At 41.3% G+C, this 60,948-nt stretch overlaps 2 protein-coding genes across 3 annotated transcripts in view; both read right to left on the minus strand.

The window, feature by feature from the left end:
- Nucleotides 1-9,267, minus strand: part of DEPDC1B (DEP domain containing 1B) — a 16,817-nt gene extending 7,550 nt beyond the window's left edge. For both annotated transcript variants that reach the window (XM_054178558.1, XM_054178557.1), the window contains exons 1-4: nt 9,220-9,267; nt 8,358-8,623; nt 5,016-5,151; nt 2,805-2,932 (exon numbers count right to left, since the gene is read on the minus strand). In XM_054178558.1, coding sequence (XP_054034533.1) covers nt 2,805-2,932; nt 5,016-5,151; nt 8,358-8,623; nt 9,220-9,267 — 578 coding nt within the window. The remainder of the gene's footprint in view (nt 1-2,804; nt 2,933-5,015; nt 5,152-8,357; nt 8,624-9,219) is intronic.
- A 4,695-nt stretch (nt 9,268-13,962) lies between these two features.
- ELOVL7 (ELOVL fatty acid elongase 7) lies at nt 13,963-46,665 on the minus strand. The gene is made up of 8 exons (XM_054178248.1): nt 46,621-46,665; nt 26,482-26,575; nt 23,965-24,155; nt 21,441-21,521; nt 20,968-21,024; nt 19,210-19,315; nt 15,591-15,727; nt 13,963-14,367 (listed from the first exon to the last, which is right to left on the minus strand). The coding sequence occupies exons 2-8, from the start codon at nt 26,543-26,545 to the stop codon at nt 14,164-14,166; spliced, it is 840 nt and encodes a 279-aa protein (XP_054034223.1). The 5' UTR covers nt 26,546-26,575; nt 46,621-46,665; the 3' UTR covers nt 13,963-14,163.
- Nucleotides 46,666-60,948: the final 14,283 nt, after the last annotated feature.

Genomic DNA, 60,948 nt, shown 5'->3' on the forward strand with positions numbered 1-60,948 from the left:
AAACACTCTTTGAACTCAGGCCAGCTTGATGTTCTGATCACTTCCTTTGGGAGTTTGTTCCAGTCATTGACCAACCTCTTGGTGAAGAGCTTTTTTACTGACATCCACTCTGACTTTCCCCTGATACAGCTTCATTCTATTTCCTTATGTCCTATCTTGTGGTGACCAGAAAGAGACATTACTAGGGTGAAGAGACCAACCTCCACCTTACTACAACCTTCTTTCAGGTAGCTGTAGAGAGCAATAAGGTCTTCCATCAGCCTCCTCTTTTCCAGACTAAACAATCCTAGTTTCCTCAGCTGCTTCTCAAAAGTCTTGTTCTCTGTATCCTTCACCAGCTTCGTTGTCCTTCTCTGGACATCCTCCAGCAACTCTATGTCCTTTTTGTAGTGACGGGCCCAAAACTGAACACAAGATCCAAGAAGCAGCCTCTCCAGTGCCAAATACAAGGGCATGATCACCCCTACTCCTGCTCGCCACACTACCAGAACAAGAGGGCACAGTCTCAGGCTGCGTCAGGGGAGGTTTAGGCTGGAGGTTAGGAGGAAGTTTTACACAGAGAGAGTGCTTGCCCACTGGAATGTGCTGCCTGAGGAGGTGGTGGGGTTGCCGTCGCTGGGGGTGTTCAGGGCAAGGCTTGACAGGATGCTTGGTTGCATGGTTTAGTTGATTAGGTGGTGTTGGACACGATGATCTTGAAGGTCTCGTCCAACCTGGTTTATTCTATTCTATTCTACTATTCCTGATACAGGCCAGAATGCTGTTGGCCTCCTTGGCAACTTGGCCATGCTGCTGATTCATGTTTGGCCAGCTGTCAACCAGCACCCTCAGGTCCTTCTCTGCTGGTCAGCCTTCCAGCAACCCTTCCCCAAGCCTCTAGTATTGCATGGGGTTGTTGTGACATAAGTGCAGCTCCCAGCACTTGGCATTGTTAAACCTCTGTAGTGGGTTGAAATTTCCCAATGCATTAACTAAGCACAACTGACCCAGTTGGAAGCAAAAGGAAGCTGTATTTACAAAGCAAAACCTACGCTCTACAATGGAATGCAATAAATACGTACAAAGTATACAGTATTTACAATATCGCGCAGGTATTTGCAATCAGAAAATAGCACAGAAAACCCCCCGGTCAAAGCAACCAGGGAAGCTGCTCCACTGCACCCCACCAAAACCTCCCAGACCCCCTGTACCAAGAGAGAGAGAGAAGCAGTGTTAGTCTTATCTCAAGGTCAGCCAGAAGCGTTATCTTCCCAGCAGAACAGCTAGACCAGAGAAGAAAAGAAGGAATGGGAATGGAAGTAAAATGTGTAAGATGTTTATAGAATAGCTACTTCTATACCAGACATCCTGTCTAATGAAATTCATTTAGAATAATTTTTTGTTTTCCTTTTTACACCCAATAGTGAATTATGTATATTTTTCTACTTTTCTGCTTGAAATCTGCAGTTTCATTTTAAAGGAATAGTCTAAAACTGCCACAACCTCATACAACTGACCTCAGCCCAGCTGGCACCATTGTCCCCTATCCCTTGAGTCACTGTGCTCAGCCAGGCAGAGAAAGTACAGGCAATTTCCCCATTCATGTGTCCTGCCTGCCTTCTGGCTGACCTCTCCAAGCAGAGGAGATCCTCTACCTGAGCACCTCCTACAGGTGTTTTCAACTGCTGGTGACCAGTGCTGGTGTAAAAGCAGGACACACCCTGCAACCTGACAACAGAATGGCATCATTTTCCTACTGGAGCTTCACCTGGGCAGCTCTGTCAGTTGGGGTGGGTGCAGAGTTTAGAGAGGTTATGCCTTTCTGTCAGGTGGATACCATTGCTCTCTAGTTAAGTGGGCAGAAGTACAGTTCCTCCCCAGGCACTTGCTGTCCCACACCCTGTTTGACCACCTGGTCACTAGTGCTCAGTAGGAGCTTCTTTCACAGGTGTGGAGGAGCTTGGCCATCATTGCTCCTGGCCCTGCCCAGGTCCCATCCACCTCTGTTTCACAAGCAGTGGGCTCCTGGCAGGTCTCTGTTCCCCTAGTTGAGGAAATCCTTCTGTGTACCATGTTACATCACTCCATTGCAGATCATAGCAGCACTGGAGCTTCTTGCCTTGGCATCAAGCTCATTACATGGAAATAATGTGCTAGGTCCAGACGAAAGTGATCATTAGCAAGGCCTCAACTGTGCTGTGAAAAGTAGCTAATCTGTATTGGTTTTTTCTCCTGCATAAATAGTTGAAATCAAAGCTTTTAACTTTGCAATGGATATTCCTTTCAGAAATGGTAAAGAGCATCTGAATCTCAAAGCCTTCTGCACTCAATTAGCCACTACATATCTTACCTCATGTGAAGTACTGTACTTGTCTGAAAGGTTTCATGGTATTGCACTTCAACAGAAGTGCTTCTATTTTCTAGCAACAAGACAAAAAGAGAAAGTCTGAGGAAAAAAGTGATTAAGCAAGACAAAGTCCACACAACAAAGGGACACAAATAACACAGGAAAAATTCAAAAGGTATTAAAGTTTCTTTGCAAACATTTTTTGCTGAATTTGTTAGCCAGATAACAAGCAGTATACCTAATCTAGCCACTATGGCTTTGATAGCAGCAATGAAGAGTGAGTGAAGCTACAAGCATTGCTAGAGAAGACAGACAAGACTATAACCTACTAGACAGATATAACATAACAGCATGAATACATAGAATACATAGAATACATAGAATAAACCAGGTTGGAAGAGACCCTCAAGATCATCGCGTCCAACCCATCACCAATCCAACTCCGCCCAAGCAACTAAGCAACTAGAATTATACTCACTGTGCTAAAGTCATGGATTTCCATATCTCTTCTATATGTGTTTGTGTTAGTTCTCTGCGGAACAGATGTCTGCATACAGGTACCTCCCCTATAGCTATACTGTGTCGCTTGTACCACATCTCAGAGCTCTGAAATCAGAAAAAACACTCTGCATCAGCTGGTGACTTTTCAAGTATTAAACAGCACCATAGATATATTTTAAATCATGCTCCCTATTACAAGTGTTTTAAATAGCCTTAAATTCCAGTAAGGTCTCCATGACGCAAGTGAGCGCAGAGGGTTTTCAGATGTAGAGCATCTTTTCTTAGTTACGAGTGGCATCCAGTCTTGTGTTCAGATCCTCCCTGGGACTATAATCAGTTCAACTCACTTGTTTTCAGCTACCTCTTTAAGATTAAATATCTGCTCATGGGAAATTTAATGGAGAAATATTAAAAACAGGTGTTCATCCCTGTTCAGCAAATACCAATCATAACTAAACAAGTTCATTACAGGTTCTGTACATGGAAAAAGTAAAGGAAATACTTAGAGCTGAAGACATCAATCCAGTCTAGTCCACTACCATAGCAGTAAAGCAGAGAATGCAAGAGACTGCTATCCTTTACTCAACCTTCATATGCAGGCTTGATGGTTGAAGATTGACATGAATGGGTTGGTAGGTGAACATACAGTACAGTTTGTGTCAGCAGGGTTCTTTCCAAGAAAAAAACTAATCATTCCCAGCTTTTTGATTTATATCACAGAGCAGTCCTAACAGATAAACAGTATTCCTTGTGATAAACCCAATCCCATACTGCACTGCAGGAGTGCATTTAATTACTCCAAGCACTAATTATCTGTCATTCAACAAAGCTAGACCAGACATATTTTGAATAAAATAGCACCCTGTGTAATTGGCATTTGGTCTCCACATCAGTGTTCCACTACAGAGACCCATGCCCCCCAGTCCACACAGGAAATAATTGTTCCAATATATGCTGGAGCAGTTTAAGTTGCCACCACTTTCAGCTACCAGTCTACTTCACCACTGCAGTAGAAGTTACACCTTTCTATAAAAGAGCCAGAAAATCTGGTACTTTTGCTTCAGTTACTTCAGTTTCTGGTTCCCTGTATTAACCAACATTGACAGTGAAAGATTGAGCTATACCAGATTCTTTGCTGTCTCATCTAAGTCAGATACATACAGGTAATCTTTTACTAACTCTTACCAGGCTAGGATGCTTGAGAAGAAATTCAGAAGACAGATGGATGATACAGCATGATAGAATTGCAGCAGATACTTGCTCAGCAATTAAAATCTGTCCTAAACTCTCCTTATCTCAACCCACAGGGATTTGATTTTGCTTCAGATTTCTCCTCCCCATCCTTCTGGGGGTGAAGGTAGCAGTTAGCAAGTGGCTATGTGGAGGTTAGCTGCATCTGGGCATAAAGGTGCACTAAATGTGCACATAAGTAATTGGATTACAACTGGACTAACCATTTAGGCTAGCATCCTATACTGGCAAGCATTAATAAAAAGGCCAAAATGATCAAAGCAATCCAGAGTTTACAAAATATGAAAACCCTCCCATACAAGACATGTATATTCTAAACCTTGCCTCTAGCATAATTGAGTAAAATCTAGGCTTTTAAGATGTCCAGATGGCAAGAACTGATACCATTTTGGTTTACTAATAAAAACAGATTTTTCAACAACTTTACAGAGACTTTATCAGTCCAGGCAAGCATGGGGCAGATGATTCCCACTCACTCTCACAGAGAGTAACAATGAAAGCAGGACTTCTTCACAGCCACAACATATACCTTACGAAAATGGATTTGAATCATTAACAACCTTTCAGCAGCTAGGAAGGGAATAATACTGTTCTGCTATGTGGAGTGGCTGAATAAAAGTTACAGTGCAAGTGACAGTAAAGTAACTATTTTGTCTTGTCCTATAATAAATCCCTATTGCAAACTGGAATGCAAACATACAGGCAAATACAGCCATGTTGAATTTCAGATGCTCAGGACAACACCTACAGCAGAAAGAATACCAAAAGTCACCATCCCCAGCACACCATTAAGAACAACTTCATATAAAATTGAAGCAGAAGTATTTTGCACTCAATTTTATAACTAAGTATTTTGTACAGCAGCAAAAAGAGCATTAGTTCAGTTTTGCTTTCCAAATATGCATACATCTTGGGAAATAAAAACTGAGTATCTTACAATTGTGGCAGATTTCACTGGGATGTGCTCTTGGGAAGTGCCAGCCTTTGGTTGATCCCAGTCTGGAAATTTAATTACTTCCTTTCTACACGAAGGTTTCTTTGGATACGGCTTCAGTGGTGAAGAAGGAGGAAATCTACAATTAGAGAATACTTTCAGTGAATGTGAACTCCACCCTAGTCCACATTTGCCAATCAAAACTGTAGCAGACCTTCATATGCAAAAACACAGCAAATCCTTGGACGCTGAACAGCATGACTTTGTTGCCTGAAGAGCAAGCAACACAAAAATATCCTAAGGTATTTTGTTTAGCATACATCTGCTGCTTCAGAACAATTCAGGTTCTTTGTACCACTCCTAACAGAGCTAAGACTTGGATGAACATGGACATTCCATTGCATCTCAAACAGGACCAACACTGTGCACAGACAACTGACTCACTTCTCCATTAGAAGATGTTATACTGCTAGCATGCATCTCCTAAAGCAAAGATCTGTAACAACATTACATGACTGAAGCTTGGATTTAATGATCCTGCACACAAGTGTCCACACATTTTTGTTCACATGAACATGTTCTTCTGTGTTTACATGCTTTCTGGAAGATTTTATCCTGTTCTTTTCTGGAGTATTTTTCCAGCTGGTTATGCATGAAACTCATTCAATTAAGGCATTTCAAGAAGTGACAAAAAACCCACCAAAACAAACAAAACCACCCAAAACAAAACCAACAACAAAACCTCCCACCCACACACCACCAACAAAACCAAAACCCATGAACACAACAAACCCTAATCTAGTTCTTGCAGAAAACAAGGAACGTAAACTATGCCAGACACCGAAATGAGTCACATCCTCAGCCTGATCAGAATTAAACCACTGCCAAACTTCAGTCAGAGTGCATACAAAAGAATTAATGGCAGCACATCAGAAAGACAACTCAGTTTGACGGAGCTTACATAATCAGAATGGCCCAGAGCAGACCTTGTGTACCTGCACTCCTAGGTTTTAGATGCTGAGATTCCTGATGGTTGAGGAAATTGCTTCAATCTCCCTCTTTTAATTAGAATGCAAATGACAGTTATGTCCATGAGTGTGCAGCAAGAACTTGCATGCCATTGAACAGCATGAATTTAAATTCAACCAGGAAAGCTCAAGAGATCCTCAAATTTTCTCCAATATCTCAGCCCATCCTTTCATGATAGTTTCAATATTTAAAGTTTTTAAATTGCAGTTTTGTAAGTCCCGTGGTATTATCCTGCATGGCTTAAACATAAAATGGTTTTGACCACGCACACTGAGCCCATTTGGCATGTTACACAATGATCTTCAACAGAGTATCAACGAATTATCACTTTCTTCAGACAAACCTGAGGAGAAGTAATAAGCACCTTGCACTAATCCTGCAAGACATTGCTTTCTAAAGTAACCCAGATTACATTGCACATGTTTAGCTATTGAGTGTTCTCAACTTTTCAGCTCTTCATTATTTCTTAGAGCTTAAAATTTCTGCAGCTTTTGTTTCTTCCTTTGCCTTAGAGTATTTTCAACAGCACACCTTGAGTACTGTGTCCAGTTCTGGGCCCCTCAGTTTAGGAAAGATGTTGACTTGCTGGAACATGTCCAGAGAAGGGCAACAAAGCTGATGAGGGGGTTGGAGCACAAGCCCTGTGAGTAGAGACTGAGGGAGCTGGGGTTGTTTAGCCTGGAGAAGGGGAGGTTCAGGGGAGACCTTATTGATGTCTACAGCTAACTGAAGGGAGGTTGTAGCTAGGTGGGGGTTGGTCTCTTCTCCCAGGCAACCAGCACCAGAACAAGAGGACACAAGCTCAAGCTGCACCAGGGGAGGTTTAGACTGGATGTTAGGAAGAAGTTCTTCACAGAAAGAGTGATTGGCTATTGGAATGGGTTGCCCAGGGAGGAGGAGTCACCATCATTGAAGGTGTTTAGGAAGAGACTGGATGGGGCACTTGGTGCTATGGTTTAGTTGATTAGCTAGTGTTGGATGCTAGGTTGGACTTGATCTCAGAGGTCTTTTCCAGCCTGGCTAATTCTAATTCTTTAGTAAACTCATACAGTAAAAAAATGCAGCTTGCATACAAATAGCTAAGTCCTGTGATTTCTAGACATGTGTGACCCTAACACTCTGCCTAACCATGGGAAACAACATACTGGTTATTTTTACACAACATCTTAGTTTGCATACTCTGTGGAATGAGCAAGAACAGACTACTAATGAATGTAATGAATGACAGTTATGGACCACAGTGTACAGTTACAGTAAGTTAACACAGGAACGTATATAAAAAGTCTGAAGCATATTAAGGTTTCCAGAGTAGGCACTGTAAGTGGAATTAAGTTTCTTATACTGGTACCAGTTACCAACAGGGAAATGTATTTACAACATAATATTAGGATAATCCACCAGAGGGAGCTGCCAGGATATTAAATACATTAAGAATGGTGGGCTGGAAAATTGATGCTCACCTCTGTAAAAAGGAAAAAGCATTGTTTAATATTTAAAGCCAAACACCAAAACCATGAATAGCCTACACAGTTAATTTATGCATCAAACCCAGTATGAAAAAGATGGCTCCAATTCAAGAAGCATGAAAGGTACACAGTTCCCATTTTAAAAAATGTTTAATCAGTAACCTAGTTATCTTTTGATTGAGGGATAGATAAAGAACATTATTAAGACAGCTGTAACAGAAGAGCTGTCCTGTCCAGTAACATATCGTTAGGCAGGGCACAGAGAAAGTCAAAAAGCATCGAAACATTTCACTCAACCAAATTCCACAGTCTGTAGCTCAGGGAAGTCATGGCTGAAAACACAAAGGAAAGAAGAATGAAATAATTTGAATGTGTTGTGATGTCATTCAAAACAATTACAAACGAAAAACCGTAAGCACGCCAAGTCAAATCAGAGAGATATAGCATAATACAAAGCAGTTGCCAAAACCTATATTTAACCTTCTGACAAGAAAGAGAGAAGATAAAGCATTTAACACATATGGCACTAGTGAAAAACTGCTAGTAGTACTGCCATAAGAAGAATTGACAGAGAAGGACAGGTCCTAAGAACATACCAAAAACAGTACCATGCTTACCACCATTGTACAGTACTAGCACCTAACTGCATTTCTAACTCTAAACTCCAAACACTGACAGTTATCACTAAAGAAAATATATTCTTTAAACGAAAAGGGGGAGAAGACATTAACACCTCTTCAAAGACAGTCTACCAAATACAAAAAAATAAAATAAAAAAGTAAGACCATTGCACAAGAGTTGCTTCTCGTTTCTGAAAAACAAAATTATTAGTCACCTTGTATAAGTATACCTGTACAAGTGGCCATCATCTTGAAAGTCCTCTTTGCCCCATCTTCCTTTAATATCTTCAATAACATGATTTTTCAGGAATTTTTTAAGCAGCTTAACTGTTTGACTGCGAGTCACTTCTGGGCCAAAATTTTGATTAGAACCAAGCAGTTCATGCAAACAGTCCACTGCCTCCGAAGCTTTGAAGCAACGCTCGTAGCTTTTAAAGAGACACCGATGTTTTCGTAAAGGCATCCCAGCTCGAAAGAGCTCTATTATCTCGTTCCACTAGGGATGAAGAACAAAACCAACAGTTACAGGCACTCGTCTTTTATATGCACTTCAGCCGTACAAAGCGGTATCAGAACTCAAACAGATCTGAACACAGAACTACATATACTTTGTCATCCGAGTTCACAAGCACACTGAAACCAAAACTATGATTTAAAGAGCTAAAATCTGAGAAAACCCACAAGATTTATGAAGATTAAGTATCTAGAGGCCCATGCTATCTATGACTCTAGAAATACAGCTTTAACACCACTTGGGCTTTTAACGGGACAAAAGGATGTGCAGGACACATGGGGCCAGCCGCCCCACACAGACGCGGTGGGCCACGGCTGGGGACCGCCCCAGCGGTTCGCGACTGAGGACCGGCTGCTGAGGTAGACTCAGTGCCAGCCAGAACTGGCGGCGCACGGTTCTCAGGCCACAACGACCAGGCCAGCAGGGCAGGCCCGGGCAACCAAACCATCTCAAGGCAGCCAGCCGGCAGGGAGACTCTATAGAGCTCCGTCGGGCGCGGGGGCACCACCCGGGAGGGAATGGGCTACACAAAGGACGAAAGAAGAAACGGGGCACCCAGCCCCATGGGGGACACTCACCAGCCGGGTGGCGCGGTAGGGCCCAGGGCCGACGAACCTCGGCTCCATGGACGCGGCCAGGCCTCGCCGTCTCCACGGAAACGAGCAGCCGCGCGCGCCGACCGTTTGAATCCGGGCCCGAGGGGCGCAGCCTTCACCTATTGGGTGGCGGCGGCCACACGTGACAGAGCTCCTGATTGGCGAGGGGGAACCTCCGGACGGGTCGTCCCCCCCCGGCCTCGGCCGGCCTCGGGGACGCGCGGACCCCACCCGCGCGGCGAGTGGGAGAAGGAGGCCCCTGTGCGCACCGCCACGCCCCAGCACTGTGGCATCTCTGCCCCGCGGCAGGCCTGCGGGCTGGCTTCCTCCGCCGGGGAGCCGGACGTACCGGGGCGGGGTTCGCCAGGAAGGGAAATCAACGCCGCTGGGTGGAACCGGGTGCAGAAGTGCTGGAGGAAAACTCTCCTCCTGCCGGGTAGACGGCGTAAACGTAGCGTTTGGGTCAGTCTACGTCAGCGGGACCTTTAGGCTTCCCAGAGCATACGTTACTTCATTTTTAATATGTACTTAATTTTGAATATGAACATAACTATGTGTTTTTGTTTGCGCTCCTTCGGTGCAAGGGACACGGGACCAGGCTCAGGTTTGCGAAACAGTCAAACAATAAAATACTGGCCGATGAATTGCCACCTTGTTAGAGAATACAGACCTTTTATTAGTTTACAAAAAAAAAATCTGTCTGAATTCTCAGGACTCCCCAAGTGAGGAGTAGCTTGCAATGATTAGATAGGGTTGGGTGACTGGTTGGACTTGATCTTGGAGGTCTCTTCCAACCTGGCTGATGGTGTGATTCTGTTTCTCCACCAGATCCAAGATCTAAATTTCAAACCCAGTTATTAAAAGCTTAAACCCCAGTTATTAAAATTTTATCGATAAACGTTCACTATAACATCAACAACTTTCCTGACTATTGCACTCCTTTTGCTAGTGTAACTCAGATGTATAATACTTGTCAAAATGCAGGATGCCCAGTTTTTAGATTGGAAAAAATGCAGCCGTGCAGATCCAGACTGCGTAAGTCTCACAAGCAGTAACATTGTGCATAAGAGGACCAGGTGTAATAACATTGTGTACTGGTGTCATTAGCATAGTCACACAACCTACTAGGCTGCATCCATACAATTTGCTCAGACGGTGCATTTACTTTCCCCAAACGCTTCATAACTTACAGGAAACTAAACCAGAATGCAAGGAATTATGCAGGAGAAACCTGAAAAGTCACTTGCTAACAGCCTAATACATGATCAGCATTTCCAGTTTCTGCTTATTTATTCTCCATCTCAAACAATGGATTCTGCAGGCAGTTGGCTACTGCACAACCACTGGACTTGGAAGCTTTTTGTTAGCTCATTACTGCTCAGCACCTGTCCATGTGCAGATCTTAGTTTTGATTCTTTATACTCTCAGCTCCTACTTAAACCCAACTGAGTTGGACTTGATGATCCTTGGGGTCTCTTCCAACCTTAGTTACTGTGTTACTGTGTTACTGTGTGTGAGATTGAAGGATCACTTCCAGATCTAGGTCCCAAACCGAAAAACAAGGGGGTGAGGGGTGGCCCCTCACACCCAACTGCAGGATGCATTCCCTCATGCATGTTAACAGCACCAGAGAGGGAGGCACAGGGGTTAATGCAAAATCGGGGACCACAACTAGGCCTTTCCCTAGTCAGGACCTGCAAGACTAGAAAGGAATGCCTACTTTCCTCCAGAGGCAGCAGAGGGTTGCATCATCCATCTTACACTACTGAGGGGCTGTTACAGCCTTTCCATGAAAAGTCTGCATTTCTCAAATACACTTGAAGGCTCAAGAAGACCTAAATCAGCCAAACTGTCCCACTTTCTTCCTCAGTACTTAGTTAAGAAATTATTATGTAAAAAAATGGGCACCATTCAAGCTTTAAAAATAAATCTGAGGCAAATCCTTTCCAGCTGTTTGAAAAAGCAGCAATAGGTCTCTGTCCTTAGGAGATGACTCCTGCTTTGGAAGACAAGACTGGCTGGAGGTGACAGAATTTGCAACTTAGGAGTCAGAGATTGCATTTCCCACTGTGGTGGGAATGTGTGGCCCCTAATCAGCATTTGGCTGTCTTGGCTTACGTACATGCACTTCAAAGAGCCAAAACTCATCACTGAGCATTCTAGGATAACAGAATAATGGTGGTTGGAAGGAGCCTCTGCACATTATCTAGTCACACCCCCCTTGCCAGAGCAGGTTCACCCAGAGCAGGTTGCACAGGATGGCATTCAGACAGGTTTTGAATGACTCCAGAGAGGAAGATTCTACCATCTCTCTGAGAGCCTGTTCCAATGTTCCACCACCCTCAAAGAAGTTTCTCCTCATGTTTGGATGGAACTTACTATGTTCATGTTTGTGCCTGTTAACTCTTGTCTGGTCACTGGACACCACTAGAAAAAAAAAGCCTGGCCCTATCCTCCTGACACCCTCCCTTTTTAAGCATTTAAAAGCATTGATAAGATTCCCCTCAGTCTTCTCTTCATTAGGCTAAGAAGTCCCAAGTTCTCAAACATTTAAAATTCATGCATCATATCTCAGGTCATCCAAATTCTTTCTGAGATCTACTTTCACTCTATCATGACAGTTGATAGCTACAGGGATTAATACTGAAAAAGATTAAATAAAAATTGTTTTATAAAGATGACTTCCATGTAATTTCATAAGAAATGATTGGCACCTCATGTCCAAGTTTAAATTCTTTTACCATTAACAATGCACCATAAATATTCCTATAAAAGTATTAAGATAACAAAACTTACTTAGAATTGTATAACAGGGAGGCAATTAAAACCTGCCCCAAAGATCTGGGTATTTGAACATCCCACAGATCAAGCACAAAGCAAATATCACAAGCCTCTTTTCCGTTAGTAGTGAAGGTTACACAAAATGGTACTTTAAAAGGTAAGAAGAATCTATTTGTTTAACTCCTCCTTTGCATGCAACAATTGTGGACAGCAGGAGCAGGGAGGTCATTCTGCCCCTGTATTCAGTACTGGTCAGGCCACACCTTGAGTACTGTGTCCAGTTCTGGGCCCCCCAGTTTAGGAAAGATGTTGACTTGCTGGAACATGTCCAGAGAAGGGCAACCAAAGCTGATGAGGGGTCTGGGGCACAGCCCTGTGAGGAGAGACTGAGGGAGCTGGGGTTGTTTAGCCTGGAGAAGGGGAGGTTCAGGGGAGACCTTATTGATGTCTACAGCTAACTGAAGGGAGGTTGTAGCCAGGTGGGGGTTGGTCTCTTCTCCCAGGCAACCAGCACCAGAACAAGAGGACACAAGCTCAAGCTGCACCAGGGGAGGTTTAGGCTGGATGTTAGGAAGAAGTTCTTCACAGAGTGATTGCCCATTGGAATGGGCTGCCCAGGGAGGTGGTGGAGTCACCATCACTGGAGGTGTTTAGGAAGAGACTGGATGAGGCGCTTGGTGCTATGGTTTAGTTGATTAGCTAGTGTTGGATGCTAGGTTGGACTTGATCTCAGAGGTCTTTTCCAACCTGGCTAATTCTAATTCTTTAGCAAACTCATACAGTAAAAAATGCAGCTTGCATACAAATAGCTAAGTCCTGTGATTTCTAGACTTGTGTGACCCTAACACTCTGCCTAACCATGGGAAACAACATACTGGTTAATTTTACACAGACTGGAGTCATGCCCAGTCATGACCTACTCTGCTCAGCAGCTCAGAAAATGGCACATACTTTTTTGCCTAGTTATAGACAAAGAAACCAGCACTATTAATGGAATTGTGAGAAAACAAATAATGACTAAAACCAAACAAACCAACCCCAAACCCAAACTCCAAGAAAACAACAAGCAACACAAAGTCTTTCTAGGAATGTATTTCAACAGGTAATGAAAACAGAAGAAAATAGAGCACAGTACAATCATGCTAGGTGACATGTATGTAGGCTTCAATCAAAACAAATTTTTTTAAATAATTTTTTTTTTAAAGTTTGAGGACTAAGATATTGAATTACAGATTACCCCCAAAGCTTGCCCTCACCCCTAAACAGCCGAAACTACCTTTATCAAAATATACCCATAGATACATTGAATACAAGCTATATTAGGCTACTTTGGTGAACAAATTAGCTAGGATGTTTTGATCATTACACCACAATTCTATTCAGATAATCCCCAGATTAGTAGTTTTCTGACATTTAGAATAGTGTTCAAGACAGTAGAACAGAAAATTATCTCAGTAAAAGACAGTATCTCTAAAAATCTATGATTTTCAAATGAAACATCATACCTTAACAGATTAACATACATTCCTTTCTTTAAAGTAATATAGATTGTAAAAACATATAATAATGTTTATGTATTAACTATATTAATAACAAGCTTTAGATTCCAGGAACAGTACTTACTAAAGATTCATTCTTTTAATAATACACAGCTTAAGTTAATTTTATCCCCAGTGTTCAAAGTACTCAGTACTTGTCATACACATGTAAATTTTTCTCCATGAATATATTTATTTTCATGCATCTTCCAGGTAGATATCCTCTGTCCATTGGTTTCTTACAGGATAGGCATAAACAAATTGTTGGAAAAAATGCCTCCTTTATGCTTTTTCATTTTTTTTTTTTTTTTTTTTCCTCTCTCATTTTTCCCTTTTTTTATTTTTCTTTTTTTTTTTCTTTTTCTCCTTTCTCCCACCCCCCCACCCCTTCCTTTTAAATCAGAGATCCATGTTGCTTCCCCCACCTCCCAAATGCGGAATCCCAAATAACTTATGGTAAAAATACAAATTCTGTTTTGGAAGAAAACATACAAAATATACACCGCGTAGTGCGTGCACCTAAATATCTTGATTGTCAAGTAGTGCAAGGTTCCATTTTGACATATACACATTTGGGGTGGGGGGAGGTTAGAGACTAGAGTTTGTTTCACTGATCTTTGCTGATCCCATTTTTTGCCATCTTTGGTAGTCTTTGTCCCTTTGTGTAAGCATGGTACCAGAAGTGGAGAAACAAGACTAAGAACACAGAGCCATATAGCCAAATAATGAACATGAAAATTGGATACTGGTATGGGCAATCATCCATGATGTAGATTTGTCCTATATGAACTGTAATCATAACAAACTGGACCTAGAGGGAAAAAGCAAAGGAAAAAAAAATTAAATAAATTACAAGCTTACTACTTAAGTTTAAACAGATTAAGCATGACTTGCGTACCAGAGAAATGGAAAGCGGGGAGTGGGTGAGAAGGGAGCTTTTTGAAAGGACCATGATGCACCTTTAGAGCCCCTCTCCTAAAATATTACTCCACTGAAAAACATTTTCACAGAGTAAAGAAAGAGAAGTGCTGGGACAAACTGAATTACAAGTAGCACTGAGAAAACCCTACTAGGAGAACAGAAGTCTGCCCCGACCAGAAGAAAGAAGGAAGCAGATAGCATTTGATCAGTGACAAACCAACCAACCAGGCAACCATTATAGCACTGGTGAATGTGAATTCCCACTTTCCCCACATAGTAGCATATCACACAAAGTTCCACAGGATCCAAAAAAACATCATTTAGTGGAAAGGAAATTCCATATGAATTGCAAGTTAATAATACACTGGCAGAATCTCAAAGACAAAAAGAGCCAAGTAACTTATGAAATTTCAAGCTATTAACACCAGACTCGGTGCAAGCAGATAGCCATGGCTTCTTCTTCCTGCTCCTTTCTTCTTCCACCATGATACTTGCTCAGGCCAAACAAATTCTTTAGTCAGAAGCTAAATTTTCAAAATTTAGCTAATTAAAAAAGTCAGGCCTGAAAAAGCACCCAGAGCAGTTTCCTTTGGAAAGTGATCCAAGAGTGGTAAAACATTTGATATAATTACTGCAACAGTGTTTTGCAAGTCTTTGAGTTAGAGAGGTAAATTCTCTAAACATAAACATTTTCTACGAAAGAATGCATGTGAAATTATAGAGAATGTCTTCCTTTTCCCTTTTCTCACTCTCACATACGTATTCTGTACATTAATTATGTTTTCTTGCTGTAAACTTAGGTTCTAATAGTTTTTATACAGGCAATGAGTTTCATAAATATATTTAGAAAGTACTCCATAACTGAAAGGCTTCTTGAGTCTGAATCTGTGATTACAGCAAACACTGAAGTCAGCAGATTTAAATATATTAAGAAAAAAACCCAAACTTAAATATCTAAAAACCCCTTTTGTTCTACTCAATTAAAACACGAGTAAAACTTATTCCAACTCTAAGCTACACACATGAACAAAGAAGTGCAAATGCATTAATTAATCTGTGTCAATCACAGTCAGCTTTCTCACAGTTGTTTATGTCAAAGAGAAAACTACTCACAAGTTGTATCGTTGTCATGTATTTTTTCCACCACAAATATTTATGATAGGCTGGGCCCAAAGAACAGATTCCATAATAAGTGTACATGATGACGTGGACAATACAGTTCAGCAAAGCATGAAATGTCCCCAAACCACCTGCAGAAAAACATAATAGAGTAGTATTATTCCATCAGCCCACCTCAGGTCCTAGTAGTTTGTTTTGAGTTGGGGGTAGAAAAAACACATATCACAAAAAATTGCTGAACATGTTTTGGTTTTTTTTTTTAATTTAATCTGAATTTGGTTAACACCAGTTCTGACAGATCACCTCAGTTTCCCTTCTCCAAAAGAATTTATCTAGGCATTTTCAAAACAGTAATAAAACATCATTAATCTAATTATCTGTAAAAGGGTTTAGTGATTTTTTTTTTTTTGTTATTTGGGTTAATTTTTAAAATATTTGTAATAAAAACATATACATGATGGAGGCAGAGAAAATTTAGTAGAAACAGTGTTCTTCATGTTTTACATCTCATTTCTAGATACGATGATGAAATTTGCAAAGCTCTGGAGGATAAGTAACAATGTACTCCTCAACACAGATTTCTGTATGCCAAGGGAAAGAATCACAGTTTCAGGCTGCTCCGAGTTTTTCGAAACATGACCTGTGTGAGGGTACTGCAAATCCATCATAGAACAGAATAGAACAAAACCAGATTGGAAGAGACCTTCAAGATCATCGTGTCCAACCTATCATCCAACACCACCTAATCAACTAAACCATGGAACCAAGCATCCTGTCAAGCCTCGCCCTGAACACCCCCAGCGACGGCGACCCCACCACCTCCTCAGGCAGCCCATTCCAGTGGGCAATCACTCTCTCTGTGTAAAACTTCCTCCTAACCTCCAGCCTAAACTTCCCCTGACGCAGCCTGAGACTGTGTCCTCTTGTTCTGGTACTGGCTGCCTGGGAGAAGAGACCAACCTCTGCCTCACTACAACCTCCCTTCAGGTAGCTGTAGAGAGCAATAAGGTCACCCCTGAGTCTCCTCCTCTCCAGGCTAAGCAGCCCCAGCTCCCTCAGTCTCTCCTCATAGGGCTTGTGCTCCAAGCCCCTCACCAACCTTGTTGCCCTTCTCTGGACATGCTCCAGCAAGTCAACCTCCTTCCTAAACTGAGGGGCCCAGAACTGGACACAGTACTCGAGGTGTGGCCTAACCAGTGCAGTGTACAGGGGCAGAATGACCTCCCTGCTCCTGCTGGCCACACTGTTCCTGATGCAGGCCAGGATGCCATTGGCCTTCCTGGCTGCCTGGGCATCCATCCTGAAAGCATACTTACAGAGAAAAGACAATACAAGGCCAAGTAGACTCATGTGGGGAAAACTCATGACTGAAACTGGTGAGATGAGAACATTTCACAAAGCAAAGAAATACTTCCTTTTCCATTGGATCAACTATGAAGTCAGATGATCCTGGTCAAAGCAGTTTTATTTCAATGAATACAAGCAATTTTAGGTAAAAATTGTTCAAAAAGTAGCAGACAGCCAAATATTTTTAGAGGAATAGGAACAAGGAAATATGGAGCATCACCAATGCAACAAGCTGACACAAAAATGAGAAGGGGAACAAAAAAAAACCCAAGAAGCCAATTTTCCACTCAGCTTCATTCAAGTTAAAAATAAAGCATATTTTGTGAGATTAGTAGTTCACACTAATCTTACCGCTTGATAGGTCACAGCTATCCAACTGTGGCAGAAAACTTTCTTTGAAACGCAGCTCTTAGTATTTTTTAAAAATACTGTGTGTGTGTACTTAGTGATCAAATGTACATAATGTTTTTGGCTTGCACAGTCAATATTCAGAAGAAAAAATAAATAGTTAAAATGGAGGAAAACCCCCAGCAATCTAATCAACAGTGCAAAAGCATGCTTCAGAAAGCAGCGGCATTTTTTCTCCTGTTCTTATTTTTCCCAAACTGTGTGAAAACTTGAACAATGCTGCTCTTTAGAAGGACAAACAGCAACGAAACTGAATACAAGGTAATCATCATCAGGACTGAAATTCTTGAAAAGAAATGAAGTTCTCAAACACCACAATATTTGGAAATATTAATATAAAAATAAAAAACATGCCAGGGAACATGAGGGGAAAAAAAGCTTATTTGTCAGTAGAAACTCCTAAAAAACATCCCGATGGACTACTCTATGGTTGTGCATTTCTCCACTCTCTGCTTACCAGGCTGTTACCATGGCAAGCAGTATTTGTTAGTGGTGCACACAACGTAACACAGGAAGATGCATGCACAGAGCATGAGAAGAGAAAGCAAAGGTAAGCTCTATGTAGACAAAACCTTTCAATTCAGTAAAAATCAAATAAATTTCTGTAATAAGTAAGGTGCAGAAAACATTTCTGTAGTCTTGTGAAAGCCAAAGTATTAGCTGTAAGTGACTCCCAATCATGCTATTTCCCAATTATGCTATCTAAACCCAGTAAAAATAACTGAAACAAAGCTGGAATAACTGGAAGGAAGAGAAGGGAAAGAAAAGAAAGAAAGAAAGAGATAGAAAAAGAAAGAAAGAGATAGAAAAAGAAAGAAAGAGAGAAAGAGAAAGAAAGAGAAAGAAAGAGAGAAAGAAATAGAAAAAGAAAGAGAGAGAGAGAAAGAGAGAGAGAGAGAGAGAGAGAAAGAGAGAGAAAGAGAAAGAGAGAGAAAGAGAGAGAAAGAGAACGAGAGAGAGAAAGAGAACGAGAGAGAGAAAGAGAACGAGAGAGAGAAAGAGAACGAGAGAGAGAAAGAGAACGAGAGAGAGAAAGAGAACGAGAGAGAGAGAGAAAGAGAACGAGAGAGAGAAAGAGAACGAGAGAGAGAGAGAAAGAGAACGAGAGAGAGAAAGAACGAGAGAGAAAGAAAGAGAAAGAAAGAGAGAGAAAGAGAGAAAAGAGAAAAGAGAAAAGAGAGAAAAGAAAAGAGAAAAGAGAAAAGAGAGAAAAGAAAAGAGAGAAAAGAAAAGAGAGAAAAGAAAAGAGAGAAAAGAAAAGAGAGAAAAGAAAAGAGAGAAAAGAAAAGAGAGAAAAGAAAAGAGAGAAAAGAAAAGAGAGAAAAGAAAAGAGAGAAAAGAAAAGAGAGAAAAGAAAAGAGAGAAAAGAAAAGAGAGAAAAGAAAAGAGAGAAAAGAGAGAAAAGAAAGAAAGAAAAGAAAGAAAGAAAAGGAAAGGAAAGAGAGAAAAAAACACAACTGGAAAAGAAAATATAGTTCTCCCAATTGAATTTTTACATTTCTGGACTTTGAAGTACTTTCAACAGAGTTATTTATCTCGTGCATCTTCCCCAGCACTTCTGATTTTGAAGTCACATTTCTTTTTCATGCAATAATGCTCTTTGCTTGTATACAGCTCCCTTTCTGCAACTTTCTGCCTTGATACTACACAAAATATTGTCAAATAGAAAAAATAGTATTGCCTACCCATTTAAATAATTACGATGATCTAAGATGTTCCATGAAATACTGCAAATGAAATTTGAAAACATTCATACTTGCAAGATTTTTAATTGTTTATTTTTGTCTAGCAAAGTTAAGGTTTTAATACTAGAAATTAATAAAGTAGAGGTGTACAACTTAAACTCTCTCCCCACTACCTGCAGCAAATTTGACTCCAAACCACCAGGTCCATGGCATGATGGAATGATGAAAGACATGCAGGAACGTAACTTGGTTGTTTTTCTTACGCAGCACAAAAAATATCTGAAACAGATTTTTAATGAACAGCATGTTACAGGAGATAATCAAACCCATCATGCTTTCAGAAAACTGTATGCATTAGTGCTGTTACTCACTGCTATAAATTTTTAAATTCTGCACAGCTGCAACCTTGAGAGAAGGGGAACTCAGGTTTAGGGTATGTAGACTAGTTTTCAAAGAGAAAAATTGAACATGTAAGTAAAAATCCACCTGTGGAGTATAAAAGGCAGGGGCAAGCTTTGAAAGCAAACATCCCACAGTGATCACATGTGCAACAAACAGTGTAAAGTGGATTTGCTTGGATTGAGTTGTAACTAAAAGTACCAGATTTTAAGTCTCCAGAACTACTAATGCAAGGCTATTTGAGAAAATTAACCAAAGAACTTGCACTTCAGAGAACTAGCACTTTATTATGAACACTGACTTACCTACCCATGGGAAAAAAGGCAAAATTGACAGAATATATGTAGGGATTCTAAATCAATACTGATGGGCCACATTTTCAAGGAAGGACTTTAAAGGAAGTGTAAGGCAAGAGAAAGTAAGAAAGCTGTGTAAGGAAAAGTCAGGCCATGCAAAGGTAATATCAGCTGACAAGCAAATGAACACAGAAAAAAGGAAGTCTGATGTGCCAGGAAAAACATTTGGAAACAGCTGACTTCAAAACAGTTAAGAAAAAAATAATTGTATAAAAATAACCCAAAAATGCTGATGAGAAACAGGCACCTGATGGGGTGGATTGAAAGGAAAGATTTTTTTTTTTAATAAATTTTCAGGCCCAGGACTAATTAAAGAAAGCAGTCTGCCCTGTGGGCAGTAAAGTTAAATAGAGGACTAAACATGTCAAGCTTTTCCAGTTTGAGCATTCCTGGCTCTTCCATGACCATTCCATCTGTCTCAGTCAGTAAGATCTTCCAGTGTTGAATCATGAGTATTTGCAGATGAAGGTTAGACGGCTAAACTTTGCTCAAAGGATGCAAGGTGCTTTAACTGCTCATGAGTCAGCTCCTGAATCACAACTGTGCCCTGCACAACAGCGGAAATGAAATCATAGGTGATTCCAACCTTCAGATACTGGCTTGCAAATAGCTAAGCCAACTCTACAAGGAGTTGATCTCTGGAAGAGGGTAAGGCAGATGGCTGCTGGTGATGAGGTCTGCATTCCGCTTCAGTGCGTTGCTGCTCAGGCAATGTTTGCACTGGATTAGAGTGCTAGCCAGCCTGGTATCAACCACAACTATAGTCATGACCCCCAAGGCATACAGAGGAATTTCGAGCAGGGAGGCGTGCTGATGCAGATATTCAGTGTGAAAGATAAAATCTGAAGATGACATCAGAAAATGATTCAGCATGATCAACACTGTTTTTTATCTGCAGTGTTGCAACAAGCATTACCACAGCACAACAGGTTAGCATATTCAGCTGTTAAACAGACAAGTTACCAGGGCTTCCCAAATTTTTAAATACTTTTCCTGATAATCAGGGAAATGACAGTGTAATAGCACAATAGATGAGAAGAGACAATAAGATGTTCCAATAATTGAAGATTGGAGGGCTAAATAAAAAGCAATTTATAACCCCAGCTCCCCAACAGATCACTCTGCTATGAAAAGGTGACATCACTACTTTATTTTAATTAGGCTACAAATACTTACAGTGTCTAATAATTCAATGAATTTGGAAAAGTAGTAAAGCCAACAAGTTCGTACCATCTGCAAGAGTTCAAAACAGAAACTGTCAGATCATAACAGCCATAAATTAAACTAAGCAGGTGCAGTAAAAATAAGCAACTATATAATGGAAAGCATTGGAGCAAGTAAGTGGTGTCACAAGGTTGACATAAATATTTAGATGTACTGTTTGGTTGTTTTTTCTTTAAAAACACAAAAGCATTTTTTAATCCTGAAGGAATTTTAAAACCAAGAAGAACAAGCCAACAAATACATTGCCTCTTTATTTCTCCCAAACAATCAGCCCCTCCAGTTATCTCACATGCTCTACATTATGCAAGAGGGCATTTCCATTTAGTGCAGTCCACTTTACAACAGTACATTTGGTTATTCAAAAAGCATTTCTAAAAATAAAGTCAGTGTAGCGTAACAATTCAGTTTTGGTTTTGACAACTTACTCTTAAAGCTGTAGGTGACCTGGAGTAGTCAACAATATCACAACGGAATGAGTACCCTGTGGCCCAACCCGACATAAGAAACTAGAGAACAGAAAAGAAAAAGGGCAGAGATTGACTTAATGTCTTTTGAAAAATTCATTAATTTTTGATTGCTTTTGCAATCACAATACAGGAGGGGAATATAACACTAGAACCTTGTTGAATCAGCAACCTTGCTAATCCTCTAATTCTGTGAGCTAGCTATTATAAAATCACTTACTGTTGCTGATTAACAAATTTCTAATTCCACATCTATAGCCAAGAACTTTCTCCCTATACCTATTATTTTACCACTACTAACTGAAGAGAAGCAGCCATATCTCAAAACAAGTGCTATAAAAGCAGCTTACTCTGGCCACAAAATCAAAGCAAACATTTGGAAGCTTTTTGAAAACAGCTATCGCAACCAACCATCTCACTATTGAAAAGAAACCAGCACAGCATCTCAACAGTGAAAGAAAATCAGAGCAACAGAAAGATGTGGCTTAAATTATGGCTTATTATTAGTCAAGGAATTATCCAATATGAATATATTTTTAATATAATAATGTCTAAAATTTTGCATGAACTGCATGATTCCGTTGGCCTGTCACCAATATGAGTGATGAGAGTCAAGGGTTTTACAGTCAAGAGCACATGCAATAACTGTCTACAACAAATACAACTTAATCTTTCCTTTTGGAATATATATTAAAGCTTGGGCAAGAGCAACACTGTTAATATTATACTTGGCTCATTCTCCTGGCAGCTACAAAGACTACTGTATATCTGTTTATAAAGTGCTTCTCATCCTCTGATCATCACCATCCATTCATGCACAATAGGAGGTTTAACTCTCTTAAGAAATGGAGGGTTGTAGTTAGTTTAACCTCACAAAGAAGATGAGATCTGAAACATCACCAAGACAGTACAGTACTAAATGACCCACCAAATGGCTTGGTTCCAAAGGGCCAAGGAATCAACTTTTTGTTTAGCATCAGACAAAAGCAGAAATTACATCTGTTATACTCTACCCATGCATCCTTTCATAAAACTGTAACACGAAAGTCTTGACAGATGACTAATTGAATACTGATTCGTGTCAGACACTAACAGAGATGTTTTTTCCTTGTTATAACCAAAACCAAACTTGCCACCAAGTCACAAAAGGAAGTTTTGATGGCTTTTAAAAACAAAATCTAAACAGGTAATGCATGCATCTTGCCCACCACTCTCCACACAACAGTCACGACGTAAAGTAGCTGCTACACTGGCTTTAGAGTGCTGTTGAAAGAAATGTCAGGTCGCTCATTGTGATGAGCAAACTGATGCACATTGAGCAGAAAGGTATCCTGCCAGTTGGAGAACTTTTCATTGCCAGTTTGCCAAACCTGAAGTAGATGCATAGCCAGATTTTGAGAAGGGTCATTATTAGTATAGTGATAGCAAATGGCTAAGGCTATTGTTCACACAAAGCTGTTGTTAAATAATTACCCTTTTTAAAACCAACTTTAAAAAAAACCAAACAAAAAACAAACCAACAAATCCCACAATAACAAACCAAACCAACTACCCCCTCCCAAAAGTCAGGAAGTAGCTTACTTTCAGTTTAAGGTTCTGAATTAGAGCTTCTATTTAGCCTACATCATTCATGGTTAAAGATTTTTAAGTTAGTTGATCCATGATGCTATACAACTCATCAGGCTTCACAGTCCTAAACTGTAATATTTACTTGAGCTATAAACTCAATCAAAATCTTAACATGCCCTTCAAAAGAAAAGGCATTTGTTAGTTTGGGGCTGGTGCAGAAAATCAGTGGCAAAGATTATTATAGTTTGCATTTGGGCAGGTTTTTTTTGTTTGTGTTTTGCTTGTTTGTTTTTTTATTTAAAGGATTAAGATATTCAAATCAGATTTTGTTAACTTCTGTTATTTAAAAGGTACATCTAAATAAAGATTATTGCATAGTAAACATACTCTACACAGTGTTTGAAACATTAGTGCTGAGCATTATTGAATAGAATAGGTTGGAAAAGACCTTTGAGATCATCAAGTCCAACCTATCATCCAACACCATCTAATCAACTAAACCAGGGCACCAAGTGCTCCATCCAGTCTCTTCCTAAACACCTCCAGTGATGGTGACTCTACCACCTCCCTGGGCAGAAATAATTACAACAGACTAATAAAAATACATAACCTGCTTTACCTGCAGTTACAGTCCAGGGAAATTAAATAAGTTATGAGAATTTTCAATTTTTAAAATGTTATATAATAACACATAAAATAGTTTACAATCTTTTTTTTCCAGGTATGACTTACTCCCATTTTTCAAGTATCACCTCAGTAATTTAGCATACTGCTTAGAGGAATAGAATTACAACAGACAGAATAATAGGGTGTTTTTGAGAGCTGTAGAGTAGGAATTTTAATAAATGTATTCATATAAGTTAGCAGTTAGACACACAAAATACATAGATACATTACAAGTAAAAGTAGTACTTACTTCATAAGTCATATATAAAGAGAGAGCTACCACACTAAAATTATAAAACACCATTATCTGCCTAAGGTCAAAAGGTTTTTTATTTTCCATGAGTTTGGGTCCCAAAGAAGTGACAAAATAAATGTAGGTTCCAATGATAAAGGTTGTTGGAAAAGGTGAAGACATGAGTGGCCAGCCTTCCAGTCTTGGATCTAGGGGAGGCAGAAAAAAAGGGGGGGAAAAAAAGCTGTAAGATCTTTCACATATTTACTAAATTCTAGAACATCAGCAGAAAGGTACTTAATTCTTAATGGGTTGGGTTTTGCTGTCTTTGATCATGTTTCAGAGTCCATTAACCTCAAATCCATACCACCTGGATAACCCAATCATCTGTAGGATTCAACACTTCTTCATCAGTTCTTTACACAAAATGAAGAGGGGGCACAGAATCAGTCCAGAGTTGTCCTTCACAAAAAGTCTGTATTTTCAGACAAGAACAGGGATCAGAGTGTGGCACAGGAAGGCAATGAGGCCACATTTCCATGAGACTTCATTCTTCTGGAAACACATGAAACTTATTTCATGAATTCAAGTGACAGACAATGAGTAGTCCCACTTTTCAAGATCCTTGAGCTTTATAAGCAGCATGGCATTAGACATAGTAGGTGCAAGGATTTTAAATGTAGAAGACCTTCTGTCCCAATGTCATTTGGCATTTATAGCTTAGTACTTGAGGCTTGTGCCTATTCAGTAGTCCAGACATGTCACCACTTTTACAGTACTCTAAAGCAGACACTTTCATATTACAAGCCTGCAAACAGCAAAAGTGTTGCAAGTTCCTCTCCAGTTATCCCAGACAGAGGTAGTGTCTTTAATTATTGTCTAAATTACTGTTTGTTAAGGTTGTGGGGAGACCTTATTGCAGCCTTTCAGTACATAAGAGGGTCTATAAGAAAGATGGGGACAGTCTTTTTAGAAAGGCCTGTTGCAACAGGACTTGGAATAATGGGTTTAAACTAGAAGGATACATTTAGACTAGATATAAGGAAGAAATTTTTTATGATGAGAGTAGTGAAACACCAGAGCAGGTTGCCCACAGAAGTGGTAGAAGTCCCATCCCTGGTAATATTCAAGATCAGGTTGGATGGCCTATTTTTATAAACTGACTTTTGGAAGATTTGCCTCTGAATGACCCCTAATTTAACTACTGACTCAATAAACTGCCACTTTCATGGTTTACTGCTGTATTTTGCAGGTGAAATTATACCACTGCAATTTTTTGTTGAGAGTTTAATTCACAACCAAATGTCTTAAGCTAGTGATTTTCAACCCACATCATTCAAGCAACATGAGATCCTCTGATGTTGTTCATAGCTATAACAAGTTTTAAAACAGACTGAGGAGGAAATCTCATTACAGTGCTGCTCACACCCTGCAATGCACCCAGTGCTACTGCTCACAGACCAATGACTGAACCACAGCACTAACCATCTGCATGTTGCACTGCAAGTGAATCACCAGCTCTTCAAAACTGATTGCTTTTCCTCCATTAATCCCTTGCACTGGTACTATCAAAACTTTCCCATTGTTTTTTCCAGCTTGACCATGAAGAAACCATGTCCTGCCATTAACAGTATGCTCCAAGATGTCAAATACAAGCACTGCTGGCAGGGAGATGAGGACCTCAAATTTGGAAGTCATAAACACTGCAGCAGAAATGATCCATCACCCAGGTCCATCACAATCCACTTGACCCCATGAGTCATACTGATTAAAATCCCTTCTTACTTGCATGATGTGGTACTAAAGGATATGAGGAATGGTTCTTGAGTATACTGGAAAAGAGATATTAGTAATTTTATTGATTAATCTTAACTATTTCTTAATGTTTTCCCAAGGAATCAGCTAATCCCTGTCACCTACCCACCACAGTGAAGAACATTCAGGAATGACACTGCAACAGATGAGTTTTAACCCCAAACTTGAGATCTTCTTTGTCTTATTTTAGTAAGCATGCAGAACTACAGAACAACCATGTTAAACCAAAATGTGTTTAATAACCTCATACCATCTGCAACAAGAGACCAACATTCTTTTTCAAAACAGAAAGGTGACAGAGTTCATTACTCTGAGGATTAATTTCAAGATACTGTTATTTATCTGGAGCTATATTTAATCCACTTTGCAAAAGAAAAATATAGCAATGCCATGCTCATTGTTTACATTCAGCAGCACAGGAAAAACATACACTGTATACTTAGGCAAGCCAGAAGCTCTAACTGAGGAGCTACTGTCTATGCTTCATTTAGTCTGAAGTTCTATCCATAAACTAGATGAGATTTGCTTTTTCCCTGTTTTTGATATGTGGAAACTAGTCTTTCTTTATAGTTAAAAATTCAATAAAGAAGCTGGGAAGTCTTAGAAACACTTACAGGAAGACAAAGTTACCTTAAGCTGCTAAACAGTACACCTAGAATAGCCACACATTGCTATTCAAAATTAGTGAAAGCTAATAAATTTTAGATTTAAATTACTCACCAGCATCTTTAATCCATTCATCATACAGTAGTACAGCCTTTGATGTCAGATTTCTAAGGGCCATTTTCACTTGATTAAGATTTTATGATGCTGCCTGCAGGAAAACAAACCAAAACAGAATGATGGATTTTTGTAATTAATAAAATAAAGATCAGCAAATTGTTTTGGAAAAGATTTTCTGGAAACAGAATGGAAATAAATATAGAGAGGGCTAACAGAGCACCACATGTGAAACAAAGATCTGGGAGCACTAGCTGACCACATCTCACTATGCTTGAGGCTAATTCATAGCTGAGATGTTGCATGCAGCAATTGGATTGTGTAATCCCTACATATCAAAACAAAGATGTTTCCATCCCATAAGATAATGGCCCATAAGGCATTATCTCAAAAAAACATGTGGTTAACTGCCACAGTGAAGGGGAAAATATAAATAAAGGGTAGCTGATTAAATTCATTGTTATTATCATCTTCACTTGAAGTTCAAGTCACTGATATGTGAACAAGTTCAGCTTGGAAAATTTTATTTTCTGTTGAAAATTTAAATTTTATATCCAAGAAGTATTCCTAAGTTAAGTAGGAAGGAGGAATGGTGACGCTCTGTCTGCATTCTCCTTTCAAATACAATAATTAGTATGTAAATGACTCTCTAATGAATCAACTCTATCCATACCAGGATCATGAAGTGTCACAGTACAGTGGTACTACCATTAACTCACAAAAATTATCCTGCATATCCAGTTTGCATGCAGCACCACCTAAATATGTAAAACTTTTCAAAGAAGTATGCTTACATGAATACTGATTTTTCTTCCAAAATAAAGTACTCATCAGTGCTTCTCTTGCCTCATTCCTCCTAGAAAATATTCATTAAAAATCTCAGCACATCTGAGGGGTGTCTCCCCTATTCCCACACACTGTCTCACTTTACCGTATGATTTCTCTCCACACCCCTGTACAATCTTCACACTGAGTTCACTTTGTTAGTACAGACTGCAGCACGCCTTGATGACCAGCTCCTTTTCTCTGGCTGCCCTTCTGCATCTCCTCCAGGCTAAGCCAGTTACAAGTTTGGAAAGCTAGTCCTGCCCTCATGATAGTAATGCATCTCTCACCTCAGATCTCCCGACTAGCATCTTATGATTTCACTGCCAATTAGTTTTCCTGCTCCAAGCCTGATGAAAATCTTCCTGGAACTCAGACTGCCTAGCTTGAAGTACTAAGTTAAAACCTAATTTAAACAGATAACTTACTGTTTCACAAATCTTGAAAATTCTGTGTGGATGCTGGCTCTAAATGAACAGTCATTTATTATGGTCTTGGGTGTCTTGAGTGACTTTTCCTCCCTCTTATGGAGCAAACTTCTCATCCTGACAATTGCAACCTCATAAGAAAAAAACCCGAACAACTATGCACTGTCAATATCACTTAAATTTTGCATTTGGTGTCAGAAAACTGCTGTCAGTGTTTAAACAGCAAATTCTGTGCCTGCTAGGGACTGGGACCAGACCCAAGCTTTTTATCTGGAACCAGATTATCTCCAATAGATTGTTTCTGCTTGTAGCAGAAAAGCAGCAGATGAAAAGAGTGAATCCTCACGTTCCCAGCCCCTGACATATTGATGGAGAAGCATTTGTCCCACCTCTCCTGACCCCCAGCACTTGCAGTTCTTCTTCCGTTAAAACATTTCACAAGAGTTGAGGCAGCAGAGGCTCTTGACTTTCAAAGTTTCTTTTCTGCTCACAACTGAGGAGGATCCACCTCCACAGCAGTTCAGTTACTATCTTTGAGAGAAAGATGCACCAGTCAGAGAGCAGCCACAGCCTCACCACACAGACATATTGACTGACCAATTACACTGAGTCTAAAGGTGAGCAAAGTACATAAATTAAAACTCATTGTTTTAAGAGCCTGAGTAATGTCTGCAAGACAGTCAAAAGATCTATTTTAAGTCAACTTTTAGATACAACACTACTACTTTACTTCACATGTGATGCATAATTCTACTTATTTCCTTGACCAGCTACCTGATTTTCCTTTGTTAAGCTCATTTTTATGAATTATTGCTTTAGTGTTACTTTTTCAGAATTTTTTCTTTGTTAGCTACCTACAAGAAGGGTTAATGTAAGCATGGAAAATACTAACAGTAGGGAATTTTCTTTTTAAAATAGTGTCTAGGTTGCTGTAAACTCCTGAGATTAGGGAAGTCACACCATAGACTCGTGTCCAAATGCAGGTTATTTTAAAGGACATGTTGGAAGCAACTTACATAAACATTTTTAAAACAAAACAAATAAACAAAGCAAAACCACAGTCACATAAGTTTGGTCTGACTAGCCCAAAAAGTTCTAGGGAACATAGAGGCAGTCCTCCTGAGAAGATGCATTTGGAAAACAAGCAATGAATTCACCTCCAAAACATGTGCAAGGTACTCAGCTCTTAAAAAGAAATAAGCACTATTTTTTTTTCTTTTTTCTTCTTTTTCTTTTAAAATGTCAGTGGAATAATAAACTGCCTCAGTTTGACACAACTAGTTCTGGTAACTGGCTGTAGCCAAATTTTAGCCAGCAATAGCTGGTGTGAGAAACTTCAGGCCCCTGTCTCTGTTACTGCAGCTTGCTGACAATTACTTGTTTTTAAGCTGTAGAAAGAGACACATCCAGCTCACATTTCAGATTGTACAGAAAGCAAGGCTGGCACCCTGAAGGGATGCAGTGAGAGGCAGTGTCTGAGGAGGGATGTAGGTATGTGTAGTCCCTCTGGATGTGAATTTAACGGCAGCAGTGTAGTCATGTGGGTTAAATGGCCTCTCTGCTCTCATCTAGTTTCTTTGTTGTCCTTTATTGGTGTGGCCCTGGGCATCCTGGTTCAGTTGAGGATGCCCCAGCTTACTCCAGAGGGGGTTGGACTAGATGACCTTCAGAGGTCTCTTCCAGCCTTAGTGATGCTATGATTCTGTGACATGAAACTACACTACTATGGCATCCTGGCCTGTATCAGAAATAGTGTGACCAGCAAGAGCAGGGAGGTCATTCTGCCCCTGTACTCAGCACTGCTTAGGCCACACCTTGAGTACTGTGTCCAGGTCTGGGCCCCTCGATTTAAGAAAGATATTGAGACACTTGAATGTGTCCAGTGAAGGGCAATGAGGCTGGTGAGAGGTCTCGAGCACAAGCCCTGTGAGGAGAGGCTGAGGGAGCTGGGGTTGTTTAGCCTGGAGAAGAGGAGGCTCAGAGGAGACATTATTGCCATCTACAACTAACTGAAAGAAGGTTGTGGACAGGTGGGGCCCAGCCTCTTCTCCCTGGCAACGAGCACCAGAACAAGAGGACACAGACTCAAGCTGTGCCAGAGGAGGTTTAGGCTGCATGTTAGGAAGAAGTTCTTCCCAGAAAGAGTGATTGGCCATTGGAATGTGCTGCCAAGGGCGGTGGTGGAGTCACCATCACTGGAGGTGTTCGAAAGAGGATTGGATGTGGCACTTGAAGCCATGGTTTAGTTAGTCATGAGGTGTTGGGTGACAGGTTGGACTGGATGATCTCTCAGGTCTTCTCCAACCTTCCTGATTCTATGATTAAGTAATATTGTGCATCTAGATTCAAGCCAGTTGTATCCAATATAATTTCCAAAGATATCTTTAAACAAATCTGTCTTCACCATTATAAAAATAGGGGTTGTAAGTGAGGCAAAGGACAGAAAGGGTTGTGTTAAAAGAGCAAAGTAATTTTCTGCCCTCTGGTCCCCACTAGCTCAGCAGACAGCTGAAAGAGCCCACTAACTGCAGCTGAGTTAAAGTATACAGCTTGGCAGAATCACCTTCAAGTTGAACTATTACCTTTACCGGAGAGGCAAGGGAAGATCATAACCAAAACAGCCACAACTAAGACATCGAACCATATGAATGCTTTATGATAACAAGTAATATGTATTAAGCTGTTGGAAGTGCTCAGGTTTGACAAGCATGCAAAACTATTAGTGATTCTTGTAATAAGAATTACTGGTATGCCTAAAACATTCCATAATTTTCAATGAGAATAAGAAGTTTCTGACATTCCTTTGCTTAACCCACATGACAGATAGTTGTCATTCTTGAAGCTGGTTTATTCCCCCTACACAGTTTTAAAATACTAAAACAGATCTCAAGATTTCCTTTTAAATAGCAGTTTTACAAGAAGTGTTTTGTGCTCACGGCTTCTGAACAAAAGATGCAAAATGACAGAAACCCAAGTCCATTGACACATACTAATGTAAGGTCTGTCACTTCAGAAAACAAATTCTTGAATTTAAGAATTTGCATTGCAAAGCAAAGCTAATTATTACAAAGATGAGCAAGCTACTTTTTACAGGGACCCCTTAGCAAAAGAACATGACAAAACAGTATAAACTCCAACAGGATAATTTCACCCAAGGCAGCTCCCACAAAAGCTAAGATTCTGGGGCATCCCCCTCTGGCTTGGCAAGCAGGTAATGATGGGGGGGGACCCTCCACCCCACAGAGCTTGATGGAAGATGGGGACAAGCCTGCAGAAAGCATTGACCCACGCAGTTCTGATTTCAAAATGATAGCTTAAGAAATTACACTAATACTGGCTTACATATTCAGGAGCAATTATGAAACTTTCATGTTTCAGAATCACTTGGTATACTGTTGTTAATTCTGCTCTTGAAGTTCAGAAGGTAATTATATCAGGATGCTTCTCAGATGGTATCTTAATCTTTACCTGGGAAATACCAGCTCTGCCCTTCCTATTTCCCAAGGCTGTATGCTTACATAATTGCAGTTATTTTAGCTACGTTACTCCCTTATGCTATATGGCAAACAAATACAAACTGCCTATTACATTAGAAGAATTACTCACCTATATTCTGCAACAGAGTTCTAAACTTTAGCCGGGTGTTGCCTGTTGTTACAGATTTCCCTCAGAGAAATTTCCATGATCTTCCCGTCCTTTATGCCTTGCCTCAACCACCCAACCCACTTTTGCAAAGACTCATCTCACAGGCAAGCTGGATACATCCTACTTAATATTAGGAGGCCTTCTTTGATAATATTGCTTGTAATCACTGTTCCTGTTAGATGACAGTTTTGTCCAAGTGAATGACAGAAGGCAGGCAAGGCAAATCTATGCAATGAGGTAAAGAAATTTCCATGTTTCGAAGTCTTTGAAGTCAGTCCATTTTAAAACATGTAACATAGTCCCTAGAACAGATCAACAATCTTTTCATGTATATTGTAATGCAGACATTGAGAGAAACAGCAGGTTTCAAAATAAGTAAAAATTCCTTTTCAGAAAGCAGACATCCTAAAAATAGGTAGAAAAGGTTTAGAAATCCCATGAGAAGATCTACTTGTACAATTCCTTGTTGGCAGTATTTAATAAGAGACCTAATATTTATCCTGTGTAGTTACCCTTACAGAATTATTTACATGGTACATCCTTATTTAATGCTTTGCTTTTTAAACTAACAACAAATCTGTCCTTCACCCACATAAATAAAGTAGTCTGTAAGCAACAGAAATCATGAAAGCAAATTTCATTTTAACCACCCTTCAGACTGGTTCTATCCCAGACTAATGGATTTCCTATTCTGAGGGTGCATAAAATAATGCTTAATTTGTATTTCCTTCAACAGCTGCCTATAAACTGTTAAAATAACTGATGCTGCAGACTTTCTAGCAAGGCTGAACACTGGTGAGAAGCACCAAAAAACCTCTTCCTATGGGAACTTATAGCCCCATTTCGTGTCCAGCTCCCAGCCAGAACTACAGAGGCATTCTGCTGGTCCACATACACTGATCCAATCACCACTAACTGCTGAGCAGGGCAACCGCACTATGCAGTCCCACATCATCACTGCTGATGGGTCTGGTCCTTTGACACTTGCAGGGTAAGCCACAGCAGCTCACTGACCTAAGTGAAAGCTTAGTCTTTTGAGAACAATGTTACTTTTCACTCAGCTTGGATCTGAAAGGCTGCACAGGTTTGTGCAAAGGAAATATTGACCACATGAACTGGGATGCTGCACACAGGGAGAAAGGTGGGAGTAGCAGCTCTGTAACAGTTCCCTGTAAGCTGACAGTGAAATCACATAATGAGGACACAAGATCATCATGTTCGGTCCTGCATACTCATAGATAATCATGTGCTAGATCTACAGTCAAGAAGTTCACACACAGTGCGTCATCACTCTGTCCATCACAAGCCAAGGGACACAACATTTGAAAGAACAGAAATTACACTGTACTACAGAAAGACCTGCACCAAGATCTTAAATGCAAACTGGGATTGCAGTGATGTCCATGAAATTGGGACTAATGTCCTATATTACACAGGAATATGTATCAAGTCCAAACAGTTCCTGCAGGAACAGCCTGGAAGGAAATATCTTTGCAAGGCTGAACCTAGTTATGAGTTCAGCTTGCAGATGAGAAACACAGAAAAAGCCCCCTGAAAAGATTCACAGAGGAAGTGATCACCATGGACTCCGTTTTCTCTCTATTTGCAATGTTTCAGAGAAAGACAAAAACATAAGCAGGGGGCAAAGCTCCTTGAAGTTTAACTTGTTACCAGTGCTCCTTGGCCTTTACCAAAACCCCTTCATTTGAGTATTTGCATATCAGCCATCCTGCAGCCCACTAATCTCATCTGCCTACCCCTCTGCTGTAGTGAGTGGCTCCAGCAACCAAGCTTAGGACAAAAGCTCTTCTTGTTGGTCCTCCAGTGATGACTTACACTTGGCTCCTTTAAATTTAATCCCAGGTCAGTGACACAAACTCACAAAGTCATCCAGGCCCTGCCAACATGGTGAGTCCTGTAGCACGTGTCGCATCAGAACTTTCACCTAGAAGCCAAAATAAACTTCACCTAGGATGTAATTATTTTTATTAATGAAGCATAACATCCATTAAATAATGAAATATCATTATCCTTATCAAAGACCTGTGGCAAAGTATTGATTTAGTAATTGGGCCATATCCAATTCAGCTTAATCTCCTCCTTACCTAAAGGACTTAAGAGATTCTTCTTTTTCCTCCTTCCTTATTATGTAACTAGAAAACTTCTACAGCATTTGAATTTTTCTTTCAAGAGCAGATCAGCTGAGCTTTGGGTCACTTTACATAGGCTTAAAAAGAAAAGAACCAGGCTCTCGGCATCAGTAGCAGAACTTGGTATTGTCTGCCACACTATACAATCATGCTAACTCAAAGACCAAATATTCCTCACTCATTTATCTACAAGCCAGCATCTCTGTAATGTGCTGAGCTTTTACCCATTCTGTTTTGTTTTGGTTTTCTACAGTAGGGGCAGTCCTCATGAATATATGTAAGAAATGTGTATAGTTGTGGGGTTTTTAAAAATGCATACACATTGTTAGTAACCAAGCAAGCCAGAATGTAAACCTCTGTCCTGAATGAGAGAGGCAAGGTGGGGCACTTAACCTGAACTGCAAAGACAGCACAGTCTGGGATTTTCAGTCTGCATAGGAAATACTTTTTTAAGATGTAATTTATAGGTAAGCTCTAAAAAGGGTAGAAAGAGTGAAAGGGCTAATACCTTGGATGACAGGAATCCAAGGTATCTGATTACAACAGAAGTTTGCATTTCATAAGCCTGAAATGTGGACACATACAAAATAAGACTAATGACATTTAATTTTTTGTCATTGTGGTGAAGAAGATTGATTGTTTTAAGTACACACCATAGAAATTTGTATGCCTTGGTGAGGCTTTTCAACTTTCTCCTGGACTCCTTTAAGGAATACAGATAGGAGCATCCACATATCAGTCATCAATACCCTTCCAATATATCTGACAAAGGACAGGCCAGAACCAAAGAGACTCAGCAATGTTGCCAAAATTTTTGATCAGTCTAAAGTTCTCCTTTCTTCTCCTCTGTGATCACATTAAGAAAGTCTGTAACACTCTTGAACCTCCAGGAGGGATGGCTTGGAATTGACTCTGGTTCTGAGTACTATGGCTTGTATCTACCTGCTTGATTAAAGTTAGTCATGCCAAGACATGAGAGGGGCTATGACTGAGACAGCCCCCTTGTTCAATCAGTACTGAGATGACTCACTGAGTTGGCTCCATCCTATAATCTGTCCTCATTAACAGTTAAGAGTTAACTCATATGAGTTAACTGCTTCTAAGAATTGCATACATGGGGTTAATTACAATAGAAAAAGTTTGCACTGATAGAGAACTTAGTTTGTGTTTACTCATCAATTAATAGCACAATGACATAAATCATTGTACAATGTCATTGTACATAAGTCATTGTACAGTGGCAGTGGGCGCTGCTCCATGGAAGCTAGAAAACAAAAGAGAAATGCAAAGCTACACTTCAGGTTCCAGAGAAAACTCCTTAAAACAAATGGGAACAAGACTTGTCACAGAGGCAACATCCTGCCAGTCTGTCATATATGAAGGGATAAAAAAACAGGCGACAAGCTTTTGACATCTTGTAACAAAGTAATGGTTACATGGCAACATAAGTGTAGCTATTCAACACTAGAGTGAAATGAACACAGAAAAATTAGACCACAAATTCCCACCTCTGGTAGACAAAACAGGGAAAAGGTGCTGCCTTGGTAACACAAAAATGGTGCAGAAAGGAGTTTCATAGGAAGGGGAGATAAATATATTTAAAAAAAAAATTATTCACCTTAAGAAAGAGCTGAGCAAATGACGTGAAAAATATTCATCATTACTAACGGAAGATGTATCTCTCTACCGTCCCATCTTGCCTATAGCATACACTTGGCTGTTGCCACTGAGGTTGCTGCAGTGAAATGACATTGCACAGTCAATGTCATTTTATAGAAATTGCACTGCAGCAGTTGTAATCTGGCCGGGTTCAGAACATGAGTATAACACTGATAACGCTTGCGTGGAGTTGCAAAATGTTATTTTGTTCACGCGTTAATGCGGCAACTTACAAAGCTGAACTGCTCCCACACCACTCTCTCATGCTGATGTAGGTTAATTTCCTTTACCATTGTTTCCCACTCCCTTGAACTTGCTCAATCTACCCACCTTCTGGGTCCCAGGCTGATATCCTAGGCAGCAAAAGAAAGCATTCCTTCTGCTCTGGTTTTGCTTGCACTGCATTAGGCAAGCATAAATTTTAAAGACAGCTGACTTAGAACTAACAACCTCCCTTCCCTCCCCCTGCTTTTTTTAATCTACTATACAGTATAGCAAATGTGCTGTTGAGCACTGTAAACATCAGCGACTGGACCCTCCCTAGGAGGATCCTTCAAGAGAAGCTGGAACCTGCTGTACTGACATACTGAGCAAAGACCCACACAGCACAACTGTGGACTTTAGAGAAGTGCAACGCAGGCAGAGGGTGCATAGCGAGAGGTAATGGCAGAGCTTTAGGGTGACAAAAGCCATTTTAAAGGAAATCTGCGCTAAATGTTTTTAAACTAAAGTCTCAGGACACTTCCCTTACCCAAGGAAGTGTGCTGACAGTATCATTTTAAAAAAAAGCTGCTCCTAATTTTAGTCTTGGCAAATCAGCTGCTGCTGTGAATGTGCTTTTTGGTGTGCTCCAAGAAGCCATTATGCTCCCACATCCCAAGTACTTCCACTGGAGAGCTGGTAATTCATATAGCTACAGTGGGCTCCAAATCACTGAGGGATATGCAATGAGATATAAAGGCCTTAGGTTTCTGGTGGGTTTTGTTGTTTAAATCAACCTTTTTCAGCATGATGAAAGGTCTAATCACTACAAAACATATTCATGAATATTGGAGTATTGGGTCCAGTTCTGGGCACCATAGCTCAAGGACAAAAAACTGGAAAGAGTCCAGCACAGGGTCCCTAACATGGTTAGGGCATTGGAGGAGGCTGAGGGGGGAACTTAATAATACTTACAAGTATCTAAAGGGGGGGTGTGAGGAAGATGGGGACAGACTCTTCTCAGTGGTCCACAGTGGCAGGACAAGAGGTAGTGGGTGTGAACTTGAACATAGGAAGTTCCATCTAAACATGAGAAGGAAATTCTTTACTGTTAGGGTGGCAGAGCACTAGAACAGGCGGCCTAGAGAGGTGGTAAAGTCTCTGTTGCTGGAGACTTTCAAGGCCCTCCTGGACTTGTTACTGTGTGGTCTCTGCTTTAGGTGATCCTGCTCTGAGGTCCCTTTCAACCCCTATCATTTTGTGATTCTGTGATTCTATGAGTAGAGCCGGGCAACCTGCAAAGGTATAGTTTCATCATAGCTTCAGTCAGGGTTGGAAGGGACCACAAGGATCATCTAGTTCCAGCCCCCCTGCCATGGGCAGGCACACCCCACACTATATCAGGCTGGCCAGAGCCTCGTCCAGCCTGGGTATACAGTACATTACAGTATATTGTACTGTTGTTTGGAGACTTTAGGCCTCTCAGCCAGAACAACTAAACAAGACGTGAACAGACTTTTAATTTCTCCTGACACTCCTGTTTTTTGTCCTGCATCCCAAAGAGGATTCTCCACTTTAAAAAAAAATAATAAAAATTGAAATTATTTTGACCAGAGTTACTGCAAAAGTGAAATGTAGTTTCAGAAACAGAGGTGAGGTAGTTTTTCATTAAGTGTCATTTGTACTCTGTACCCAAGGGAGGAATCACAAAGGGATGGAGAACAGATGGCAAATAGAGGACTGAACGTTAGGGACAGCTGGAGGAAATGACCCTGCAGATGCATCCTGTAGTCAAAGCCACTTGTCAGGGTTGCATTGTGCTTATACTTTGAGTCCTGGGATGAATGCATGGAAATTAGTATGTTATAAATCCTCTTTTGATTCTGTTTGAAATTTGACTAAGCTTTTGGGTATCACTCAAACCACCCTGGATGATGTTTACACTACTTCATGGTCAGTAACTTTCCACAGGACGTTTCCCTTGAGGTGACTGCACCACTTGGAGGGTGACCCGATTTGACAAAGGTTGGACACACAGTGTGAACACAAGAACGGGAGCACCTTTCATTTGACTCAGTACCAGCAGCACCTCCAGAAATGCTCTTTTCCACTTGAGTGCAGGTGCCCTTCTAAGGACTATAGAAGTGTTGGATTTTGAAAAGGCTCCTGTGAATGCCCCGGGGCTCAGGACTCCAAAACCAGTATGGAATAGGAACATTCATAGCTATCTACAAGCCTTAGAGAAAGAAAACACCCTGTCAAGGTGTCTCAGAGCACTTAAAGGCCTATGGAGAAAAAAGAAAAAGTTGTTCCCAGGCCAAAGCAAGGACAGTATTCATATGACAACTTAACCTCAAAAGCCCACATGAAAACAAAACTCTATGTCACCTAACAATATTAACTCGCTCAATGTTTCTTACAAGAATTTTTAAACACCTCATGTAAAGATCTTATAAAAATCCAGCTTAAAAAAAAGTCAGTCTTTTGTTAAATTTCTGACCAATCAAAATGCAGGAGTACATAACAAATGCAAAGCAGAGACTGATATTAAGGGCAAAACATGTTAATGACATTATACATCTGTAAATATTGCTCCAAGTCTAGTCAGATAGACCTTAGTTCCTTTGCCAGGAGGAATTGTTATAAGTCTTTGCTATTTTGCACATTTAGGAAGATCAAGAACAGTGTACAAAGCAGTATTATTGAGGCTGTGAGTTTGTAACAGAAGAACTTTTAAAAATCAGCTTAAACCAACAAATGATAACTTCTCAGAATTGAATGGAACATCATATTAATGCACAGGTTTACTCACAGGAATGTTGTAAGCATTTTCCATCTTCTATCAGAATTTGCTACTACTACAGCAGAATGTAGTTTTGACCATCTTTCCAAGCATTCAGAGACCACCCAGGACTACAAGACATCTCTGTAGTTTGAAATATATCACCTGAGCCAGACAGTGTGTAGGGATGGACCAGCTACATCTGGCCAAGTCAGCTGCATTTACTTATTTTCTTCTTTCCAATCCTGAAAATCTGCCAAATACAAATAGCTCTGAAAAGTGCATCTCACCAACAAAGTGCATTAGGCAATGGATGTGCCACATCAGAATAACACAGGAGACAACACTGCTTCCAGGACAGAAGATTGGCAAGCAGTAGAGTACTTAGCCTGATACTAATGAGCCCGTAAAACACTGGTATACAAGAAACAGAGGAGTGTCTAACAGTCTACTCAGCATGCAAGAGCAGTAAAAGAGAAGAAAATTGGACTGTCTCCAGTAAAAAAAAATAGGCTTATATATAACTATGCATTTAAGTTATCAGAAAAAGTCTTAGCATTTTTCACGTACAGGTTGCAGTGCTTTGCAGATGAGGTTGGTATGTTTGGTTCACTCTTCGTATAGTGCACATTGAAAAAAAGGGCAAATTTTTCTGTCAGCGCAACAAATCTGTGAACAGAACTTAAGCGCTGGGTGACACTGCAGTATTCCTCTTACTACACAAAACTGCCAGGCTACACAACACTTTCCAAACCTACAGTAACACCAAGCTGGTTTCTAAGCACAGTGGTTCGTCTTCACTCTTTCTTTTCTACCTCCCTTCAGGACGATTTCATTATTCACAAACCAGGGGATTTGTTTTTATACACACTTGCATATACATTATATAGCTGCAGGTTCACCCAGCTGACTGTATTTAAAAACCTTGCTGCTTTCCCACTGACTGGAATTGAGGACTGGATCTCTTCCAATGCTGTTACCTAGGCAAGTGAACCAAAGTCATATAAATTCACCTTATGTAAAAGCAGCTCCCTTGCTTATAGCAAAAGTCTGTCTAGATTCAGTTTTGTCCAATGCTCCAGCACCTTGGGTGAAAGCAACTGATGGCATTCCCATTTCACATGGGTATCTGTAAAGTCTTCACAGGATACAAGCAGTACAAAATTGAACAATTTACACAGCTCCAGAGGCAATTTTCCATTCCACACTTTAAAATGTAGTTCAAATGGGTTATCTAAGCTGTTCCATTTTAAAATAGAGTAGCAACCTCATTGCAAAAGATTGTGAAATACTCTGCACAAAACCATTGTTGAGTCTATCTTCACGAGCATTTTCTCTGCAACTTTCAGGAAAGCTTACCTAACTGATCAAGAGGATGACTTCAGTGTATGAGAAACAGTTTCAGAGTTAACTTGAAATTCATTTGGATTTTTTACCCTGTAAGATTTTAAGCACTTATTAGATGGCTTGCTGAAGGGAGGCACAGAGCCCTAACAGTTCTGGTGTTTGCACTCCCTCCTCCCAACCTTCTCCCTTCTCCAAAATATAAGAATTTATAGGTAGAATGAAGAATTTATGGCTAGAATTTAAAATGAGTGAATTTCTTGAAATCAGAGCTATGCATAGAGTGCTATTTACAGCCTTGTCTTATGATTTTATCACTTCTTTGAGTAAAAAACAAACTCAAGAGGACTGCTCTTTAAGAATCTAACTTGGTAGAGAAACAATGTTGTCGTGACAATACTAAGAACACCAGAGACCGGAGAAAATTAGTATCTGTAAAACATTTTCTGAGGAATACATCTCACAAGTGGTTTCGTGAAAGGTTTAATTTCAAAATGGACAGTGAATACTGAGCTTGCTCTGTTAGCGTCTTTGCTTTTACACACAGTGCCTTACATATACATTTCAGTCACAGGAGACAGGGGTCAACATGGCACTTCCAAAGTACATTACAATAATTTCACAAGTGTGTCAGAATCATTTTGTTAAGTTAAAAGTTTCAGAAGTTATTATTTTGTGTCACTACGGAAAAGATAAGCCACAGCATCCAAACTACAAAAGTGATTAAACAACGTCTTCAATCCAGGTATTTCCAAGTGCACATCTAAATAAACAAAAAAGGGATTGTACTGGATACTGTGAGTACAAATACTGTAAAACAGGCTGAAGCATTCACCTGCAATATACTTAAATCTAAGTGATCTTCACTTGTACAGGAGAAGGCAACATTATCAGCTACTTCTCTGAAGTGACTGCAGACATTTCCATGCTGCCCATCTCCATCTATTCATAATATCACAGTATCACAGTATAACCAAGGTTGGAAGAGACCCCAAGGATCATCAAGTCCAACCTGTCAATATATCACATGGTAAACAAGTACTGCAGTACTTAACAGAATGAATGAGCACATCTGAACAATCACTCTTCAGCCAATAGAAAATCATTAAAATTTTTGTCTGTAAAGTATTAATAATAAAAATATAACTCAGGTATCCTTGACAAAAAGATCTTTTCTCCTCCACCAGTGACATTTCTAAACTACACAACTCTCCTTCTCAGCCTCCTTGCACTCTGCTCAGGTACATATCAAAACCTTCAGCTTCAACTACTTCTAACAATTTCCAGGCACTTCAGTTCTTAACAGGTCAGGCAGAACCATATTTAAAAAAAACCCCAAGCACATAAAAACAAACACACATACCCCGAAAAAAAAAGGCCAAACAAAATCCAAACAAAACAACACAACAACAAAAAGTACTTGTTGCTTCAAATAACTTTCCTGAAAGAAAGGGCACAGTACCAGCATGAGCAGTACTCATACTCTAAAGGCATACAGAGAAGCATTGAATCAGGGTTTTGTGAATTTGGTTTAAGCCATTTCAGGACTGATGATACAATGCAAATTATTTCCAAATCAACAAATCCATCTTTGTGTTTCTGACTCCAGCAAGAGCTGTCCCCTTCTTTTGATAGAAAACAAAGAATAAAAGGAATAGAGTTGTTTCTAGTAAGCTGCATTTTTATCTCAGATACACCCATAAACCCAGTGTGCCATCACTGAGACAGGAGCATTGTCTTGAATTCGAGTTCAGGAGATGCCTGCAGAAAGCTAACTTTTTGTACTGTACATATTATTCCTTTGCACAGGTGTTTGCAGAGTGCCATACAAAGTTACACTCACATTCATGCACATTTGATAAAGTACTGCTTTAACCAAAAAACCCAAAAAACTACTTTGAATAGAGGCTCCAGGCATGGAGCCCAGTGTGTAAGGCACCATATAAATATAAAAGATAATCCAAACTACAAAGAATTCACAATAAAATTAAACACACACAGACAGCACGTAGGAATCCACAAACCAGCTACAAGCAGTTTGTCTTGAGCATATCCTGCTCAAGCTGAGCAAGTCTGACTTTTTATGGGTAAGTATGATAAGAGCACTTTTAATGGAAGCAATGTCATTTTAATCAATCTGTCTGTCCATCACTCATATCTTTCACTTGTGCTGGAACGACCATTTTCTAGCTGCTTAATACAACAGATTGGGAAACACATCCAGGGTGGGGCAGACAGCCTTGCAGAAGAGAAAGGGTATTTTTAACCTAGATTACTTCCTCAGTGCTTTATAGCACCAGCTTTTACCAAAGGTTATACCAGCACAATAGAGAGGTAACACAAGGGCAAAAATCACTCAAGATAAAAGAAATGCTGGTGAAACTTACATCAGCCTAAGCTGATATCATGAGCAGAGTGGAGATAAGAGTCAGTGTTCCCTGCTTTTACCGTGACAAGTAATACAGACTTAACATAGTTGAGGGGCAATCTGCATACCATTGCTCCTGGCAAACAACATGCTTCATAGACTTCATTGATACCTGCATTTGTTCTCTTTGTGACATCTGTGCCACTTTGCAGGTAGAACCAAGAGCTTGTTTTGGACACGATGGGCTCTAGAAGTCATTATTGAGCTTAGTTTTCTGTGTTAGGTCAGGATTCAAAGTTAAAAATGTTACCAAAATTCAGTTCCTCAGACTCTTATCCAGAACCAGGACACTTTTAAAACTGTGATGCTCTAAATTGTGTATTTTAACATTACTCAGTTTATGAAGTACTTACAGGTCTTTTCTACTCAACATCTTCTGTGATAAAATGTTCTGTGTAACTATTCTAAGCAGACAGAACATAAATAGCAAAATACATGAAGAAAAAAATAAAATCATAGAATCACAGAGTGCATCAGGAGGGAAAAGACCCTCAAAGGCCATCTTGTTCAACCCCCCTTTATTAAGCAGGGCCACTGCCAACCAGATCAAGTTGCTCAGGGCTCCATCAAGTTTGACCTTGAATGTCTCCAGGGATGGGGCCTCCATCACATCTCTGGGCAACCTGTTCCAGTATTTCACTACCCTCATTGTAAAGAACTTTCTCCTAATGTCCAACCTAAAGCTACCATTGCCCCTCATCTTATCACTACATGCCCCTGTAAACAGTCCTTCCTCATCTGTCTTGTACTTGATGCAATAAGGTCTCCCTAGAGCCTTCTCTTCTCCAGGCTCAACAAGCCCAACTTTCTCAGCCTGTCTTTGTAGGAGAGTTGCTCCAACACTCTGATCATCTTTGTGGCTCTCCTCTGATGTCATGTATCAACAGATGTGTGGAAAATATTTTACTACAGGAATTCAGTAAAGAGAGGCAAACCCCCCTCAAAATTAATTAAAAAATAACAGTATTTCTAGCAATGATCAGAACTAAAGACTGAAATCAACGACAGGCACAGAAAAGAGACACTTGAATTTCCCTGGTGTCACACATCAGTGACAGAAAATTCACATATTTAATGTCAGTTGCAATAATTTTTTACACTTTGGACTTCAACTAAGTATCAGGAGGGTAGAAAAAGTTTTTAAATGCTACATTACTTGCAACTTCACAAAATTTCTTGTAAATAAAGCACGTGACAACAGGTTACAGAAAATAAAACAATCACATGACCCTCTGGCTTTCATTTTGTTGCCTTTTAAAGGAACTATGTTTTTGAAAGTATAATCAGATGTAAAAAAACAATAAATATATTTTTGTTGATGCTACATTTTTGTTCTGCTATTTTCATGGAGTAAAAGGTTTACTTTTAACCATTTAGGCTGCATTTGTCCTCTTGATGCATGACTGAGCCTAGGCACTGTATGAAGCCCCCTTGACAAGCAGCTGGGACCTACTCATTAGCACTGTCCAACATGCAGAGTAACGATCTAATGTTTAAATAACATGTAAAGCAAACGAGCAGAAAGATCCTAAAATTAAACCTAAGACAACCATGAAGATTTTATGACATGCTTTTTATCTCTTTTATGGCAACTATTCTTCTTAAAGTTGGAACTGTCTCTGAGTTTCCCAGTGCTTAGCTCCCAGTCATTTCACAGAACCACAGAATGTTAGGGGCTGGAGGAGGCCTTGAAAGATCATCTAAGCAAACCCCGCTGCCAGATCACACAGGAACGTATCCAGGCAGGCCCTGAATATCTCCAGAGAAGGAGCCTCCACAACCATCCTGGGCACCCTGTTCCAGTGTTCTGTCATCCTCACAATGAAATAATTCTTCCTCCCGTTTCCATGGAGCTTCCTGTGCCTCAGCTTCCACCCACTGCCCCTTGTCCTGTCATTGGGCATCACCGAGAAGAGCCTGACTCAGTCCCCTTGGTACTCAACCTTTACATATTTATAAGCATTAATGAGGTCACCCCTCTTCTCCAAAATAAAGAGACCCAACTCCCTCAGTCTCTGCTCATAAAGAAGATGTTCCACCCCCTTAATCATTTTTGTGGCTTTGCACTCAACTCTCCCCTCAGAGGCAGCTTCCAAGATTTGGTGATGTGCTTTGGGAATCAGCTTAAACTAACTATCCGCTAGTCTGAAGTCAGCATGAATGCTGGGCTGCAGGATTATTTTTAGTATAGAAGACACCACCACATCTACACATCCAGGCCTGTGTGCCATAGCTCCACTACACCTGTTTTACAAATGATCCTTAATCCACTTCAGACAATGCAAGTCGGATTAATTTAACTGGGAGCTAAACTATCTCATTTTGGCTGGAGCAGAGCAGGTTGCTTATACCAGCCTCCACTAGGAGAATAACAGGGCGTTGGCCTGACAGCCATCACAGGGAAGAGAGGCATCAAGGAGAGAGAGATGACACCTGAAGACTGCCAAGTTACATCCATAATATAACAAACATGATTTCACAAGCAGCTAATGAAGATCCAGGAAGGGATCCTGGCTCCCTTCCACCTACTGCACCTGAACACAGCACAGAGGTGATATTGTCCCACTTCCCTCACTGCACACGTGCCTCCCATGCCCATCCCAGGCACTTGTCTCCACATCTGCCCACACCTACAGAAATCTGTGTGTTAAGCAACCAGTCAAGGGCAGGCCAGAGGAAGAGATAAGTGTTAAAGCAGAAGCATGGGGCAGAAGTAGATTCAAGAGGAAGAGCAAGAGTCCAAGGTAAGGCAAAAAAAACACCACTTCCCGATTTATTGCAGCAGAGTGAAACAAAGCCAGGAAGGGCACAGCAGGACAAGGGGAGTGCACTCAGCAAAGGCCATTAAGTCATATCAGGATACAGAAACATACCTGAATAGTTCTTCTACTGGTATGTAATTAGGTGATAGGTATTTCATAGTATTCAGGCAACTTTCTACTTAAATTCTATTTGGCATGTATTATTTGACTAGCACCATGGCATCTTTCCCAACACATTCCACGAATATTGCTTCTTATAACATAACCTGCCTCGTTCTACTGGTAAATAAATACTATTTAATAGAAAGTTGATTGACACATTATAATGAAATACCATAAAGTTGTGCTATTCCCTGCAATAGAGGTGCTGCCTATGAGGAGTTTAAGCCTACATTCAGCTAGGTTTTGATATCCTAGGTTTTTGTACTTTTTCTTCAAGCAAACATGGAAGCATGAGTGTTCCCATTCCTAAGTCCGGACTGCCTAATGCTCTGGTAATACACAATAATGCTACCTTTACCTGAGGCAGCTCCAAAGCAGACTGAGAGCTTCCAGAGCAGCATATGAGATGCTCAGCAGAAGGATAAATCAGGCACCACGCTGCTCCCAGGCTGCTCCTGACAACCTGAAAAACTCGTTCAAACTTCTCCCACATGGCAACATGCAGTAGAGACCTACACACAGGTCTGGTAGGATCAAGTTACAGTGGAGGAAGGAAGAGAGTATTCATACACAGCTGTAAAGTTTCTGGTCTGTCCAAACAGCTTTAGTTAACTGAACCTGATTTCCTACACAAGCAAGGAAAGAAATCAGTAAGCTCTGGTCCATAGCCTCACCACACCTTTTCAGGCATCACACAACTCTGTTTTAGTGGCCACAACACCCAAAACCCAACCAAAGCATCAACATACTTAAAACATGTTTACAAATAAAGCATACTTACAATGCTCAAACAACATCCACAACATCCATGGTTTTAAAGGGCACGTCCAAGAGACTGGCCCAACATAGCCTCATACACTACACAGATCGGCACCCACCTTCTTCCTCAGCTCACAGCCTCACTGCTGCTGCTACTCCTTAAGGATGGACTTCCCATGTATGGCACCAGTGAATTCCAAAGAGGAAGGCAGCAAGCCAGACAGCCACCCTTCCAACTTGCCAGACAACCCCTGACTAGACATCATCCCTCCAGCCCTGCATTTTAATATAATCATTTTCAACATGTTGGACACACCTCTCCCTGGTTGCCTCTAGCTTTTGCCCCTGCAGAGAAAGAAGCCTCTCTTTCTTGATGCCTGAGACCACTTGCTCAGAAGGGTGTGGAGGGAAAACAATTTTTCAAGAATGTGCAAATGAAGTCCTTCAGTGCAAGATGGAGACCATCTCTATGCCTCATCCTTGGTGTGACTTGTTCTTCAAGGATGGAAGATGAGCTCAAGTGCCTGTGATGCATAACCAGAGGGCTTGCAGGGACGAACACCACACGATGTGGGGCACAAGCAGACGGTTTTGGGGCAAAGGTGGTGTGGGACACAGCCAGGCACTGCAGCGTGAGAGGTACAGGCAGAGGGTCTGGAGATAAGGCACGTCAGGGGGCGGATGGAGACAAGGACTGGGGATGGTGATGTACGCAGCGGCAGAAAGAGGGAGGGATGAGTGGGATACAGACAGGAGCTGGCGGAGAAGTCACAGGGGATGCGGACGCATCGGGGAGTAGATGGATAGGAAGCACCACGGGTCCCATTCCCATCCCGCCCGGCCCTGCACGCTGGAGAGACGCCGCGAAACGACCCCGCAGGCTCCCTTCCCCACGCCGCCTATCCCGCGGCGGCCGGCGCGGGCGGCGAGCGGGACAACGCCGGGCCCCCCGTGCCGCCCCCAGCACCGCCCCTCGCCCCGCCGGGGCACTCACGCGGCAGCAGCGGCACGAACCCACCGGTCCCTTCAGTTGCCGGGCAGCAACTGTGCCCGGGACGGCGCGGGCGGCGGGACGGCGCGCGGGCGGGGCAGCCCGGCCCAGCCCGGCCCGGCGCCCGCCGCCCCGCCCCGCACGGGTCGGGCCTGCCAGGCCCCCGCTCAGCGCAGCCGCCGCGCTGACAGCTGCGCCCGTGCTCGTGGCCGCACTGAGTCACCGGTCCTCGTGTTGCCACCCCCACCCTTTCCCGACAGCCGGAGCGGGGCTTCGAGCGCCCTTTGGCGTCGGCGAGTAGACCGCGACCGACGGCCGTGACGGTCCTGCGTTGCCACTTCCCGCGGCCAGACTCCCCGGGAGCAAGACAACTGGTTGTCTACCTGTTACGGTGTCCGCTGCCGCGGTGCTCAGGGGTTTCTCCCGAACTCTTAGCACTGTCTCTTGCCGATATTTTCTCCCGGCACGGACAACCGAGAGCTGCTGTGCGGTTCCTTGCCGCTGCTCCGGGATCGGTGACAACTTCGAGTCACTCAAAGCAACAACAGGAAGAAGTGGTAATTCCTGGTTCTAAAAAGCAAAGTACAAATACTTAGCTTTACCTCAATGTTTGATGGCACATTGTCCCCCAAAAGGACTGTAGTAATCCTCTCTAAGAAACTACTTCAGATGAAGATAACGCTCCCATCTAGAGAAGTATGGAGCATGAGGACGGTAACGAGGTGCTCTGGTTTAGTACAGTTTTACCCTAAGCCCACAGAAACATTGAAATTGCAGTTGGGTTTGTTTGTGTTTTGGTTGGTTTTTGTTTTGGTTAGTTGGTTTTGGGGCGGGGGGGGGGTTTTGGTTTGTTGTTTGGGGTTTTGGGTGGGTTTTTTTTTTAGATGCTTAGCATGGAGATGATAGCTCGTGTCAAAAGATGAGGTTAGACAAGGAAGCAGGGAGAGGGTATGAAGGCAAACTGAAGAAAACAGGCAAACTGTTTTCATGGTGTGCACGAGACTGTGAGCTGATGCTGTGAAATGAATAATGCATTTTTATAGGAAGGAGATACTAGGATTGTGACAGGTGAAGAAATCCTCGGGCTTTTGTAAGGGCATCTTAATAAAATCACTGGATTTGGCCAAAAGGGATATCTAGAATTAGGATAATCCATTGACCAATACTTCATGTTTCACCTAGGAGGGGGGAAAAAAAAATCACAAAACAAAATAAAACCATTCCTGTTTCCCCACCTCCTTAATTTTCAGAACTTGAAACCTTTTATTTGATTTATTTTTTTTCTAAGACATCAGCCCTGAAACAACTACAAACAGACCTTAGAAACCCACACTTCTCTGCTGAGACAGAGCCCTGGGGAGCCTTAGGACTACTAAGTTTCGACTTGTCCAGAGGGATGCGGCTATGTGGCTCAGTAGGCAACTAATACTCCTCTTGTGTTGTAAGATCTATTTTGCCCTGCCTGATAGGGCTGCCTTGGCTGAAACAAAATGAGACACTGGGTGCATAACAACAAAAAGTAAGTAGGTCAAATGTAGTCTGTTGTCACTAATGGAAAAAATAGCAACAATTACCAGATGCAAGCTAACAGCTCTAACGTGTTTGATGCCAACTCTGTCAGCAGCAACAGCTCTTCTCTCTTTAGAGGCTCATAAAGAGAGTAAGTGGCCTCACCTTCCATGCACTTTAGGAGCAAAGGTAATCTGAATTGTCAAGCAAGTCTGTGAGGGTTGGCAAGGTACAGAAACAGTGGTTGGCCTGTTCATGGCAGGTGAATTATTAACATGCGGCAGGGGAAAGGGAGCATGAAGGAGACACCTGTGTCCTGCACACAGAGGAAGTGGAGACGCATAGCAAGTCAGAGACACAAACTGTAAAAGTGGGGCCTAGCAGCTATGAGGTTTTCTCACTGCTTAGCATATGAAAGATGCAGGAGTCATACTGCAAATTTAAATAATCTTTTAAGTTTTCTACATTCACCATCCAAGAATCGAGCATGAGGGCAAAGAATGTAGCTACTGGAGACAGCTCTCCATATTTGACCAGACACTGAAGACTTAACTCTTTGTCTGCACTGAATGAAGAACTGTTCCTGTTCTGAATAGCACTAGCCAATGTTTTCCTTATTTTGTTGCCTTACTAGAACCCAGAGAGCTTACACACTACTTTTCCACTGTCTGAAAGATGTTTAGACTGTCATTCTGTTGACGAGATGTTGAGGAGTCTGGTGCTCAGCAGGAGTGAAGGAAGGCGTTCCCAAAGTCAGGTGAAAAATAGGTAATGCAAAGCAGAAACAATAATTGTAAGTGTGAAAAATATCTTTAAAGGGAATGTTTAACAGAGGTAGTGCTGTGGTGTCGCATATATGATACATATGTGATGCATACACATTCTGTCATATACATGTATTTTTTAAAGAGTGTGTATAATGTGTATATACTATCTACACATTACATGTATATAGATAATACCATGTATATATAAATACAATGTATTATGTACACATGCATTATATAATTGAGTTTATTACACAGTATTCTCAAATGAAAACTAGTTGTGGCACATCTTTTCAGAGGCTATTGCTTAAATGCAGGCTGATTGCAACTCAGTCTATACCAGGAAGCAGAAGTAAACCACCTGTGCAAAGTGCATTGCAATCAGTCAAAAAAGCCTTACTGGCTGTAATGAGAAAACCAAAGCAAATACATGTGGCCAGCCTATTCGCCACAATAATAGTATTTAATCACCAGATTTTTCATTTTTAATCTGTCCCATCTCTGAAAACAGTATGTAAAAAACAGAGCCAACCTCACCAACATTTTTAATATAATCTCCAATTTAAATATGTAAATGCTTGTTGACAGGTGTGGATAACCATTGAGCTCTGAGCATGTTCCATGACACTGCTGACGGTGGCTGCTGTGGAGCCCACAACCTCTTATAGATGTTCACAGCTGAAAACTCTAATTCTGATGATACCTGCCAAGTGTTTTCTTGTACAAAATTAATAGCTGAATATTTCCTAAATCACACTTTAGCTTTATGTGTCGACAATGATAGGAGCAAATGTTTTATTCTGTAGGAGCTCACACAGGTGAAGCTAAAACAAGTAGTAAGCTTCTCAAAACACTGGTGGGTTGTGGAGCCTGCTTGTTTTACCTGGGCCACAAAGTTATGCCATAATCACAGCCTTATCCATGAGCTAGGTGAATAAACATGTCTGTCAAAATAAGTTCCTTTTGAAGACCAGTGCTCCACAACTGCAAAAGCATTCTAACATCCTAAAAAGTGTATGAACAGATGTCAGCAAAGAAGTAAAGGCTAACTCTGCAGAGGACCTACACCCTGCTCAACTGGCTTTAGGTGGTCAAAATGGCAGGTCTAGGGATGTCACAGTACAATATACCAGAAAGGTGTAGTACAAACTTTATGGCCTCTAAATCAGAGTAATCAACAAGGTTGGCTTGCCTGATTTAAAGTTTGTTCTGCAGTGTCAGAAGCAAACTGTTAGGCAAGCTGAAGAGAAACTAGTACAGTCCAGGAAAACTCTTTGATGCTAGCAAAAACTCAGCTGTATGTGTCACTGCAGCATGCCACATCCTGCACAACATATGGAAGAGTAAGATCTTTCTCAGTTGTGGCCTTGATAAGCTGCTCATTTGCATTTTGTTTGAACACCACAGGAGCAGAAATTACATTTCATAGCTAATTACACCACTTCTGTGGTCTGTCATAGCACTACCACAGATCAGGTATTTAAAATCAGGTGTTTGAAATTAAGAAAAAATAACAAATATCAGAACCTAAACAAACAAAAAAATGGCACATATTTGTTTTTCTCTAAATATTTGCAAAAGGCATTAAGGACATCTTTCATTATCTTACTCTCTATATAGAAATGCAGACACCCAGCGGCTTTGTTTTATGAAAGCATGTGCTGTGAAGGTCTGCAGTTACACCATAACCTATTAGGATCACAAAAGCCCGTCTTGTAGTCTCATACTGCACGTTCAGATGGTGCATGTATGCTGCAAAGTAGTGGTGACAGTCACAAAGCTAGAGACTCACAGATCTGTTTGATGAGTGAGAAAGCATTCTCTGCCATACTCAGGAGAGAAGAGTGTGTGCATCTCTTGGGAGTCAGGTAGATACTGATCAAAGCAGTTATTTAACTGATGCATGGCAAGATTTTATAAGGAGTAACCTGCAGCATCTTAAAGATACTGTTTTCCAGGGTGGTTACAGTCAGTTACTACAAACAATGAGCTGAAACTGTGCAGGAGAGATAGCAAATCATGGAAATGCTTATAAACAAAAACTTGGGGGTAAGCTAAGAAAATATTCCTCACAGAGATGCCATCCTCTCAGACTTGTATTCTGGAAGAAGGAAGCTGCCAGCTTGATCATTTCCCTTTATTACTTTGAGAAAACATTGTTTTTGAGGAAATGGAACATACCTAGTTGTCTCAAGGATTTTTTTTCTAAAGAAAATCAAACCCATCAAGACTGCAGATGCTGGCTATATACTGCACCGTGAGGAGCACAATGCACAGGGGGCAAGGAAGGTGAACAAGCCTTAGTTTTCAGCTTATTGACAGCATTCCATGCATAGTGGATCCCTGTTTTAGTTCTGTTTGTGAGAATCTGGAGCAAGTTCATTGATTCAGATGATTTTCATAAACTCTATAATGACTTCTAGCAAAACTGTGCCAAGAGTTGGAGTTGTATATTTTGATCCAGAAGAACGGTTGAAAGTAATATTAAGTGATGCACCTTCATATGCATAAGAGAGAAAAGTAAGAGTTGAATGAGTGACTAATGCTGCTGTTTCTTAATGTAAACCACTAACCCTGAAGCTGTAGCAAATTGTATGCTCACAGTAAGAAGTGTAGCAGTCAATGCACTCTGTTCAGTTATCTATCTACCTAGTGCAAAAGCCAGGAAAGTCACAGCTCTGTTAAACTAGGATGGTCCTTTCAGCACTGCCCAGAGGGTATGATGCAGATTCCACCTCACACCTAACACCTTTACCTCCAAACCCTTTCCTGTTCAATTCTGCCCGTGATCTTCCTCTCAGCCAACAGATTGATGTCTTGGAAATAGACGTCAAGAACTTATTTCTTTCTTGCATCTTTTCTCTTTGGTACCTTTTACACTGTCTCCAAGGTGTAGCAGAGAGCCTACAACATGAAAATAAAACCACATGCACAAATACCTAAGCTGTGCTCAACAGTTGTTGTTTATTTACATTAGTCCATCCATAGTCCGCCCCAAACAAAAAATGCCAAACAGAAATGTTTAATCAAAGCCTCACTTCTTGTATCCCTCGTTTTGTTAACATTTACAGTTGATTCTGGCATTTTCACAGGAGGCACCTCAGCCACCACCATGCACCAGCAACACAACCCATTATGATTGTGATAGAAGGGGACACATACAGATGCTATTATCACAGCAGTTCACATAAGCATACCTGAACTACTTTTCTTCTCAGCTCAAGTGTCTAGCAGAATAACCACAGCAACAGTAAAACTCAGAGGAAGTAAGTAAAGCTTCCTTGAGGGCTGACTAAATACTCTTCAGACTGCTGAGCCTGATAATGCTGGGCTGTACTTAGGTGGCATCATGGTGGGAGTGGAGGAAATAGGAGGGGAGCTGACCTCATGAGGTTGTCAAACAGTTGCTTGGGCTGCTATTGGGCTGGGCACCATCCCCTTCCAGGGATTTTACTGGCCTGGCTTTATTAGTGCCTCATGGGAAAAGCCCTACACCCCCATTTGCAGGCCAACTCAGATGCATTTTCACTGCCATACTATCCTTGATCTCCCAGGAAGCTATGAAAGTTCAATTTTAAGCAGACACTACTAACACGCAGCAGTACTGCTGATACAGATGTGATATATTTGTAGAGTTGGGCTAAGTATTCTGATTTTTAAGAGTCCTTGAAATTCCTCTGTTACTACTCACTACAGATGTCACTTTCAGCAGTCCAGAACAATGAGGTTTTGCAGATAAAGATGTCTTTTTTAGTGTGTTTAAAGGAAGGCACCAGAGGTATTAAACACTGAGTCTCAAGGCAAGGCTCAAATGTATGAATGGTAACATTCTGTCTTGGAGCATCTGCCACTGGAGAATCTGTCATGAAACCTATGATATTCTGTGAAGGAGATGGAAGAAAGGCAGGGAAAAACTCACCAAACAAATCAGTGAAACTTCTATTAAGTTCACTGAACAAAATGAAACTATCTGATTCTTCAAAAAAATTGGCATTGTTTTCTTATTCTAGCTGAGAAGTAAGACTTGTCAGTCAGAGACTTTACATGCAACAGGACATGCTGTTGCTGCAGGGTCTATCCCAGACCCCTACTCCCACTGAGAACAACCCCAGGAAGACTCCTGTTATCATTAACAGCTGCATCTGGGGTCTTGCTAAGCTACTGCATGAAACAGCATTATGCTTTACAGTGTACTTCATAGTAGGTGCTGTCATTCTTTTCCTGCTCCTGCTATTTCTTTACTGCTGGGACTGAGCACTTAAATAGGTCAAGAGTAAAAGGTGGAAGTGGGAATGTGGCTTCATATCAGATGGCAGAGCATTATTTGACTCTTAGGTGTAGGTGGAAGCTGAGAAAAAAATCCTTTTAAGTATACTTGTTTTCATATCTCCACCCATTTTGACATGCCTTTACACTAACTCTAGAGTAGCCAGAGGCAAAGGAATGAGTTATAAGAACAGCTCAGATAGATTGTCTAAGATTGATGCAACTCTTCACAGGGTATTGAATCTTACTTCAAAATCCTAGGATTTAAAAAAACATCTTACACTTCCTTGAGTTTTACTTTTCAATTAATTGATAATTCTGCATTAGTCTGCAGCATGTCACCATGGAGTCTGACGTTCCAACTAATAGAATCATAGAATCATAGAGCACCAGGTTGGAAGGGATCTCAAGGATCATCTGCTTCAACCTTTCCAAACCCACTCTGCTTCACATGTCTCTAGCCTGTACTCTGCCACAGATGCCTGAGAGCCCAAGGCTGGCAGAGAAACACACAAGGCACTGGGAGACTGTCCTGCTGCTGCTGAAATGATGGTACCAAAACATGCAGCCCAGGACACAGCCATGATCTCCCCAGATCACAGAATCACAGTCTCACAGTATAACTAAGGTTGGAAGAGACCCCAAGGATCATCAAGTTCAACCTGACAAAACAGACCTCATGACTAGCCCATGGCATCAAGTGCCACGTCCAATCTCCCCTTGAACACCTCCAGGGACGGTGACTCCACCACCTCCCTGGGCAGCTCATCCCAATGACGAACGACTCGCTCAGTGAAGAACTTTCTCCTCACCTCGAGTCTAAACCTCCCCTGGTGCAGCTATTCTTCTCTCCCAAAGCAGGGTCAGGCAGTGCTGTTTGGAAACACTACACAGAGCCAGAGCAACCACAGAAGCAAAGAGACACAGGGGCAAAGAGAGGGTCCCCCCTCTACAAGTGGTTTCAGGTCTGCAGCTCCTGCGCTACCCTCAGCTCACAGCTTCCTTCTTGCCCTTCCGGACTCCATCAGCTCCAGCAGAAATGCTCATCAATGCATTTGCCAAGCATGGCAATGACAGAGCAGATGATTGAGGAACCTGCTCCCAGCTCTCCTATTGCCAGTGGAACTTGAAATGTGCTGAACAACTCCCTGCACCCCCCTGATAATGAGAATTCATTCACAGAATCAGAGAATCATTCAGGTTGGAAAAGACCCTCAGGATCACCAAGTCCACCCATTGACCCTACTCTACAAAGTTCACTCTTAAACCATATCCTCAAGCAGCATCACATCTAAATAACCTTTAAATACATTCAGGGTTGGTGACACAACCACCTCCCTGGGCAGCCTGTTCCAATGTTTGACCATGTTTTCTGGGAAAAAAGTTTTCCTATTGTCCAGCCTAAACTTACCCTGTTGCAGTTTGAGGCCATCCTCTCTTGTTCTATCACCAGAAGAGACCTCCCCACAACGTCCTTTCAGGTAGTTGTAGACAGCAAGGAGGTCTCCTTTCAGCCTCCTTGCTTCCAAACTAAACAGTCCCAGCTCCTTCAGTCTCTCTTCATATGATTTACTCTTCAGGCCCTTCACCAGCTTTCTTGCCCTCCTCTGCACTTGCTCCAGCACCTCCACATCTCTCTTGTACTGAGGAACCCAAAACTGGACACAATACTCAAGGTGTGGCCTCACCAGAGCTGAGTACAAGGGGACAATCCCCTCCCTACTGCTGCTGGACACAGCATTTCTGATACAAGCCAGGATGCCATTGGCTTTCTTGGCCACCTGGGCACACTGCTGGCTCATATCCAGTTGCCTGTCAATTAGAACCCTCAGGTCCCTTTCTGCCAGACAACTTTCCAGCCACACTTCCCCAGGTCTGTAGTGTTGCTTGGCATTGTTGTGATCCAAGTGCAGGACCTTGCATTTGGCCTTGTTGAAGCTTATCCTGTTAACCTTGGCCTATTGATCCAATTCATCCAAGTCCCTCTGTAGAGCCTCCCCACCTTCATGCAGATCAACATTCCCACTTAACTTGGTGTCGTGGTGTCATCTGTGAACTTACTGATGACACACTCTATGTCCTTATCAAGATCATCAATAAAGATGTTAAATAGGAGTGGTCCTAACACTGAGCCCTGAGGAATACCACTTGTGACCAGTCACCAGCTGGATTTAATTCCATTGACCACCACTCTTTGGGCCCTTTCCCCCAGCCAGGGCTTTATCCAGCAGACTCTGTGCTCATCCAAGTCATGAGCAGCAGTTTGTCCATGAGAAACTGTCAAAGGCTTTTCATAAGTCTAGGTTGACAATATCCACAGCCTTGCCCTCATCCAATAGTTGGGTCATCCTGTTATAGAAGGAGATCAGGTTTCCCAGGCAGGACCTGCCTTTCATAAACCCATGCTGACTGTGCCTGATCCCCTGGTTGTTCTCTACATGGTGTGTAATGGCACTCAAGATGACCTTCTCTGTGACCCTGCCTGGTACTGAGGTCAGACTGACAGGTCTATAGTTTTCTGGATCCTTTTTGTCTTTCTTGTAGATGAGTGTTCATAGAATCATAGAATGATTTGAGTTAAAAGGGACATCAAATCATCTAGTTCCAACCCTCCTGCCATGGGCAGGGACATCTTCCACTAGATCAAGTTACTCAAAGCCCCACACAACCTGGGTTTGAATCCTTCCAGGGAAGAGGCATCCACAATTTCTCTGGGCAACCTGTTCCAGTGTCTCTCCACCTTTACAGTAACAAATTTCTTCCTAATATCTAAATCTGCCCTTGTTCCATTTAAAACCATTACCCCTTATCCTATGATATAATCCTTGATAAAGCATCCCTCTTCGTGTTTTCTGTAGGCCCTCTTTGGGTGCTGGAAGGCTGCTATAAAGGGTCTCCAGAGTGTTCTGTTCCCAGGTTGTTATGGATAAAGGGACGCAGCTGGGAAATAGACAAAATACAATTTATTAATGTACAAATTTTTATACATTCACAGGTTTGTTGCTCAGTTGCACAGTAGCTCCAGAGTACAGGAATGGGTACAAAGGGTTGAAGATCAGTATTTGGAAAATGATAAAGCCCAAGAGCGGTATATTGCCACTACTAACTAAGAAGCTATTCCCTAGAGACTCAGGCGGGTTCCAAATACACTCACAATGCTTGTTCCAGTTGTGGTTAGTCCTCTCAGTGTCTCTGTTTCTTGAGGAATCCTTCTGGACTGCAGAGTGTAGTCCACACATTTAGGGGGAGGAAATCCCAGGAAGAGCCTTCAGTGCTCTCTAGCAAACCCATTTTATATTGGCTCATGGGCCACATGTCCTGCATGGCAAATTCCACAGATCATATTCCACATGCCAAAAAGGCCAAGAAACTGACCAGCATCAGGTTCTGTATCGTGCTGGCCCAGGGGTCTGCTGTGACATGTGACTTGGGGGAAGGGGCCCAGGTGTCAGCTGACACAGCCTTGAAAGTAGGGAGGTGCCTTCCTCCTTACCCCTCTTCTCACACTTCCTGATCTTCACCCCCTTTCCCGACTCCACGGGGCGGGGAGGGGTTTTGGGTGCATTGCCACACAGGTTGAACGGCCCAAACTCCCTCAGTCTTTTCTCACTGGAGATGTGTTCCAGTGCCTTGATTGTTTCATGGCCCTCCTCTGGACTTGCCCCAACAGGTCCATGTCTGTCTTGTGCTGGGGGCCCCAGAGCTAGACACATTAGTCCAGGTAGAGTGCTAGACATATGCCTTTTGTTGCAGCCTAGGATGCATTTCGGCTTTGTGGGCTGGGACAACACCACTGCTGGCTCATATTTAGCTTCTCATCCACCAATAATTCCAAGTCCTCTGCAGGGCTGCTTGCAATTCTTTCATCCCCCCAGCCAGTATTTATGCTTGGGATTGTCCTGACCCATTTGAAGGACCTTGCACTTGGCCTTGTCTAATCTCAGAAGTTTGCATGGGCTCTTGTTTCAAACTTGTCATGATGCCTCTGGACAGCATCTCCTTCCACCAGTGTGTTGACTTGCTGCAAATAAAGATGTTAAATAGCACCTGTCCCAATACCAATCTACTGTTTTTCTGCTGAACCAATTTTTGGGCTAAATCTTTGGTGGATTTTGCAATACCTATGTTCAGAGACCAGTTTTCACTTGAGGTATTGTTTTCTCTGTAGCGTGACATGCACAGACACACAAACCAATGATGTTTAGGCAGAGCATAGAAGGAATTCTGTATTCTTAGAAGCCAGAGCTCAGAATTTAACCACTGCATAGTAGAAAACTATTAACTGAGGCTGTGGTCTTTTTCAGTGACTCTAACATGACTTCTCAAGTGTTTCTAAAGAATATTCTGAAGCTTTCTCTCCACTTTTTTCTTTCCTGACAACTACTGTCTTATCTTAGACTTGGCATGGTTGAGGTTAACTGTTGTTATTTGTGCTGTGCTTACCTCTTCTACTGAGAGATGCAGCAAGAGGACAGGATCCAAATTTTCAAGTTATGTCAATGTTTTCAGAGAGATGTGAGCCTCTCCTAGGCTGCTCTTAACTTGATCTGTGTTTCATGTACACAAAAAAACCTCAAAGGCTAGACAAACTCATACATATGAGTACAGCCTCTCTTGGCACGTATAATGTCATTGTGACACAAAGAAAGGACTATATTACTTACTATTGCTTACTATCCTTCCTCACCATTTTTAAGGCAGCTTGATTCTTTGTTGTGTACTGAGGATGAGGAACATTACCCCAACCATCTTTATTTCTTCTGGTGGCAGTATCTTCATACATGAAGCCATACAGGAATTAGTGCTCTTTGTCAGGACATGTCCCCCAATCCTTTCGGTCTAAGATTCTGCAAATCGCAGAGAACACTGAAGTAAATCATCCACCATACTTCCAACTGATGTAGTAACAACAACAACATCTCCAATTAAAAATAAATAATTGAGAAGGGCCAGCCTAGTTTCCTTTCTCCCACTCTCTTTTTGGTTGTCAGTTGAGTTTCTTCTTGTCTGAGGCTGTTTGGTCTTTGATTCTGCTAGAGGATCTAGATGTTTCCAAATCACAAATGAATTTATAATAAAAACTAATTACATCTATTTTTAAGACAGAGATTGAAAACCTGTTTGAAATTTCACAGTCTAGCCTGCCTGATACTCTTTCCTTAAAATGAGTTTTGCTAATCCAGTCTAAATGATGAAATGGTTTCTACTGTGATTTCATAGTGAGGTAGAAACAAGTATTTCAATATCACTAAAAGGGGACTAAGCAAAATACTGCACAGGAAACCTCTCACTGACACTGGGAACTGCTTTTTATCACTTTGTATAAAGGAAAGCCCCAAATGTCTGTTAATCTTACAGGGAAATACAGGTAAAGTTGTAAAGCTTCAAGCATTTAGTACATGTTTGGCCCTGAAATTCAACATTAGTGTAGATGCCTTTCTTGCGTGAAGCATATTGTGTGGGCTGAGGTAGTAATTTCAAAGCTTTGCTTTTCCAGCTGCATATACAGATCACCCTCTCTAAAAATCCCTTTGTTTAATGTTTGTTGGTATAATGCCCCCCACATGGACCTCAATTGCTGAATTTATCCCTTTTCCTCTGTCCATAGACATTGGTGCAACTCTATTCCACACTGAAAGCACACTCTCAGAAAACCCACTAGAAAGCTTGGCCAAAATCAAAATCTCTTAGCAAACAGTGTCACTGAAAGACAGATTCTTACACTTGCTTAGAGGCATTTGTGGCTCCCCACCCAGGCGTATGTTATCAGCCCGCATTTGTGTATTTTCCACATAGGATCCGAGCTTGTCTTCCTACCAGCCTATTAAAAGTGAATGAGCAATTGAAGCATTATTAATAGCTGAGTTTGAGAACGTGGCAGGCTGGAGTCAAGTGTCAGGGAAATGTGTGCTTTTCAGATGCTTTAATGGTTAATCTTTAACAGTTAAAAGCTTTTAGATTAGAGTTTGTAAGAAAACACCTTATGTTTCCAAACGGGTAACTAAGAAAGGTGGGAAGGAGGAGAATGGTCTAGGTAATATAAAAGGGAGACAGAAATGAGACAGAAAAACAGGAGAGCAGACAAAGAAGGATGTTTCCCTACAAACTCTTATGCTGGATTTGTTTTTAAGACACTGACAAAACACAGAAACATTTTCATGTATGGGAAGTAAAGATGCAATCCAGTTCTGAACCAGAGCTCTCTTTCCACCTGAGTAGAGGTGAGGCAAAGTTAATTTTAACCGTTGACCTCTCTCAACTGAGAATGTCCCTGCTCATGTTTGGCCTGTCTTTAACTCAACAGCCTTGAGGGGCTTAAACCCTGCTGATTCTGGTGGCTGATGTGGTGCAGCCCAGGCAGGCAGAGAGATAGAGACACACATGGGGCTCTTTCTGCTGTTGCTTACATGATCTTCTCTGGTAATACCTTTGTCATCTTGAATAGGGGATAGCTCTGAATGGGATAACATCAGGTGGATTTGGAAGAATGTGTAGTATCTACTTAATTGCAGATTTCTGCAAAGTCTCCTCTGCTTTGTGTAGCATGAGCTCAGATTTTAGAAGATTTGAGAGATCTCTTGTTGTTCTCAAAGGAGTTTTGACAACAGCTTTCAATATAGTTAAGCATCTCCGTCAAGGCACTGTGATGCGATGTACCTTAGGTATCCTCTGTATTTCTTGATTAATTATCCTCTAATAATTTCCAATACACTCATGGATGTAATAAAACACTATTTTGTTTCTCTGCTAACATTAGGTGAAGGTTTACCTTCTATGTTAAATCATTCACATCTTTAATACACCTGTGTTATAGATGTGGGTGATGTGAGTCTTGATACAATGAAGGAGTTAAAGCTTTAGGACAGCAGGAAGAAAGGAGTGGATGATGTGATCATGCAAAATAAGCAAGGTCTAATGTTTGTCAGCCATGGTCAGCTGTTCATTTTCTGGGTTAGTGATGGCTCGAGACACCAATGACAATGCAATAGCCCAGCACTGATTATCAAGAGCCTGTTGCTGGGGAGTGAGGAAAAGGAGGCAGGAAATGGGGACTATGTAAGATCTGTGTTTAACTGAGCCTATGTAAAGAGATAAAGCGAAGATGGAACAGTGTAAAAGCCATTGCTTTCATAGCTCACATGCAATGGCCCGGATGGAACAGGATCTTCTCCTCAGGGTGGCCTCAGTGGTGCATCGTTGCAACATGGACAATTATCAAACATGCATGCCCTGTGCATCTTGAGGCATAAACAGGGCTCTACCTTTCCTTCTATAGGCTAGAATGTCTCCTTTGCTTCCTTTCTCCATGTGCTGGTTTTGGCAGGGGCAGAGTTAATTTTCTTCACAGTAGCTAGTATGGGCCCACATTTTGGATTTGCACAGAAAAGTGTGTTGATAATACAGAGATGTTTTTGTTACTGCTGAGCAGTGCTTATACAATGTCAAGGCCTTTTCTGCTTCTTACCCCACCCCACCAGTGAGTAGGCTGGGAGCGCACAAGAAGCTAGGAGGGGACACAGCTAGGACAGCTGACCCCAACTAACAAAAGGGATATTTCATACCATATGATGTCATGCTCAACAACAAAACTAGGAGGAAAGTTAGTGGGGTGCTGTTGCTTGGAGACTGGATGGCCATAGGTCAGTTGGTGGTGAGCAATTATTTTCATTACTTGTCTTTCATAGTTTTTATTTCTTTCTGTTATTTTTATTACAATTATTATTATAATATTTTTTATTTTCCTTTTTAGTTTCCTTTATTAAACTGTTCTTATCTCAACCCATGAGTT

Source organism: Dryobates pubescens, chromosome Z, assembly GCF_014839835.1.
Source record: "Dryobates pubescens isolate bDryPub1 chromosome Z, bDryPub1.pri, whole genome shotgun sequence".
Lineage (NCBI taxonomy): Eukaryota > Metazoa > Chordata > Aves > Piciformes > Picidae > Dryobates > Dryobates pubescens.

Bases quoted from the DNA above. Each gene is read 5' to 3' on its own strand.
- ELOVL7 (XM_054178248.1), bottom strand. From the start codon at position 26,545: ATGGCCCTTAGAAATCTGACATCAAAGGCTGTACTACTGTATGATGAA. The intron at 21,025-21,440 runs GTAAGTTGTCAA...GAACTCTTGCAG, and splicing joins GGTCACCTACAGCTTTAAGA to ATGGTACGAACTTGTTGGCT. The intron at 14,368-15,590 runs GTGAGTAGTTTT...TTTTCCCTCTAG, and splicing joins ACATGACAACGATACAACTT to GTCCAGTTTGTTATGATTAC.